Genomic DNA, 72,089 nt, shown 5'->3' with positions numbered 1-72,089 from the left:
GCAGTCCTCTGTGTACTTTCCAGTGCCCAGTACATTTTGCAGGGTTAATGCTTAGCAATTAGAGAGTGGTTATTAAGTTCTGCAGTGCTCTTTAGGTGTTGAACTTTGATGCTAGAGACCAGTGGTGTCTACTTTTTTGTAGTGGGTACTGTATATTTGGACAGCCATAGGCGGGGGCCATTGTGGACATCCAATGCCATTTCCAGCATTCGAATGTATTTTAGGGTGAATATTAACCTCATGGCAAGATTATAGAGTAGTGGATGTCAGCCTTTTAGCATGGCCACCCTCCTGTGCCACCGTCTTGGTGTGGGGTGTTTCTCACACTATCAGCATATTTCCAATTAATGTTCATGCAAGCAGAGTTACCCTATATAATTATACTAATGAATTTGAGACATTCATACTATAGACAGGGGTGAATGAAACAGTTATGCATGCGTCAATGTGTCTTTCTTCTTTCTTCGGAGCGACTTTGCCAAAGTGGGGATTCCTGTTCAACTGGTGGAGAAGCCATGTGGGCATGGGTTTAAAGTAGAGATGTCCGATAATATCAGCACACAGATATTATCGGCCCGATAATAGCATAAAATGTAATATCGGTCAATATCGGTATCGGATTTTTGACCTATCAAAACCGATATAATAATGCTTGAATTACTGTACACTTTTCTCCTTAATTATTTTTCTATTTTGCACAGACGATGTTAAATATTTGGAAAGCTTTGTTGCATTCGAGAATGCATCTAGTGTGGCATTACAATAAAATTAAGCATATTTCGTTCCACAACAGCAGATTTGTTATGTTACCTAAAATTTGTTATGACGAAAAATAACCCACATATATCGGCATCGGTATCGGCCGATATCGGAATCGAAAATTGAGAGTTGGACAATATCGGCATATCGGATATCGGCAAAAGAGCCAATATCGGACATCTCTAGTTTAATGCTGTCATTTCTGAATGAATATTTATTTTAATCTATTGTCATGTTTTTAAATTCCATGACAAGTCACCATTGATTAAATGTGGCTGTGCTATTCTAAATACGGAACAATGAATTTTAAGTGGACATACTGAACAGTTTGCAATTTTAGGTGGGTGTACTGAAATCCCTGTTTTTTTCTGGTAGGTACTGTGTATACCTGCGTTCTACGTAGACTGCACCACTGCCACAGACATAAATGTAGATAGTAATTCAATCAGAACAAGCTGCTTAACGTCTTTGTACTGTATGTGTATGTGACATGCAAGTGTGTCTGTATGGAAACCAACACCTTCATGCAGAAGCACACAGTCAGTGTGCAGAAGACCAACAGCACTTAAGTAGCCAGCAGTGCAAGGATTATCAGTAGGCTACGTAATACAGGGTCAGTATAAAGCCGGATGCATAGCTAAACTATGCATCAACTTTTTTGAAAACTGGGTATTAAAGCACTTCCATACAAATGTATCACCTACAAACAACTGCATTGGGAGGCTTGTGATGAGGTCAAGGGGCGTTTATTAAAAACAGGTTGAGAACCACTGGTTTACTGCAAGTCTGCGTTGATATGTGGCTTAATTTATAGAAATTTGAAATCAGCGTGGCTCCTTAGAAGTCAAGTCTTCCTGTACTGTAGCCAGGGATCAGTGTGTCTGCTTTCACATTTTTTACGCGGAGAGAGAGTACGGTAAGTCTGACTTGGATTCATTAGCTTAAGTGAAAAGGCTGCAGCTTTCCACTTGTCCATGTCCCTGAGTGACCGTCTCTTCTCTCCTGTGCTTATCCCCGCCCCCTCCCCCTCCCCCCACCGCTCAGCCCACCTCTTCTCCTTCACACTTCACACAGCGGCCCCATGGCTTCCGCATTACCCAGAGGCGCAGTGACGTCGAGGTCCTCCCCCAAACGGATGCAGGTGAGAAGGACGTCACCAGGACGTCACCAGGGCATCACAGCGTGACGTCAGCTGTGGCGCACAGGCGATATTTTAGGCCACGGGCCCTAGCAGAACCTGGGGTATAAGAATACTTACATAACAGGGATTTGTTAGGTACAGGGTTGCCGGCCTGAAGTGACCAGGTTAACGGCATTATATGTTCCACTGCTGAACAGACACTTCTCCGTCATCGTCAATTGTTTTCCCCGAACCACCAGTAGGTCATGATGAGCTGTACGTCAGCACGCAGAAGAGATAGGCTACTGTGACACCGTTGCTTCTCACTACTGAAGGGCCTTTACTGTATGTTTTTTGAGAGTCTGGCATTGGTGTTATTTCCATGTCTCATGAATGCACACATCATTTGATGTTAATCATTTTGCATAGACTATGAGTGCAAAAAAACATTCACTGTTGCTTTTTTGAACAAAGACACGGAATTTGAATAATGTGTAATTTGTCTGTTGTGGGTGTAATCTCATTCCCCCATTCTCACTTTGTCCTTCTTCTGTTCATTCGCCCCCCAGTGCCCAAGGTGCCTCCAGTCGGAATGTCGAGTGGTGGACGGCCACCGTTGCGTCTGCCGCCCGTGTTCCAAGTCCCTGCGGCGGGTCTACCACTACTGTTGGGCCTGCCAGCGTGAGTGGCCCAGAGGCACGGCTTCGAACCTGGGTGGCGCCTGCACTCTCCCTAACTGTGGCAAGCGTGCCGCGTTACTCCATGCAGACACCATCCGGGACAAAAGCAGTGCTGCCGACTGCTGCCCGTTCTTCAGGGCCTGTCCCGCCTGCACAGCCCTGCTGACCCACGACGGGACCGGGTGCAGATACATCACCTGCCCAGCCCCCAACTGCCACACCGAATTCTGCTTCCGCTGCCTACAGACAGAGTGCATCCTGGAGGAAGAGGATGATGGCTCCTACCTGTCTGGCTACGAGGATGAAGAGCCTGTGGACCTCTGTGTCATCGTAGGCAACTTTGCATCTGCTGATAAGATTTAGCCCAGGGGTGTCAAACATCCGGCCCACAATTAAAACAATTTTTTTTTTGCTTTTTCATAACTGAAATACACAATTCTGCCACTGGGGGAAACAAAGGAAAATTGACACCTCCATGACATTAACCTCCCTATCTCTCTCTCTTACCGTATATGTAGTGCAAGTCACACTTATCTATTATAAATGATGAATTTGTACCGTGACGGGCATTTGATAAAGCTCATGTATAGGCCTACCGAATTGATTCTTTTTACTTAATTATTTCAGTTGTGTATAGGGTTGCCAACCGTCCCTTGAAATACGAAATCGTCCCGTATTTATAAGTAAAAGTACGGGTTCCATATTGAGCTGAAACGGGACACGGGACGTTAAAATGTGCTAAAATGCAGGAAACTACATCTAAGAAATACATTTTTTTCTTGTGGAAGACCCCCAGACCCCCGCCAAAATGAACAACCCTAGTTGTGTGGGACATTGAAATTGTGAAATCAATGAAATTATTTCTGCATAGGACATCAGTATTGCATTGCTTCCTACATATTCAACACGCTTTTTAAAAAGCTGAAAAGATAATGGGATAGTACTGAAATTAATCTTCTGATTTAAGGTTTTTTTTTAAGATGATGTTACTAGTGCGGCCTGCTTGAGATCACATAGGTTGTATGCAGCCCCTGAACCAAAATGAGTTTGACACCCCTGCTTTAGGCCAAACCATGTGTTGCTTCTGAAATGGCCGCCCAGTAAAGAAAAGTCTGTGTTATTGGTGTTTTTATCATTAGAGAGTACTCTAGGACCAAATACACCCTAGAAGATGTTAAATTGACACTACATGTTGAAATAACATTTTTTTTTACTGTGTGTGCATCCTATGTGTGCATTCTGTCTCCTCGTAGATTTTAATTGTCTGCCTTGTACCTGATTGTACACTTGAATCCCATCCCCTTTCTTTAAAAAGACAGACACCTGAAACTGTGAAATACATCACAGACACAATGGCCCAAGGGAAGGACACACACTTTATGTAACATGAGAGTAGAGCAGGGGAGCTGTGGCAAATGTAGACTCAACCCAGCGATGTCTGGCCTGCTCTCCAATGCCTAGATTACTGGCTAAGCATCAGCAGGTATACTGCCACTGATACCAAGTTTGTACACTCTGTACCACCAAGTAATCTGCTGCAGTGCAGTTGCCAAATAGCAGTCCATGCAGCCTGTGGCTAACCTGGCTATCCTGACTTCCAATCTGCAAATTTTGGTCTGGCCAACTTACCTAACCAGCCTCCATGAAATGGCTCTGTATGCTACTACTAGATAAAGCTACAAGCATCGTTCTGTCCAGTCTTACCTTTTACTTACTCACTAGTGGAGCCAGGGACATGTGTGTCATTGTCGTATACTTGTAATGCACGCTGTTCCACAAGTGGAACGCTTTAATAGTCATTGAAATGTTAACTACCATTGTGCTACACTACTATGACATAACACGGGGCCTTTAGAAATGCTATACGACTAGGCCATTGCCATTCTGGTAACAGCAAATTTATAACGCTGTGTATTAATGGGTTAAACTTGCCCCAATAAGCTGTTTTAAACGCTCAAATGTGATTGGTTCATAATCCTGGGAAAATGTTAAGGATCATAGATAGGAGTCCTGACCAGACAGGTGGGCCCAGGCTAGCAGGTAGCCATTACGACAGCAGCAACATCTTCGCTAGTTATAATTGGCAACAGGTTGTGCATGGTCGCTGTAACAGTGGACCTCCCACAGATAGACTTTTCTGGTAATTCCTCTGGAGATGGACAGAGACCTTCTCTACATGAAAAAAAATATTACGTGAAAATGAAAGCCCACCTGAATCCCAATGTCATTGTGACACAGCACTTGCTCTAATTTTCCCTAGTTACCAGCTTAATGGTTTTGTTCTTCACTTGTTCGCAACAGGGTAACATTTAAACAGTAAAGTATGAGTGTGATTTAAATTCTTTAAGCGTAAATGCTTTTGATTTGCACCACCAAGGGGAGAGGTGTGGCCTCTAGGAAATGATATACCTTTAGCAGGACCAGACAGAGATGACAGATGGGGTTAGCAAAGGCTGTAACCTAGTTTGGGAATGGTGCACTGTAGTAGATGCTGCACTGCTTACTTTATACAGCACAGATGTTGTGGCCCATTCTATTCATACCCTACCTGCAGTTTTGCTATGCAGTGCTATGCTCGTCTGCATAAAGCCTCCCTCGATGGCAGGTATGGGGTCAACAGGGTTAGCGTTGTGCAAGTGATGGACACTCAGTTTCAGACACGCTGCCCTGATGTACTTAATCTGCCAGGGTAAAGAGGCTAACCCCATGTCACTATAAAGGGGTTTCCTCAGTTGTTATGAAAAGGGTGTTGCACAAATCCACAGACTATTTTAGGAAAGCAGACTTATTTTAAGAAAGCAAAGTTATTTTAAGTAATACTGTGGCACACGACACCCTATCCTCTCTGGATGACCCTAATGACTACTGTCAGCTATGTATCTTTCTCGTAGCCAGCTAGCAACATACAGTGGTGTCGCTAGCTTGAATAGTCAACCTTTGCTAATCATCATCAGTGTGCATCTGTGCCAGTGTGCTAATTTACTCAGTTTCTTGATGGAAAAGAAAAGTTCTAATCATTTAATAAAGGCATGTGAATGTAAGGTATTTGTTTTGTGTCATTTGAACTAACCAAAGCCTTATTTTCTCTGCAGTTCTCATGTCCAAACTGCTCTTATAAATAGGAACCTGGCCCAGGTAAATGGCTCACAATGCTGATTATGCTGTCTGCCTCTGTTTCTTAGCTGTGTGCTAACAGTGTATTAATAAACACAAATCGTCACATGTAGGCCACTAATCTTTTGCTGGATAGCAGGGCTGTAGTCAACCTTTGTAGAGTCCAAGACCAGACAAGTCCAGTCTGAGTCCAAAGAGGTTACAGTCAAGACAAGACAAATGGAGTCCAAATGGATTAGAGTCCAAGTCAAGTCAGATTTGAGTGAATGTTTGAAGGTTACCTGTCAGGCAAGTGAACACAGACTTGTATGTCATGGGATTTCAAACTCCACTTTAGAATCTATGATGGCCAGCGTTCTAAACGAATTTAATACCAACTTGGGCGAGTCCAAAAGCCTAATTTGTCAAGTCCGGTGTCTGAGTCTAAGACAAGTCAGAGTCCAACTAGTAGCAATTCCAATAGTGAAGTCCAAGTCCATAGAAGAACGGATTTGAGTCTGGACTCAAGTACTACAGCCCTGTTGGATAGGCTACTGGTTCACCTGCAAGTTTACTGCTATGTCTGGCCCTGTTTATTCACAGCAACCACTCATTCTCCTCTACTGAACTAATGCCCAGGTGAAGACTTGCAGGGAGGGAAAGCCCTCTCAAAGCTGATTTCATCATCCACCCACAGCACTGCCTAGCAGGGTGCACATCAACTAATTCATCTGCCTTAGAGCTTTTGCAAATGAGACTAGAAGGGATAAATAGAACAGTGCAAGTGAACGAAAATGAGGGTGAAGTCAAAGAAGAAAAGAGAACATGAGGAAAAGAGAGTAACGACCCCTTCATGCAGAGCCAGAATCTTACGCTAGTGGTTACCAAACTTGTGATAACCATGGCTTTATCTGAGGATGTCCATGGCTTTATCTGACACGTCACTGGGACTCTCTGTAATGTTATAGCAATATTGATATGATGACATTTGAGGGTTTTTTTAAGCCATCACTGAGTGGAATTGCTGGCAATCGCTTCTGCACTATAGGCCTACGATAGTAAACACTGAACACAATGTAGTAAAACATTCTCCGGCTTAGTAACATAAAGCTGTCAATACTCAGGCTAGCAGAGCTTTCAACCTGTGCGTTAGTCCAGGCTAGTAACGCTCTCCTCTTGGCCTGAGTCTCCCTGTCTGTCCTGTGATGACACTCTCCTCTTAGCAGGGCTCTCAGGCTTTGACCTGAGATTGCAGGATGGCTCTTCTTATCAATGTGTTAGTTTACAAAACCTGGCTGGTAGGCTACTCTTTCCACTGGCATGGTTGTACTTTGCTCTAATGTACAGCATGTGTGATATGTGATTTTGGATGCACATACTGTAACGTAGCCCTGCTCAACACATCCTATGCTGTAGCCTATCTGTGCAATAGCGTTCTGAACCTCACAGAGGTTCCTTGATTGAAATTCAATGTAGGGAAGTAATGGAAATGTGGAAACGGCAAATGCATGTTGGTCTGTATTATGCGATTTTTTCAGAATGAGAAATACAATGTGTGGCGTGAGTGAGTGAGAAAGGGCCAAAATTAGTGAGACTTGAGAGCCCTGCGTTTCCATCCTGTGTGCGCATGCTAGGCTAGGCTAATGGCACTCTCTTTTTAGCACGAGTATAATTTGTTTTCCATCCTGTGTGTGAGGTAGGGTCGCCACATCTGTCCGAAAAATCAACCTGGACATTTCAATAATGATCGATTCTTTTGCTTGTGCTTGTAAGCAATGGGTGGCTCAATGTTCAGGGAGCTTTCTCCTCAGCAGGTCATTAAAAACTGGTAGGCCTACAATCAGGGAAAACCGGGACAGGTGGCAACAATAGTGCCAAGCTAGTGGAACTCGTACAATAGCATGAGTCTGCACTCTCTGCTCTTCTGGCAGGTGACCTTGTCTCTTCTGTCAGTGTTCGGTAGTCAGGTTGCCCCACCCTCCCCTACCCTCCCTATCCCTTCAGCGAGGCTCAAAGAGGCTTGCAGGTACAGGAGGAGCTCAGTTTAGCAGGGCCCAATCTCCATAATCTGATTAGCGCCAACGGGGATGATGAATCCACTGCAACATCAGACTGATCAAACGTACTCTGTCAGACACTCTCTTTACTTGATCTCAAACTCACCCGTTCTACTTCTGTTCTGGCTGCCTGTGTATAGCATGAAGCAACCAGACATCCACACAAATAAACAAATGTTGTAGCTCTACATAGATTTCTGTAAAAAAAAAAAAATCACAACAAAGTTGCACAAGCAACACTATTAAATGTATTGTAGTAATATTGTGATTGTGTGCATTTCTGTGCATTTCTTGTGTGCATTTTTTCCCTGTCTTTCTCTTCCTCTCTCTGTCTACCTGTGCATGTGTGCCTTGTGGGTGTGTGTGGCATGCCTGGACTTCTAGACAGCGACAGTGCTGCAGTAGCAAGAAGCGTGTGGCCTACTAAGTAGGTGTGTAATTACTTGTAATTGCGACCTCAACCTCTTGTGCTGCCTCGAGCGCTATGTCTCTCCACCTAACTCACTCGCTCACTCTCTCTCTCTCCATCCCTCTCCACCCTTACCTCAGTCTCAAATAAGCATCCTCTGCCACCTGTGGTGACTGTCACCTGTGGTGACAGCTCACGCAGGGCATGATTCAGCTTCTATACCACACTGATTTAAAAGGGCAAAAGTGCAAACACATTACAATGCATTTGGCAGACACTTTTTAACCAAAGCGACAGACACACACCTAATTGCCTTGTCAAGTCAAGTAGAGTCGAGCTATCCCCTAGTAACACAGAACGTAAAGAGAACGTTTGACTTTTGGTTCTCTAAAGGTTGGGGTTATTACCAAACCAAAATTTACCACTTAGAAACGTTCCCTTTGGTTACAGTAAAAAACAAGCAGCCATTGGTTCCGGTTCGGTTCTGGATACGTTTCAGATACGTAATTTTTGGTTCTGTTTTGGTTCTCACTGGGTTGCCAGGAAAGTTTAATTTAAGTTCCCAGAACGATATATGTGTGGTTCCCATTCCATTCCCTCGCCGTTCTCTCACCGTACCTTTATTGCTTTTCATGTTTGTTCCCTCATCGTTCCCATATGGTTCCCATAACCTTGATGGTTACATTATAGGTCTGGTCACGTCTGGTTCCCTAGACGTGCTCCTGATGTTCCCCCAACTTTGTTTATACTGTGTTGTTCAGAGCATAAGCAATGATGACTGTCCACCCGATTAAATCATATACGTCTACATATTAGTAACAGTATTTCCTCCAGATTTAATCATGTACACAATCTATTTTTTTTATTCCATTTCATTCATTTAACTCAACTTGGTTGGGTTGATCTAAGGTTTGGCTGTGCACACAACATCACACAAAAGATGTGGTGAGTGAAAGAAATAACTTGAGAACTTGTTACACCTTTGCCGGTAACAAGCAGGCCCTTCACAACCAATCTGTCCATCAGCGCCTGGCCAAACCTAATTACTTAGGGCTGGTATATCATGATTCAATTGCTTGCACCTGAAAAACTCCTAATCAATCTGGTCACATGGTACTCTTGAGCCTGTATATAAACCTGCTGTCAGAGTGCTTTAGTTATTTGCCTGCCTGCCTGCCTGCTGGCTGGTCAGCATGGCACAGCATAGCGCTTGTTTAACTGCTTTGCAAGCAAGCTAATAGCGCTTTTGGCTTATGGCATTTGTTATCTACATCTTGTGCCTTGCTTTGTGAGCTAGTCAGTAACAGCACATGTTACATTGCTTGCGCCATTGTGCACTTGATGTAGATGGTATGATTATCTTTAAACTTCATTAAGGAAAACATTTGGTATTAATCCCCACTAGATTGTGTTCATACATGCTCAGCTGATATTTATCTCACATTGTGGTACAGTATGGCATAGACTGATATATAAAATATAGACATCATACATGTTTTCAGCAACTTTAATCATCATTCTAAGACAGCAGTGTGCCAAGCTGATGCCAGGCGCAGGGTGTTTCAGTGATGGTGGAGGATGGGAGGTCCTTAAGTACCATGATCAGGGTACCTCAACTATGGTGAGAGATAGTGGGGCAGGACCAAAACACATTCACAATAATAAACAAGGTTGGGGGAACATCAGGAGCATGTCTAAGGAACCAAATATGCAACCAACAAGGTTAAGGGAACCATATGGGAACGACAAGGGAACAAACATGACATGAACAGGAATAAAGTGACGGTGAGAGAACAATAAGGGAACGGAATGGGAACAACACATATAACATTCTAGGAACGAAAGTTAAACTTTCCTGCCAACCAAGTGAGAATGGAAAAATAACCAAAAATGACTCTCTGGGGACGTACCCAGAACTAAACTGGAACCAAGGGCTTGTGTTCCAGGAACCTTCGTAGAACTAAAAATTGTTAGTAGGGTCATTTTTAGTAACACACGTTAAACACTGCTTAACATTTGAGAAAGAATGGGACAAGGCTGTACAAGATGGTAGAAAGTACAAGATGGTAGGGCCCAGAAAAATGCTCATATAGATATCGCCAAAGTGTTCTTCTGGTACTGTTGCTGACAATTCAGACACTGCTAATTTCCGCTCCAACACAATTGCTGTGATGTTGCTGATGATAAGGATAAGTTTGCCAATGATTATCTTTGTCTTTGAATAATTTCCTACCGTACCGTAACCACGATTGGGTCGATTTTGAAACTAGGTCTCCATAGAGGGTCAAATGTCCTCCCTCAGGGCACCAGGTACTATTAGCTTGGCCTTGCCAGACATGTGTAAGCTCCAGTCCAAAAAAATCCATCTTACACTGGGTGTTAGTGTCCTGGGAGGGCTATAGTGCTGTTACCAGATAACCGGCTAATCAGCGAAAGGGGGAAGGACAAGGGAGGGGGAACGCACATTTCAAAATTTCACTAGTAGTTTCAATGTCATTTAAATGAATGAAATTAGTACTAGTGTACGGTAATGGAGGTCATTCAGTTTGCCACAGTGTGGAACCTTAAAGTGATACTGTCTCATTTTTGGAAATAAGCTTATTTAACACATCCCCTTGAGTTAGATAATAGGGTTTTACTGTTCCCCTGTACTTTCAACCGTTCTCTGGAAATGGCAGTGCAAATTTTACCTCCAAGCTAGCAATTAACATTGAGTCCTATGAGACCAGCTGGCGACTAACTGGTCTCATATGACTCAATGTTAACTGCTAGCTTGAAGGTAAAATTTGCACTGCCATACCCAGAGAATGGTTGAAAGTACAGAAGAATGGTAAAACCCTATTATTTGACTGAAGGGGAGGTGTCAAATAAGGCTATTTCCAAAAATGGGACAGTATCACTTTAAGGTTCTTTAAGGAACCTCTAGTAGGCCACTGTTTTCAGGCCAACCAGAATGGTGCTGGTGCCCGCACTATTTACGAACTAAAGTGCTTTCCTGTGATCCACCTACATTCACACTGGGCTCTGAACTTTTCTGCTTGTGACTGTGTGTTACCCGGATGAACCTGTTGACATCCGCGTTGTTGTCACAATTTGCGGATAAAAAACGAATATTTATTAAAACGAACAAATGGTCATATATGGGTGGTTCGCAGGTAAACACTTCATTTCCGAAAGTAACTGGCGCGAGCACCAGCACCATTCTGGTAGTCCTGAAAACAGCATCAGAGACTTCACAGTGGAAAGCTGAAGAATCCCTGGGGAGCCTTTACTTTTCACAGTGTGGGTAGGGTACTGTAGGTGCGAGGTCCCCCATATGAAAAAGAATTATATGATTCATATACTGCAAACATGCATGTTCCTTACATGAAATCGTATAGAAAAAATGTGCCAGATTTGCAAGAGTCACTTATACTTTTTCTAATATATGTCTATCATGATAGTCGATTATGGCCCCTTTTCGAAAAGAAATACTATATGGAACTTATACGCATGCCATATAACATGACTGCATGCAGTATAAATTCTTATAAGAGTTTGACATGCCAACAATGCATAATACTATATTATATTGACTAAAACATATGAGAAAACTACTATATTCCTATAGAAATAATGCACATTTTATGTTAAAATCATATTGAAGTCTTATTCAATTTACGTGTGGGACTCTGACCGCTACACCAAAGAGCCAGACTCGTTGGCATGTTAGTCTGAACACACCCACAACCCTAGTGATGGTCACTCCATCACATTGCCTTCCCCTTCGGGAAGCGCACGCGTGCGCTTCACACACTCATGGTGTCCCTCACGCAACTGCCCATCATGCTTCTCCCATCCAATGTGCCCCATCATCAATGCTTCACCTATCACTGAGGTCCCTCACACGGGGGTAACCAATCCTGGGGGTCCCTCACATGGAATTACGGCTCACACACCATGAGTACGCTTCCGATGGCCTCACGGTACCATCCCACTTCTGACACCATTTATAGCGAAGGGGAGTAGAGTTGCCCAGCTGGGACTTGAACCCAGACCTTCTGGGGTAGTAAACCGGGGCTCTGACCGCTACACCAAAGAGCCAGGCTCGTTGGCATGTTAGTCAGAACACACCAACAACCCTAGTGATGGTCACTCCATCACACGTATGTTCCGTACATGTTCCGTAGTTGGATTTTACAGACTTCCTATATTAAGTTTATATGAAGTTTACAACTTGAAATGTAATATTCGTATATAAATTTTATAAAGTTTATACATTTAATTATATGCAAACCTGATTTAATTTGTACATTTCTTAAACAGTTTCTGACACCAATATTTATATGAATTCTGCACATTTGTCATATGAAGCATGAGACTTTAAATGTAATATTTGTATATAACACAGGCCTAGACAGTCTAAATAAGCTTCCCGGAAAAAAAATCAACCTGACGAAGAACTTCACTCATGATTTTTTATTTGTCTTTCTTGACTGTCACTTTGATTATATATAGGCCTATATTGCCTAAAGACAAATGTGTGTATGTGTGTGTGTGTGTGGGGGGGGCGGGGGGGGGGGTGTCTGTCCCACATTGTCCCTCCGAAGCATACCCCTTGTCCCCCCTTGGACTTATTAGCAGGTGGTCACCCTAGCTGGAAATAAGCTACAACAAATATTGCATGGTGCACCTTTAAATATGGCATACACATAGGGCCTACTGTAACATATACAACAACATGGCACAAATACAGCACACATCTGATTGGCATTCATCCAAAAACAGCACTATTTTCCAATCTTTTTACTTATACGAAATATATAAGCCCATAGTAACATAAATCGTGTATGGCATATATGACTGACAGCACTATTTTCCAATCTTTTTACTTATACGAAATATATAAGCCCATGGTAACATAAATCGTGTATGGCATATATGACTGACAGCACTATTTTCCAATCTTTTTACTTATACGAAATATATAAGCCCATAGTAACATAAATCGTGTATGGCATATATGACTGAAAATGAATAAAAAAATAGTTAGATTTGTATATGTGGGTTTGTGCCTTGTATGACCCTTATAATATTCTTATGGAACAGATATAATCCATATGCGTTTTTAATAAGACTTTTTCATATGGGCCATAGGCTAATAGGGTCTTGTAGGTGATTCTCTAGTGGTCCACAAGAGGTTAGTTACGTCTAATCTTCTCTTCTTAGAACTCAACAGGGACTTGCAACAAGAAAAGGAGGATGAGGCTACTTGCAACTTTCAAACAACTGAATATGGTGGACATACTGTATGCCCTATGTCATCATATTGAGTTTCTCTTGGTTTCAGTTGGGTTATGTCCATTCCTTGTAAGTTCCACATGAACTCTTCATACAGTCATTCTCACACACACACACACACACACACACACACACACACACACACACACACACACACACACACACACACACACACACACACACACACACACACACACACACACACACACACACACACACACACACACACACACACACACACACACGCATGCACACAGACAGAGAGAGAGAGAGATACATGCAAGCATGCATCACACAGACACACAAGCACGCTCAGGTGCCCATGCAGACACGCACCCACTGTCTCTCACACATGCACACTCACTCTCTCTCTCTCTCTCCTCTCTCTCTCTCTCTCTCTCTCTCTCTCTCTCTCTCTCTCTCTCTCTCTCTCTCTCTCTCTCTCTCTCGCACACACGCATGCGTCACACACACATGCGCTCGTGCATACACTCGCATGCACACACACACACACACACACACACACACACACACACACACACACACACACACACACACACACACACACACACACACACACACACACACACACACACACACACAAAGCCACTTTTTCAAGTAGCATGGATTAACAACCACCACCACCACCACCCCTCCTCCTCCTCTCTCTCACCTCCACCCACTCAGGCTGCTCCTCCTTCGACCCGGCAATCTGTCTTTTCCTGGCCAGATCAGAGGCTCAGAGGGGTTACCTTTCTCTCTGCCATTCCATTCTCCTCCCTGTGATATTGGTGCCTTGGATTGGTTGTGGTTTGGTTGGGGGACAGTCCCAGCCCTTCACAGGAACACAGGCCAGCTGCAGCGAAGAAAAGAAAGAAAGAAAGAAAGAAAGAAAAGCAAACCTTCTCTGGAAAACTTGTGGATTTCCTTTTTTCTTCTTTTTTTGACATTTCTACATCATACAAACCAAGAGGAGACAACCTGAAGCAAAGTGAATTTCACTGTATCTTCTGGGATATTATTTCGGCTTCCTCTGTCTTCCTCCTCTGTTCCGTTTTTTTCAATCTGGATAGTCTGAAACTTTGATTGGTGCGATTGGCTGGATGTGTCTCCTGAATGGGGATAACTAATATGGGAGTCAATTAGATGACAGATTGTCCTCGTCCAGGTGAGAATTTGCCCCTTTTCAAAGTGTCACTTGGGTGTCAATTGTTCATTGCAAAATCTAATCTTGATTTATCAAAGGTAATCCATGTATGTGAATTGAAGTGGTTGTATTGGGCAACCAAATGTGTGGGCCAAAATTTTCCTATTAGAGAAGAGATAACACATCATGTGCATTTTATTTTTTAATTCCATGCTGGTAATATGTGGACTGCTGCACTGGGCCCTGAAATGATATATGGTGGCATTACATTTACAGCATTGATGACATTTACTCACCAAAGACACTAACACATTCCTGCATGACTAAGAATTGCATGTATAAGAATTGCATGATGTACATTCCTGACAAATTAGCATGGTAACTTCATATGGTGGAGATAGTGGTGTGCTAATGGATTGGTGCTGATAGCCAAATTAATCCAGAAGAGCATGGCGTAAGATGTGAAGGACAGAGTGGACTGATTCAGCAAGCATGAAGCAATGTCGTCCATGCATTCATCAGTGCAGGGACTGTAGTTGGGACTGTAGTGGTTGAGTGGGAAGTGGCTGACTGGGTACAAAAAGGTGAAAAGCTCAACTGAGTGAAAGTGAAAGCTCTTCGAAGATGACTGAGACCTCAGTGCGAGGACCGCTTCACTGGTGTGTGCATTTGAGCCAGCCACTATCCTAGAAAAGTGAGTGTAGCAGAACTAGCAGGAGACGGTTGATATAGGTGATCATAGAAAATGCATGCCGAGCCAGGTAAATTGCAATAGGATTCTAGGTCTGCTAGGAAATACAAGCACAGTTGAAAAGTCATTTGAGTCGAGGCAGTGTTGCTGCATCAAGGAGATTATGGAGATTAGGATTTATTTCTTGTGACAATAGGGCAAACAGAGACGCATTTCCATTGTACAGACACAGTATGGATACAGTAGGTGGAGAATGGTTATTTTTTTCTTAGTGTCTTGGACGCAGGTCAGATCCATGTTGCCCCCGTCAGGGCCCAAGGTCATGTGGTCAAGGTCACTGAAGGTTATAATGAAGCAAAGCTCTACTCTGACTGTGTGGTGATATAGTTAGATGACATTATTGTTTTACTAAGCTACTGTTCATGGACATGATGCTCTATTTCTAAGATTAGGTTTCAAACAAGAGTTTTTGCAGTTGAGTTGTTTTTTTTTAGATTCATACTATAATGACCATACATTGACAGGTTAATAAATGGCATCATGTCATTGAAGACTGTCATACAGATGTATTTAGGCAGTGGCCTAAAATGTAAAAGCCAAATGCACAGGTCTTTTTGAGGGCTGACATGTCTTTGCTAATAATACATATTTTTGACCCTTGCTGCCTTTGGTGAAAGCACCACAGTACAGATGAGAGGAGATTAGCAAGACAGCTCCAGACACTGTAATTTAATGCTATGTATTTGCATGTATAATCTTATTTGTATTAACACAACTCTTTAGGTACTGTAAGTCAATCAATTATCCAATTACATGACTTAACAGCACATGTAGTAATAAGTGATTTGGAATACATAGCACTAGCTTGTAGCTTTGGAAGCTAGGCTGCTAAGCTTAGCACAAAGGATAGCAATGGTGGCCTCCTGCCCGCACACCTTGAAAACATTTTCTTTGCTGGTGCAGCTATTTCAGAAGGAATCACTTTTAGACTGTTTAAGAGCACAACATGGCTACAATAAAAAGTCAAGCCAAACTTTTGTCAGGCCTTCAATATGTCAGTTGTCAAAATAAACAGTTTGGTTTCACCGTCATTGTAGCAGTGTTGCACTTCTCCACAGTCTGAAAGCATTTGGAGCACAAATTGAAATGTACCTAGCAGCTAGGGCTGTAACGATATTGTATTGAACCGAGAAATCGAGATACACAGAGCCACGATACTGTATCGCGATACAAGGAGGCAGTATCGTGATACGTGATCGATGAAAGTATTGTTGCCCATCAGTCTAGAAAACGATAACATGATATGAAGTGATAGTGCTTCAAAGCAGAAAATCATCATCATTATTATATTTAAACTTTGAAAAATTATAAGTAGCCTCTTGTAACTTATTCTACCTATAAACTAGAACATAATTTTATTTCATAATGTTGGCAAATGTGAAATCGTGCAGTGTATCAAACCGTAGATCAAAAATCATGATACATACCGAATTGTGAGTTGAGTGTATCGTTAGGCCTACAGCCCTCCTAGCAGCTGTACATGTCTATTCATTTTCCATGTTTCTACATCATGCAAACATGGTAGAGGCTCACATAAAATGTGCACTAGACCTAACATACTGCGCAGGAAAAGTTGACTGTCAGGGTGATTAAATCCCAAACCTTGAGATAATCTTGATTTATTGCATTGCTTGATAAAGTGCTTGACTAGCCACAGGCTAGCTCATTACTATATCACAAACGATCACAAGTACACCTCAACAACACTGAATGCACAGCAGTAACGAAACGATATTAGAGAAAAGCTAAAAGACAAAACAGGCAGAGCCAAAGGTATAAGAAAAGAAAAAAGTTAGCAAGCATAATCTGGAGACAAGGATAAGACTTCGGTGGGTTGATGGACCCAACGTGGTACAGTAAGTCCTGCTTATCAGCTTTCTGCCTGCGTGCTGAGGGAGCCAGATAGTGGGGGCAGGGCGTGTGACTAGGATGCCAACCTGGCACCAACCACACCGCACCTCATCACCACCCATCACAATTAATGGCCATGGACAGATGGGGTAACAGAATCATCTTACTGCTTCAGGATGGGGTGAGGGACTTGAAAGTTGGAGACCAACCAGGTTGGATTAAAAACATCCTGGAAGTCCTGCTGGGTGAAACGCTGTGTCCTCAAGCACCTTTGCATGGCCCTTTCACCCCTGTTAGCAGACAGGTTAGCGATGTGATGAGTGCACTGCTGCAGGCCAAGCAGTAGCAAGATCAAAGGCAGCCGCAACTTTGAGATAAGACAAGATTAGCCTTTATTGTCTCCACAGGAGAGAAATTAGTTGAGAGCTTGCCTAAATGTTGAAACATCTGTTTTCCATCATATTCCATACTAACTTTCCCCCAAATTCTTTCTTTCCCTGCTTGCCCCTGTACACCCCCATGGACCCTGGCAGATATGGCTAGGGGAGTGGTTGACATACTGGAGGCTTTGGGCTAGTGCCCCTACCAGCATCCAGGCTTGGCATCCACAGGCAGAATCTGGGTGTTTACCACCCTCCTGCTTATAAAAACACTCTTCTTTTTCCTCCCACATTTTCATACTTCCACTCCACTCCCTCTGTCCCTTCCTCCTTCCGTCCTCTATTCTCTTTCCCTCTCTCTCTCGCTCTGTCAACCAGTCACTATAGGGAGTTGAATGGCCACGCAGGCAGACTCTAGCTGCATGTTCAGGCTTTCCAACCACCCACGATGGCACACAGGAGAACCCATATGGGAACAGCGATCACGCAGGCCCCGAACCAACACCAAAAGCAACACCAAACCAGTCAGACGGAAGGAAAGTCCTGTAGACACCTCTCAAACAGCAACCATGGTGGTCCACAGGCCCGGATCACACTGGATATACCAGCTGCTGTTGCCACTGATGATGATCGTGTGTATGCCCTGTGATGCCTGGGCCACCACCTTCAAGATCGCCCTGGTGGGGCCTTGGTCATGCGACCCCATGTATGCCAAAGCGTTGCCCGACCTCGCCGCCCGAATGGCCATGAGCCACATCAACAAAGACCCCCGGCTGAAAAAGGGCTATTGGTATGACTATGCCCTCGTCAGCGAGAAATGCAAAACCTCGAGTGCCCTGGCGCGCTTTGCTGAACTGGAGAGCTACGGCTCGGCCTTCCTGGGCCCTGCGAATCCTGGATACTGTTCATCGGCCGCCATGTTGGCAAAGAACTGGGATAAGGGGATACTGTCCTGGGGATGTCTCAAGCCGGACATGGATAACGGGTTGTACCCTAACTTCTTGCGCCCCATGCCACTTTCGTCCCGTGTCCTCTTCGGCGTCCTGCGCTACTTCAAGTGGGCGCACGTTAGTATCATTGCTGAAGAGACCGATATGTGGGAGGCCACAGGGTACGAGCTGGCATCATCGCTTCGGACCCTTGGCCTACCAATGGGCTCAGTTACAATCATGGAGGATAATGATGAGGGTCCTCGCAAGGCATTGGAGAAGATTCGCACAAATGACTACTACTCCAAAGGTATGTATCTCTGAGATAAGCGTCATAAAGAGACTAGAAGCAAAAAACATTGTTTTCCCCATGGGCATGCAAATCCAAATGTGGGGGGCTTAGCGCGTTGCGCCACAGCGCCCCCCACCCCCCCTACAACCATTGTTTTCAACAGTGTATTTCTCCAACTATAATCCTTTCCACACACACATAAGTCATGAGAGTCACTCATATATTAATAGAAGTTTATAGTACCATGTCCCAAAAGATGCGTCCCACTGTCAAGCCGCACTGAGGACAGCTTGGGACATGTTCACTGGGACATGGTGTAACAGACTTCTTTTACAATGAAAAGTGTGTGATGCCGAATCTGATGCCTTTAACTGACACCCAAAGCCTTATTTGATATTTTGAAGGGAGAATCCGGAGCACACCGCAGCTTAAAGTTGTAACCATGTATTAGGTGCTCTAAGCTGCAGCGTGCTTCAGTTTCTGTCTTCAATTCCTGTCCATCCCACTGTGATGCACCTGCAACCTGAGGGATGATGCGTAGTCCCACTTCAACCTCTTTTTTTTAGTTTAAGTGTGCCTACGTTTGTAACTTGTTATCTCACTCTCTCTTGTCCAGTAATCATCATGTGCATGCACTCAGTGCTGATCGGAGGGGATGCCCAGTATCGGCTGCTGACCACAGCCTTGAGCATGAGGATGATAGACCAAGGCTACGTCTTCATCCCCTACGACACCCTGCTGTACTCACTGCCCTACAAAAATGCAGAGTATCCCATTCTCGCTGAAGACTCCGCGCTACGACAAGCCTACGATGGAGTATTGACCATCACCATGGACCAGGGAGATAAGAACTTCTTTGAGGCCTTTCAGGAGGCACAAGGGAACAATGACATTCGCACCAGTGCCGCAGCTGAACATGTAGGTTTTTTTTTCTTTTAAAGATTTGTTTTTTTGGGGGCCTTTCCGACTTTATTTCGATAGGACAATGATGAGTTGACGTGACATAGTGGGGAGACGCATGGGATGGCTTGGATGATGACCTAGGCCGGATTTGAACCTGGGACCACATGGGCCTGTAGCCCACATATGGTTGAATTGAAAGAAAAAAGTGGTGTGGTGTATTACACACTGTGCCACAGCACCCCCAGAACATGTATGTTTCTCTTTTTTGCCTTTTTTGAGACAGTATATAGGACATGGGCAGTGGTGGGCAAAATGGATTCATTAGTTACAATCCAGTACCATGTATTCAAAAAGCCTTGGTTTTACCTGTCCAGTTCAACCAGGTGATTGGCTGGTTGAATGATCACATGGAGTATGTGTCCCTGACTGTAACTAACAAATCCCTTTGCCCATCACTGGACATAGGACATATAATGAGTGGGAGCATGAGACGGTGCAGTGTTGAGATACGACCCAGGCTGGACTCGAATCTGGGTCCCCATGGGAAACTGTCCATATAAGGGTGTGGGTGTGTTAGTGCAGTGCACCAGAGCTGCAGCTGAACATGTAAGTAACAGTAAGCCCACAGGAATGCTTCAGTGGCATATGTCAGGGTCAAATGTTGGTCAAGGTTCCCTGGAGGTCAGTGAAGTGTCTTACGTTAAGAGAAGTCTTATCTATCCAAGGAGGGTAAGTAGGTAGATACATAGATCAGTGATTCTCAAACTGTGGGCCGGGGCCTGCTGGTGGGCCTTGAAAGTATTCCAAATGGGTTTGACAAACAACTCTGGTAGTGAAGTAGTTCATATGAAAATGGTTTGTACCACCCTTTCTCAAATGGCAGATTTTGAGAGACTTGTTCTAGGTGTATGGAAATGGTAAATGTTTTGCCTGTGTTTTTTATTGATGCCTTTGTGTTTGTCCATATGGTCTTTTACCAGGTTTCTCCATTCTTCGGCACCATCTACAACATGCTCTACTACGTTGCCATGGCAGTGGAGCAGCAGCGGTCCGCCACCGGCCGCTGGGTGTCGGGCACCTCGCTACCACTCGGCGACGGCGACTTTGAGTTTGAGGGCTTCAACCAGCCGGTGTTCGGAGGCACCTATGGCGACGGCATGCAGGTGAAGTATGCGGTGCTGGACTCTGACGGTTCTAGCAACAGACTGACCCGTACGCATAGCCTGGACGCCGCGCACACACCCGGCAGGCTTGGTGGGCTGAGGTACCTGGGGAACTCCATCCACTTCGCCGGCTCCACACCAAGCAGCGACTCCAGCTGCTGGTTTAGCCCATACACTGCCTGTTCAGGAGGTAGGAAGCGTCCTTAACATAGACGTCTGTAGAACCGTTTGTGTGTGTGTGTGTGTGTGTGTGTGTGTGTGTGTGTGTGTGTGTGTGTGTGTGTGTGTGTGTGTGTGTGACTGTGTGACTGTGTGTGTGACTGTGTGTTTGTGTGTATGTGCGTGTGCGTGTGCGTGTGCGTGTGTGTGTGTGTGTGTGTGTGTGTGTGTGTGTGTGTGTGTGTGTGTGTGTGTATTAAGTGCATTGTACATTACAAGGACTGTTTTAATTAAAAGGACAGAAGTGATGTCCTCTAAATTAAAAAAACATAGATCAGGCTGACATCAAACCTTACAACCGTACAACTCTGACACGCTTCATACTAATGCCTGTCTTTTCGCCAGGTTTTGGTGGAACCATACTTTTGCTACTCATGTTGTTTGCCGTTGCTCTGGGGGGAGGAATCTTCTATTATACAAGGTGAGGACTTGCTCTTTTTACCTTTTACAAACAAGACACATCAATTAAATTAAATGAGTACTGCAGGCTTTGGGTGTGCATTAAATGCCTCATATATCTTAATTTTGATATTCAACTATGTCCTATTATTGTATTACTCAATGACACTACCAGACTTAGTGTGACCAAAAAAAATATGAAGTATTCTTTATTACTAACATGTTAGCCTCTATTTGGCTACCTCTGTTTGGTTTCTTTAGCTTTTATGTATTGTTCTAAAACGCAGCTATTTGGTTAGAATTGAATAAAAAGATATAATAGTCCCTGTTGTGAAAGCACAGGTAAAGCCTAAAGCCAAGCCAGAAATGACCCATCATTAAGTCCTGGGAGATATATTATAGTGTCAACATTAGAAACAAATTTCAGAGTGTGTTTATGATATTACTTTACATAACATTTGGCAGACACTTTTATCCAAATGACTTACAATCAATTACATAATCATAGCATAGATCACTTGCAAAACAAAGTGCACAGGAAATACACCAAACAATAAATGCAGGTGCCAAGTAGAGTTAGTGTTTTTTTAGTACATAAGCTCAGGGTTAAAGGAGCACTTCTGCCAATTTCAATATACAGTTGTATTGCTCACGCTACCATTGACTTGTCAGTACCCGGTGATGCTGCATTTTTTGACTCAGCCCTTTCCGAGATCTGAGCTGTTCTAATGGGGGCAGATTTTGTTTACATTTAAAAAATTCTTAACATAGGCCTACTGCAAATATTTTCCCAAAAGCTATCGCTGTTTGCTAGTTGTCTGCTGATGTTGCATAACCTTTTGAATGTTTTTGGGAATAAATCAAGATGTTTTTTTTTAAATGTAAACAAACTCTGCCCCCATTACCATGACCAGGATCTCGGAAAAGGCTGAAGAATTCTTTTTTTTCAGGTACTGACAAGTCCAGGGTAGTGTGAGTATTACAACTGCAATGTTGAAATTGGCTGAAGTTATCCTTTAAGTAGAGTACACACTCCCACACAACATGGCATAACAGTGATGATACACTATGCAACTTTTTGAGCATCACTATTGGGCAACAATACTGTAAGATTTTATTTGGACAGTTTATTACTGTAACACTTATCAGGAGAAGTTGGATCAGTGGAAAACACATTTATTGTTATCATTTTATCAGAAAATGAAGAGCCAATCATGTGGTTGCCCAGCAACATTGCTCTAAAAGTCGCCCTGTGTATCATCATCACGACGGTTAAATTAGTTTTAGGATGTCCTTTGCTAATATGATGGATGGCAATGTTCGATGTTTCAGATCAGGGGGTAAGCTTCCCTTCGCATTTCCCATGATGAGTGGTGGTGGTGGAGGTGGCGGTGGTGGTGGGGCAATGAACACTAAAGTGGTCCTCAACCTGGATGACCTGGTCTTCATCAACACCCAACTCAGCCGAAGGGTCAGTGATATCTCTCTCAGAGGTCTCAAAAGTAAAAGTAAAAGTAAATGTGTGGTGTAATTACAACACTAGCACATGGCATTACATAACATTACACCATTTACTCCATTGCACCTCATGAGATAGATAGACTGTGTTGTTACTAAAACCTAAAACCTAAAAACCTAACCACTGAAAACCTAACAAGGACCCACCACAAACTTGATCCAACCAGTGGAGAGTTAGCTGATCATAAGACAAGTACACAGATCTACTGGTTACTCAGATAAGTTACTTGTGTTGGAAGGAAACTGTTTTTACTTTTACTTTTGACACCTCTGGTCTCTGTCACTCTGCCTCTGTCTCTCTCTCCCCTCTCTCGACACACACACACACACACACACACACACACACACACACACACACACACACACACACACACACACACACACACACACACACACACACACACACACACACACACACACACACACACACACACACACACACACACACACACACACACACACATTTTATTGCACCTTTATATTAGTCTGCCATTAACCTCTCCCAACCCTAATACTGTGACATCGTCTCAGAATGCTTTCATGTGTTTTTGTGCTTTGTCCATGTTTCCTCTGATCAACTGTTTGAGTACATGATGAAAAAAAAATGGATGTGGAAGAGCTTGGACAGTTTAAATATGTTACACAATACACTACAAAATTCAGCAATCCAGTTTACTGTAAATTGAAATATTGTAAAAGACCCTTCCCCACCCAACTAATACAAATTACATTTTCTGGTCACACTTAACTTGACGCCGGTGTCATACTGTAGACGTGACATGACAGTGTTGTAACAACATGGACACGTCATAAACATTGACATTCGGCTATGGTAAAGACAGCCCTAACATTGTCAACTTTTCAAGACCATAAAATGTTGACATAATGTTTGACTTGTCAATGTCTTTCTTGACACTGTTTTGACACTGCCATGTCATGCGTTTAATGCCGGCGTCAAGTAAAGTGTAACCCAGGGGTCAGGAACCTATTTCTCTTGGGCAGTCTTATCCGGTCCCCCATATAACTTTAACGTTAAGCAGTTTCACATGAAATATGACATGTTACGTCTTAGACGTCTTAGAAGTTACATTTGCAATGCAATTCAGCTATGTTTTCAGGGGACCTACCAGGAAAGGTGGGGTCTGCTGTAAAAGTGTCCGCTGCCTTCAATATAGGCCTTAAGTGCAGGGGGGAAATCCTGGTTTGTGCTCATAGAATGGCCCTTGAAGGATTTCATAAGATTTGAAGTAGCCCCTGGAATGAAAACGGTTTTCCACCAGGGCTGTAGTCAAGTCCACCTTTGTAGAGTCCAAGACAAGTCCAAGACCAGTACTAGTCAAGTCCGAGACGAGTCCGAGTCCGAAGAGGTTCGAGTCCGAGACAAGACCGAGTCCAAAAAGATTCGAGTCCAAGTCAAGTCCGAGTCACATGTCGGTCAGTGTTTGACAATGAAAAGGATGAATGTCAATAGTGTGAACCTTAGAAGATAACCTATGTGGCATGGATGTGAAGACAAACTTGTTTGTTATTGGATTTCAAGCTCCACTTTATAATCTATAATGGCCAGTGTTCTAAGCAAAACTTAATGACAGACCCGGCGAGTCCAAAAGCCTAATTTGGCAAGACCATTGTCCGAGTCCAAGACAAGTCCGAGTCCAAACAATACCGAGTTCGAGACAAGTCCAAGTCCATAAAAAAACGGACTTGAGACCGGACTCGCGCCGAGTCCGGACTCGAGTACTACAGCCCTGTTTTCCACCCCTGTTGTAACCAACTATCCTTTCATATTGTCTGTGACCAGAAACTGGATGACAGCATGTTGAGAAGTCAGATGGATATCAAGACTACGACTCAGAACTCAGTAATCAGCCGAAGCTACATCACCACCACTCCTGATTCTTCCAACGTCGCTGTCTTTGAGGTAGGCAAGTGTGTGTGTGTGTGTGTGTGTGTGTGTGTGTGTGTGTGTGTGTGTGTGTGTGTGTGTGTGTGTGTGTGTGTGTGTGTGTACCACAGCAATCTACCTTTGTGAGGCCACTGCTATTGGAGAACACCCACATGCTGTGGCCCTTGCTCCATGTGGGGCCCAAATCCTGTGTGTTTTAACCCCTTTTGCTGGGGTAGTTTTTGTTGTCTCTGGTGAAAGTGAAAGTGTAAAAACATTTCCTCAATGACAGGTTAGAGAGTGTGTGTGTGTGTGTGTGTGTGTGTGTGTGTGTGTGTGTGTGTGTGTGTGTGTGCGCGTGCGTGCGTGCGTGCGTGCGTGCGTGCGTGCGTGTGTGTGTGTGTGTGTGTGTGTGTGTGTGTGTGTATTATGTGCATTGGATTATTTAGGTATGAAACTGATAGTGATGACTTTTATTTGTATGAGGTATTTATTTGTATATTTATTTGTGTAGTTATTTTGTGTGCTTATATGTGTATTTATATTATTGTTTATTTTAGGGTGACTGGGTGTGGCTAAAGAAGTGCCCAAACTCTACTTCAGTGTCAAGTGTAAACGATGCAGCTCAGCAGGCGTTTGCAAAAGTAAGTTCCCCTAGCTCATCTGAACACTGAGGAGACTATTACAACTATTTAACACAATGTTTATTGCTTAACCCATAACTGTCAACATTTGAGTAGCAAAATCTGGATCTGGATCTGGATGTTTTTTATGGTGGGACAAATATTGATTAATGACAATGGTAATTTAGCGGGGATTGGTCGTGAGGTCATTATTTATTGTTAATAATAATAATAATAATAATAATAATAATAATATATGAGTTTTATATAGCGCTTTTCGTGATACTAAAAGTTGCTTTACAAGTGAGAGACATTTAGACAATACAAACACACAGGAGGGGTTGGTATTGAAGGAGCTGGATAAACAGGCCATAAGTGTTATAAGTTGTCTGGAAAAGGTGGGCCTTGTGGTGATGTTTGAAAAATGACAGTGAGTCACACTCACAGATGGCCTGTGGTCTGTGGAAGAGATTTCCAAAGGGTGGGGGTGGCGATGGAAAAGGTTCTCTCCCCCAGGGTCCGGTATTTTGGACAATACATAGACTGAATACTGGGAGAGAGGGGAGATGGGTCTGAAAAAGGCGATCTACAAGAATAGCATCTGCCTATGATTATAGTATACCTTCCTACCGAACAACATTTGGGCAATACTTTTCCTTTAAAGCCACATCACAATGGAATGCTTTATCAAGTGATCTGAAGAGCTGTAACTCCTTCAGGAGTCACATCTTAAATATGCTCTAAAAAACACAGCCAAAAATGTAACCACTAACATATGGTGATAATAATGTCTTATGGTCATTGTTTTTTTGTTTCTTTGTTTTTTTTTTGTAAAATTATTTTTATATTTTGGTGGGTGGGGGTGGGGGTGGGGTGGGGTGGGGGGTTATGTTTATTTTCATTTGTTTTTGCTTTACTTTATTATTCTATTGTATTGTATTTTATTAACACACACACACACACACACACACACACACACACACACACACACACACACACACACACACACACACACACACACACACACACACACACATTAGCCTAAGGCTAACCCTGGGTATCTGAGTACTCTGAGTATCTGGGATGAGAAATCTGGGTAAAAATGCCAGTGCTAGCAGCTTTGGTTTCACCTAGACTCTCAAGTGGTTGCAATGACTCTCATTTCAGTACAGGGATATGCGACATGAGAACCTGAACCTGTTCCTGGGGCTCTTCTTCGACTCGGGCATCTTTGGCATCGTGACGGAACATTGCACCAGAGGAAGCCTGGAGGATCTCATCAGCAACGAGGAGATGCGCCTGGACTGGATGTTCAAGTCCTCCCTAATGCTGGACCTCATCAAGGTAAGGCAATGAGACTGATGGGTGTGCAAAATAACTTGTCAACACATTAATGCATGGTCCTGGAATTTTTTGCCAGTCTGGTTTTCGCAATACTTCAAGCTGATCCGAGAGAGAGAGAGAGAGAAAGAGCGAGAAAGAGAGAGAGAGAGAGAAAGAGAGACAGAGACAGAGAGAGACAAATCGAACAATATGTCTCATTCCTGTCTTGCTCAAATGTTGCCTTCAATTCTTTACCAGGGAATGAAGTATCTACACAACAGAGCCATCGTCCATGGACGTCTGAAGTCTCGAAACTGTGTTGTGGATGGACGCTTTGTGCTGAAGGTGACTGACTACGGTTTGAAAGACATTCTTGAAGCCCAGAAGGTCCCACTGGACGACAGTAAACCAGAAGGTGAGCAATAACAGGCAGCAGCTTAACCAATAGTTAATTTTAACATCAATATACAACCTTACAGATAAGAGTATTATCTTTATTGCTTGCTTGATTCATCATATGTCTGTAAGTGTACTACTTCAGTTGTAGCTTGACTGTCAGCATAATTAATTGATTGGTCAAACGACTGCTTGTCTTATATCAGGTGATTCATTTCCTCAAAGAAATACAGTGCAAAAGTGTGCATCATTCAGATTCTAAACATGATGCAAGTTAATGGGTCCATTCCAATCGACTGTGAAATTATTTTTTTTACGCCCTTTGTCTGCCCTCTAATGTCTTTGTACAGATCAGTTATGGACTGCGCCAGAGATACTGCGAAGCCCAAGTATGACGCCCACATACTACTGTGATGTCTACAGCTTCTCCATCATCATGCAGGAGGTCATCTCGCGCTGCGGCCCCTTCGGCTCATTCGACATGCCAGCAAAAGGTAAGGAGAAGTTCATGCATTAAGACATAGCATCTGTAATAAGTTTGTTGTCACCAGAGTTGCAGTGACCAAATCATGATGTATTTGCCTGTAGTAAAGGCTCTGAGATATGTCATAGTAGTAAAGTACTGCACTATGGTAGTCAAGTTTTGTTCAATGAATGGAATGATCCTGATTATGAGGGTTAGGGTTAGGGTTGAGACCGAAACAGGCAACACATTCATAGTAATTTGGTTTAAAGAGATACCCATGAGTTGGTCTTTTAGACAACTTAGATGAATGTGCATTTTGAAGTGAGGATTTCTTATTCATATGATGAAACATGTATTAGCGTAGTTACCGTAGAACACTGCGCCGAATTTGATGAACAGAAGACTGATTGAAGGCTGAACATTTTATGTATACTTTTATTCTGTGCTCCAATGATCTTATCCAACCCAAGTTCTTCCTCTGATACACAGAACTAGTAAGCAAGATAAAGTCTCCCCCTCCACTGTGTCGGCCGGAGGTGTCAATGGATGAAGCACCTCTGGAGGTCATCCAAATCATGAAGCAGTGCTGGAGCGAGGACCCAGACAAGAGGCCTAGCTTTGAGGAGATCTTCCGGCATGTACGTGGCCATTTACTGTACACTGCTACACCCAATGACTGTATATGAGAGTTGAAACTATTGGAAGCTTCCATTCTATTCATTTAAACAGATCTGAAAAAACATTTTAAACTCTCAATTTGCAATCAGACCCCCCGGATTTCCTTGTTGGAATTGCCAATCGGACACGCCCCCTCGCTCAGGGCATGATATCGAGTGGACAGTTCTGATTGGCAATTCCAACCAGTCTGTAGTGGGCAATGACGTATAGGCTACATGGGTTCGTCGTGTTTATAAACACGATGTTGTGAGACACTGGTAGCCAACCATGTGAGCTAATTTTTTTTTACCGACAGTGGTTTCCAACAATCAGAGGTTGAGTTGTGCGCAGCTAGTGTCGCGCAGCCAGGAGAAAACAAAAATTTAGAACCCATGCATACTAACTTTGGTGCAATGTTATACTATACATAGGTTTATCGCTTACAAATATTCACGCTCGCCTAGCAGAGGGATCCTGAGCTGTGCACACAGACAGGAATATTTGTATACAAGAAACCTATATACGCCGTTTCACAGTTGTCAATTACCATCTTGAGTGATTATTGGCTGTCACTATTTTTGTAGTGGATATTGCAAACCGTTCCCTAATAGTTAGGGAGTTAGGCTTGGGATTAGACTTTGCAGGATTGAATCTCACTCTAAGCAGTAGGAAATGGCTTCAGTCAGTGCCAAAGAGCAAGGCACATAGCCCCACCTTGCTCCTGTGACAGAAACCAATACCCTGTACCTAACTGTCTGTGTAAAGCTTTGTATAAAAAAGTGTCAGCTGAGTGAGTAATATAATGCAATGTAAGCCATGTATGATGTAGACTACACATCTGTTCATTTCCTTCCGTAGTTTAAGAGTATATCCAAAGGGAAGAAGACCAATATCATCGACTCCATGCTGCGCATGTTGGAGCAGTACTCTTCCAACCTGGAGGACCTGATCAGGGAGAGGACAGAAGAGCTGGAGGTGGAGAGACAAAAGACAGATGCTCTCCTCGCTCAGATGCTGCCCAAGTGAGTCCACCTGCATGTAACTCACATTTCACACCCAGTAATAAACACTGTGGGGGAAGCTAAAAGGTCTCAGTGGAACTCTGTGGTGCTCTAGAGGTTCTTGCATTATTAGGAAACAGGCACAACTTGGTTCTTGGAGGAACCCAGAGATTCTTGGATGGAACCTTTAGAGGTTCACCCGGAACTTTTTCCCTGCCCGGAACAAATTCCCTGTGACGGTTCCTCTGTTTTGCCATTGTGGGGAAAGCTCTAGAGCAGTTGTGTCAAGCAGCCAATTTCATCTCAAGTGGGCTGGACCAGTAGCATAATTGCAAACTGTCACAAAGTTCTGCTTCATGATGGAATCATTTGCTAGTCAATGATCAGAAGGTGAATGTCAGCAAGTAGATCAGGAGCCTTGACTGTAAATGGCCCGCAAAAAGGCAAATTTGTTCTCAGGTATTGAAAACCTGATATCTTAGACACCTACCTGCAGCAACTTTTTAATGGGCTATAGAGGCAATTCTTTTTGAAGGACATTTCCTTGTTTTTTTTTATCCCTCTACAAGTCTGGGTTCGTATTAAACCATCTGATGGGCTGTATCTGTCTCGTGGGCCTTATGGTTGATACCACTGCTCTAGAGGTTCTTGCAGGTACTTTTATAAGGAAATGGGCATAACTTGGCAGTTCCTCAAAGAACATTTAGAGGTTCCTCTGTTTTGCCCTTGTGGGGAAACCTCTTGAGGTTCTCTGAGGAACTTTCAAGAACACCTCAGGGGTACAGTGCATGGAATGACAGCATTCAAGTTTTAATTGTACATGGTGCTTAATAAATTGACATTTGCATTGCATTGAATTGAGCGGACTCCTCCTCATTCTTAGGTCTGTGTGCCAAGCTCTGAAGACTGGAAAGCCAGTGGTGCCAGAGCACTTTGCCCAGGTCACACTCTACTTCAGTGACATCGTGGGCTTCACCACCATCTCGGCCCTGAGCGAGCCCATCGAGGTGGTCGACCTCCTCAACGACCTCTACACATGCTTTGACGCCATCATCAGCCAGCACGATGTGTACAAGGTGACTACTCAGTGTCTTCTGGCGTGGTCTTACCATACCCTCTTGATCATTTCATGTAAGGAAATCAGAACTGAGCGGTATCTCACAGGGGGCTAGATGCTAGATCTTCAAAACCATGAATAGTGGATCTCTCAACCATAAATTGAATCATTACAAGTAGAGTTTCCAGTATTGAAGCCTTTCCACCAGTAACATAACACCCTTTTAAGGAACTCATTCACGAGTTGAAGAGAGCCATACATGTGCAGCCAATGGTGTTGTTCATTCTTACTGTTATGAGAAAGGGAGGTACAAAAAGACAAAAACTACTCTTCATCAATACTTGTGTTTTGGTCATATATATGGATGTCAAGGTTTGAATTAAGGGGTTCTGAAGGGGTTCTGTATTTTATGTGCGTATGCGCATGTTAATTCCCTAAAAATGTTTTCAGTACATTTTACCTTGATTTTTCCCATAGGTTGAGACCATTGGTGATGCATACATGGTAGCATCAGGGGTACCCAACCGCAATGAAAACCGGCATGCAGCTGAGGTGTCCAACATGTCCCTGGACATCCTGCACAGTATTGGGGCCTTCAGAATGCGACACATGCCTGATGTCAAGGTCAAGATTCGCATTGGCCTACATACAGGTCAGTGGGATGGCTGAAGGTTCCACGTAAAACCCAATTGTTGTGTTGAAATTATGAACGTAATTTGCTATTCTAGTTATTTGTGTTTCTAGATCAATACCTCACCACATAGGTCCTTGCCAAAAAATGTATAAGATGACACTGCTATATAAACTTTTTTGATTGATTAATTGATGAAGAATCCATAATATGGAACGTAGAAATTGCTGAAATGTTGAAATACTACTCCAACAGATCAATCCAAAACTATTATTTTTTCAATCAAAGTGAAAGTCAGCTTTATTGCCCTAGAAATACAGTACATTACACAGCCAGTGTAACAATCTGGTACCATGTAACAGTGTAACAGTGTAACAGTGTAACATCGTAACCGTGTAAGAGTGTTAACAGGCAGGATGAGGGTTATGGAGTTCTTCTGGGACTCCTCTGTCATTCTTTGCTGCAACTGACTCTTGCTGTAGGCTGTGCATTCCAAGAACTAGTGACCACGCCATGTCAACCAAGCCTAATCCAGTCAGCCAATTAACTTATCCACTTAGGGCCCGCCGTCCGTTTTGTCCTAGCTACCATTTCATTTGACGGTAAAGCTGGTTTAGCTATAACCGCCAACCAATGTCTGATTCCACCATGCACAGAGACATTCAGTGCAGTGCAACGCTGTGGGAGACAACTATGCACCACTTATTTTATAAATGCATTGCAGTAACCTATAATTAATTAACTACGCTAACCAATTTCTCAATATCTAGAATCTTTTGGTACCTTCCATTTGGTAAAGTTTTCATTGCATTCTTTTTTCATCGAGTTCATGTTGATGGCTACTAAGAACAAATGCATTGTGCATTGGTGTGGTCTGGGGGTTACAGAACAGGGCACAGGACATACCGTAGGCTACCATGTGAGCTAGTCATTAATTGGCATGAGCAGATCCAGGTTTCAATCACAACATTGGCAAGAAACCACTACTGTAGGCACCCATTGGTAATGCCGCTGTTTAGATGATTGTATACTTTACTTTACTTCTACTGTCCTATATGTACCTCCAGATGTGATGAGTTGCCTTTTTTACCCGCTCAATTCTCAGTGTATTTTACTGAGATGGAGGTAAAATACCACTAGTGTGGAAACTGATGAAATCTTATCTCGCTGAAGAACCTGTAGGTGACAATTTAGTCCTTGGAGAAACACTGGCGTTTTCTTGGTTCTTCAGAGAATTTGTAGAGTTTCACCTCACAGTGGTAAACTGAAGGACCTTCTAAGGTTCAAAGCAAAAAAGGTTACCACACACTCGTTCCTCGACCTCGTTCTTTTATTCAGAGCAAATTGTGAACCAATCCTGCGTTTACCAGTACCTTGAAGCTAAGCATGGATCATTGAACTTTTGAACCCTCCAAGGTTCTTTGAGGATCTTCTATTTTTGCAGCATGAGGTAACCTCTAAAAGCTCTCTGAGTGAGGATGTTTGGAAAACCTTGGTTGGTGGTGGGGAGCAGTACCCTAAGCCCCCTACATATGGGCTTGCATGTCCATGGCGATCCAGGTTTGAGTCCGGCCTGGGTCCTTTGCCAGCCCTGCTTCACCTCTCTCTCCCACGCTCTTACTGCCATACCCTTGACTGTCCTATAAACAATAAAGACACAACATCCCTTTTAAAAAAAACTGTAAAAAAAAGAAAATCTTGGGGTTCCTCCAAAAAGTAATTTGTGTCTTTATTCTCCAAGAGTTGCCTCCAAGAACCATAGGCTAGCATTGGCTACTCTGAGGAGAACCTCCAATTTGTTTTACCACATACTGGTTTCAGTTTGCAATGTTTGTATTTAAGTTTCACTCATCCATTTGTAGTCTTTTAGGTGATACCACATCAGCATCAGCTTTCGAGTACTATCTCATCGTTGCCATGTGGGCCATTCTGTTACTACACTCACAGCTGCATCCCACCTTTTTTGGAAGTACAGTATGTGTATTTCCCACCTGCTCGCAAATGAAATAATTGCGTTTTAACTTTTCTCCTGTTCTTCCAGTCATTCTCTGCGTATGGGGATTTTCCTACTCATTTTAAGCTAGCACATTTATCACTCAACTCAATGGAAGTAGCTAGCTGCAAGCTTCATTAGTATATGCTAGCTTGGAGGCACAAGTTTTATTTCCACTCAGAGAAGGGCTGGAGGAACAGGAGAAAGTCAGAACTCAATTATATACGTAACTAAAGGGCAGGTGGAAAATACACATATTTCCAGAGATGGAGGAATGTCAACTTTTGGTTCTTGATGCTAATGAGGAAACTATGTGTACCTTTTGTTTGATAGGCCCTGTGGTGGCAGGGGTGGTGGGTCTTAAAATGCCTAGGTACTGTCTGTTCGGGGACACTGTCAACACAGCCTCTCGAATGGAATCCACCGGGTTGCGTGAGTACAAATCTCTAATTGTAAATGATATTAGCGCATTGCGATACACATTACTTTTGGTCTAGTGTGTGTGTGTCTCTGTCTGTGTGTGTGTTTAGCTGTCCTTGAGCGTACATGCAAGCGTGTGTGCGTGCGTGTGTGGGTGCGTGTCTCTGTGTGTGTGTGTGTGTGTGTGTGTGTGTGTGTGTGTGTGTGTGTGTGTGTGTGTGTGTGTGTGTGTGTGTGTGTGTGTGTGTGTGTGTGTGTGTGTGTGTGTGGGCTCATGTGTGTGTGTGTGTGTGTGCGCGGGTCAATGGAAAGGTCAAGCATGCGTGTGTCTGAGTGCATGGTAGTGAGAGGATCAAAGGGGCTTTGAGGTGAACAGCACCCAGTAAGCTTTTAAGGCTATCAGCAGAATTAGTAAGACAATTCAGGGTTTAATGTCCTGCTATGTTCACAGTGTCTTGGCCCATCTATCACCTCAATCTAATACACCTGAAAATAAAGATCTCGACCTCGATAATTAGTAAGACAGTGCTAAACTAAGCTACGCCGAGCATGAACAGGAACATACTGTAGGCCTACAACAGAAATATCTTAAAGCAAAGTAGTTGTAGGAATAAGTTAGTAGTTTATTTCTAGAATTCATGATGCTGCTTATTCACAGATGTTAGCTTTTTCATTAATACTAACAACCAGCATCATATTCATCAAGTATTCATTATCACTTGGAATATTGCACTTTTCATACATGAAAAGGTGGATCTACTCCATGCCTGCGATTTTGAATGCCCAGAAATAGACATTTTTGCTGCAAAACTTACTGTACTTTGGTCATACTAGTAAAGAGTAGTTTAGTACTTTGAAATATTAATGAAAAGATCAAATTTAGCAATAGGCAGCACAGTTTTAATGAGCAGCATAGTTGCAATCCCTACTCTGGCCATGATCCTACACCGTGCACCTTTACGTAAATCCCACTCTTCCTCCCGCAAGACAACCTACAAGAGAACTGTGGCACACCGTCATCTAGTGGCGAAACTTTGAAATAGCAACTCTTATTCAACTCTTTTTGCTCTTCCCATTCTGTATTTTCTGCTGGTCCAGGGGAGGTGCAGAATGAAGTGTGTGTGTGTGTGTGTGTGTGGGTGTGGGTGTGGGTGGGTGTGTGTGCGTGCGTGCGGGGGGGCATTTTTCAAGAGAGAAAGTAGGGATAGATAGATAGATAGATAGATAGATAGATAGATAGATAGATAGATAGATAGATAGATAGATAGATAGATAGATAGATAGATAGATAGATAGATAGATAGATAGATAGATAGATAGATAGATAGATAGATGTAACACAATCTATCCACATTTAACAAAGCAACATAATAGGTAACAAAATACATGTTTGCTTTTTATTTGTATTTGAAATGTTACAGCTTACAGAATCCACGTCAATATAAGCACGGTCCAAATTCTCAGAGACCTGAAGTTGGGCTACAAAATAGACACCAGAGGCATAACAGAACTAAAGGTATGGCCTAGATATGCACAAACACACACATACACTTTCTCTCCCCCCCCTCTCCCTCTCTCTCCCTCGGTTCTTTCGCTCCACTGACCTCATTCCTCCCCTGACTTTTTTCTTTTCTCTCCCAGGGAAAAGGGACTGAAGAGACATTCTGGCTGGTGGGTAGGGAGGACTTCACCAAGTTTCTACCCATACCTCCAGATCTCACCCCGGGGTAAGCTAAACATTCATCCTCCAAAAGTCCCAGACCCTGGGACACAGAATCGAGTGGAGCCAAGGAGGAAAGAGCTGTTTATGTATCTGTCCAAAGATACATATCTTGATGGGATTTATGTACTTCTAGATATAAATAACACTATGGTCCTCTCATTGAGGTTTATGTTGTGTGCTAACGCAAAGAAGAAACATTTTAAGACATGAATGCTCTTATATTAACCATCATTGCTAAAGAGCTGATAGTTTACAAGATTCCAAAATTGTTAAACAAGAGAATTTTGTTGTTGTTGTTGTTGAAAATACACACATTGTCCTGTTGAACGTATAAACATTGATAATATACGCATCATTTGTCAGAATCATGAACTGTTCCTGTATAAACATCTGTAGCCTACTTTGCTGCCTCAACAGCAGTGCAGTGGCCACTCTGGCTTATCTCTGTGTCTGTGTATCCAGGGCTAGTAACCATGGCATCAGTTTGGATGAAATCCCAGAGGACAGACGGCAAAAGTTCCTCGACCGTCAGAAGAATATGGGCTAAAAAAAAAACGTCTAGGTAATGGCCTGTTCACAACTTTACGCTCTTTACCCTACGAATTTAGAAAATTGACAGAACATGCTCGGTTAAGAGCAACAGTCATTGGTGAGGAGGGGCTGTGTCAAGACCAAGTGATATGACCAGCGTTAGCGTTGTAGACAATTCACATACAGGGGTGTGTTTCTTGACAGTGTCGTTGCAAACTAAGTAGCAACTCACTTGGTTCTAATGCAATTTCGCATTGGCAATCTACTAAGTTGCCAACTGGTTAGTAACGCAACTTTTCAGGTGTCCAATACTGTTATGTGCTTTGAAAGCAGAACAATTACACATATAATACTATTACAGTTTAATGTTTAACATGTAAATCCACCAGTCTACACCATCTCCAGCCAAAAGACAACTTGCCCTGGCAGTGTTTTGACCCGTGGAGGAGTAGGGATTGGTGTGCACAGATAGGGACGTGCACAGATATTGGACAAAAAAATACCCTTTGGAACTTTTTTAGTGAGTTTTCTTTACTGTACTGTGGTCCGTGTTGACATGATCATCTTGACATTGTGATAATAATACCCTGATAATATATCAAAATATACGTATAACCATATCCTTTAAAGTTTATACCCTAGTAAGGTAGCTAGAAGTTCCACATAGAGAACCCACCCACCCCCATCCCCCTCAGCACCTGTCCCCCAAAAGGTCTGTGCACATGGTCTTACATAGTTCATAAACCATGTGCTCCCCTGTACCTAACCAGGTTGAGTACTTCTATTTGTACGTTATACACCTGATCTACAGTGTTGTCTGATAAGCCACAGAGACCGCACCAGATTCAGCTGTTGTTTTCTCTCACCAGGTGATGGTGCCTGCCTGCCTGCCCTCTCCTCTCGGCCCTGCTGCGGCGATGGCTCCTGGGGCCGGACATGGGGCTCCAGAGGGTAACCACCTGGAGCTACTGTACAGGAGGAGGCTGACGGGCATCGATGGCCCCCTACTGCCCTGGTCCTTCACTTCCACTCTTTTTTTCTGATTTTGTTTTTCTTCTCAAATCCTTTTTTTCAACGCACAAAACAAGAGTTCAAATCAGCTGCCGGCAATACGAGAGTTCCAGCACACGGCTAGAGGAGACGTAGAGGAAAGCGGTGCACAGCACAGCTCAGCAGCGAGGTGCCATGAAATGGCCTCTGTGGAGCACGGACAGATGAGTGTCATAGACATTTCAACTACAATGAAAGACTTTTTCGAAGTGCAATCTGCACTTTGAGTTGTGGAAAAGGGGAAAAAAACATCCTCTTCACTCTGCTATCAACCGGCTGTATACATTTTCCTGCAACATTTTTACATTTTTGAATCCAGCGTGTTCTGATAGTCTTGACAGTATTCACAATAATTTAACACAATCATGATATTCTCCATTAAGTGGGCAGGTTGTAATGTTAACACCAAAAATAGGCAATATCCAAATATTTTTGTTGCATTTAAAATGTGTAATGAAGAAAAATGGTTCAACTGTACTCTGAAAGGCTTACTGCAGTAGCATCTACGGATGAAACCTTAGTATTAGTTGGCCATCATCCAGTTCAAGCCACGTCCCCTTTCTTCCTGCGAGTCCTGACAATGGACCCGGAGAAGATGAACCAGTTGTGTCAATCAAGCCCTAATCCAAAGTTTTTTTTCCAAATCTAAGAGGGGGAGCATTTTTTTTTTGCATTGCACTCGTTTCAATACCACTTCCTGTGTTGCTATATGCATGGCTGTCATGGTTTTGACAGTAGAACTTTTGTATCACTAAATGATGAATTGCACTTGATTGCTCGATTGTTTATAAACGGTCGTCACAGTGGTATATCATCTGTGTCTTGAACTGATGAATCGATGTTTTGTTTCTGAAAAGGTCAGATTAACCTTAATCAGGTCTATAGACAGGTGTGTCCATTATGTATATACAGAATCCTGACTTCTCTTTCTTTTTTTTTTAAATAAATGTTGGACCACATTTTTCTGCTATATTGGCAGAGTGGTGTGATGCATAGCTGGCACTAAATTGTGTAATAACACATCAAATATCTGTCCCAAATGATTGAGTTATAATCTGGGATCAATGTTGTACCGGCCCCCAATACCCTAAAAGAAGCATTTCAGGGATCTCAGGGTATGGCTTGTCCCCTGTACAGTATGATATTCCTGTAGTCTCTTTCCATGTCATATAGATAAAGGCATTTCTATTCTGTGGTAAACTTTTGATCATTCCCGTTTAAAATCAAACATTGTGTCTCATTGTTGTGCTTGTTACAAAAAACCCCACACCAGTTTAATAAAAAAATGTGTGATTTTGCCACTTTATTTATTTACATAAGGTCAGGGCTGACCTGGCACCAAAAAAGGCCTGGGCATTTTCGTGGCCCCCTCTAAATTGTGAGCCAACATCTAAATCAGTGGGTCTCAACCTTTTTTGAACAAAACCCCCCTTGACCTCATCACAAGCCTTCCAACGCCCCCTTTAGTATTGAAAAATAAAATAGACTAATGCCCCCCAATGGTAACTAAGACCTGCACCCACTCATCGGTATCCCTCTCAACGCTCCTAGGGCTCCCCAAGGCCCCCTGGGGGACTGTAGTGCCCCTGTTGAGAACCACTGATCTAAATAAATCAATATAAACAACATTGGCTCCTGGGGACTGTCTGCCCTATGGGAAATGCCCTTGTTTTCCAGATTTCCAGTCCAGCCAGCTGATGTGGAATAGGGAAAGAGAGCAGAGTGCTGCGACCCAGTGCAGTGCTGCACAGCCCACATTTCCATGCTGAAGAAGAGCTTTAGTGACGTGTGTCTTACACGTCATCTGCTCTCACGTGAAGCTGCCAGCTGTCCAAACGCTCCGCCAGAAATGTCAGTCAGTCAGTGGATCAGTTTCCTGCCCTGGATGAATTGACCCTGATCTTGTGTTGTATAGAGATTAGAATCATACGCTGATCAGGCAGGTGTCTGACAGATCAGCCATATTGGGGAAGTAGCCTACTTGGTTCCAAAATTCAGTAAAGTAAAAAAAAAAAAGAACTAAAGTAATAAAACATTAGAGAAATCATGAGCAAGGATATATTGCTCTCTACCCTGCTGGCACAGTGACCTAAAAGAAAGGGTATCACACCAGGACTCTGAAGCATGTTGCAAGTAGGTGAACAATATTGGATGTGAAGTATTTGTGTCAGTCAGCTGCAGTGTGACACACATGTAGTCTAGTCTGTACTCCTCCTGCACTTCAGCCTACTGCCATGGGTTTAATTATCCTGTCATAAAGCGGGCTTGGCAGAAGGTTTCAGTCCTTCCAAAATGAGGACACTTTTTTATTTGGGCTGAAATTGATGATGGTATAGTGGGCTGGGTTGGTCCTGATCCATAAGAGTCGTTGGATAAACTACTAACGACCTGAATCGCATTTTCAGGGGAAGTAGGGCAGGCAGGGACGCTCCACCCATATGCTCACTGATGGCTCAATGATTGGATTGTGGTACATAGAGGAGGCGTTTTTATTAGAGTGCTATGAAACGTGACCAAATTACTATTGGCCTTTGCTCCAGTCCGTCACACTTAGAGTAGCGGCTTCCAATGCTAAACCACATTTAACACATCAAGCAACTGTCTATTGCGAGCAGAGCAGTAAGTAGTATTGTACATAGAAAATGTTATCTTGTTAGTATAGGCTACTCATAAAACGCATAGGTCGATGTTGAAAGGGATTTAACAGAAGGCACCTTAAATTAATTTGTGGTCACGTTTACTTCCTTCGTCATTTGAATACCTAAATGGAAGCGCATGCCTTATCACTAGTTGATTTGACCCTAACTACTCACACTTGAAGCTCACGCGATGAAGCGAATATCACTATCATTGACTAGAACCATCACGTGCGCTACGGACTTCCAGGAACAACGATAACAGAAGGTATGTAGCCTATTTGCTTAGAATAAAATAAATGGAGCTAGACTGTTGGTTACAGTTTTAAGGAAGGTTTGTCCAGAGACAGTTGTGTAGATTTTATGTTTATAACATACAGTCGCGCATCTCAGTAAATGTATATTATGGTATTTTCTCTGCATCGTAAACTTGATATTTCAACTCCTTGGCTATGACGAAATCATAATTTTGGCATGCTGTGTATATCAGTTGACTTCGTGGCGTGCGCGTAAAATAGCCTACCCATGCTCAACTTCTTCAGACCAAGGATGCCCGTGTCTGACAGTGATTAGGTCAGTTGGCGTTTACATGATTGGCAAAGGAATTGTATATTTGTTTGTCATTTTTAATTCTAATGGTTCACTTGGCACAGAATACACATACAAGCAAGCTGGTCGCAGTATCCTCATTACAACCGCGCAGTGTGAGCAGCGAGGGCGGGGCCTGCCGAAATAAATGTGGGGAGGGAAAACCGAAGACAACAAACCCTTGAAATGTAGGCCACCGCGCGTGACCCAATTCCTCATACACAACACAACGAGTATAAATGTAGAGCAGTCCCCCCCCCCCCCCCTCCCCTCTCCCCTTCTCGGCGCTCTTCCAGGGCTAGTTCTTGTGGGTGTTTTTAGCGCTGTCAGGCAATCTTCAGAAGATTCAATAAAATTAAAATGCAATGACCCACTAATAGTCATTGTTTAAATCAAAGCCCAACCAACTGGACTTTCATTCCTATGTTATTACGTGTTAACTAAAAGTTCAGGTCTCTGAAAGCTCTCAACCAGACTCATAATCTTTCAACAAAATATGTCAATACAAGATATAAAGTGACCTATTTTTCAGCAAGTAGCCCACTGCACATACCCACTGCACGTGTTCATCTAATGTTTGCACTGAGGGTTGAAGTAACTACTCACAATATTGACACAGTTCCTAAATCAAATATTTGGATACAAATTTGAATTCGGAAAAACACAGTGCAATCTAATTTCATTAAAACTTCATAGTTCTCACAAACATACGAAAAATATATGTTCAAATAACCCACAACATATAAAAAAATCACGATTTATACATAACTTAGGGGATTTAGTTTAGTTCAGTAGCCTAATGGAACTTTTTTTCAAAATGTTGTTCGTCACGTGCCACCAAATCCTAGATTTTGGTGTGTGGCAGATATTTTGCTCTTTTTTTTGGCCCTTGGTGAACGTGATCAGTTGGGCTGTGACCTACTTTCCTCCCTTTACTCCATACCTGCAACCCTATTTATATCCCTGACACAGGGTTGTGGGAGCAGCTCTTAGCATCACCAATCTACTCGGCTCAGTTTCCCCTCCTCATTATTATCAACAAGCCATTATGGCCCTCTCAGAGGCCAAGTCCACCGTGGGCTATCGCGCCCCCCCCCCCCTTCTTCTTTACTTTCATGCTGAGGGAAACCCTCGCAGGAATACATTCATTCATTCAATTCATTCAGTTCAGCAAGTCGTTCTTGCCTGTCATATTATGTGCTTTCTGAGAGGAGGATAGGAGGAAGAGGAGGAGGGGACTTTTGGAAAACACCAGAACAATTCGTCTTTGTCCAGAGAGTTTGCGCACTTTTGAACACAGGGTGGATCATCTACACAAATTCATGAAGCCATGTATGGTTTTTGGAAAACCTATTACAGACTTTACAGATCCATTGTGTAATTCCTTTGTAATATCTGTCTTGTTTTGCAATGAAAGTAAGTACTTATTGCTCATGTGTAACAATGGTACGAAAAGTCTCACTTATCACTTTGTGTGTGTGTGCACGCGCGCATGTGTGTGTTTGTGTTTGTAGGAGCAGATCGCCTCCGTGTTCGGCCATGGACGACAAACGTCACTGTCCTCTTCCCACGCAGGGCAAGGGAGGCTCGAGGGCCACGACGACACAGTCCGCCGTCCAAGCAGAATGGGAACGAGAGCGTTGCCGGGCATGGGCCCGCGAGCAGAGCAACATGGTCAGCTCCACGCCCGACAGAGCGAAGCGCGGTGGCAGCAATGGCGACGAGGCGTCCGGCGTACCCTGCAAGGTGCCCCGGTTCCAGTACGTGGACTTCCCCTCCCTCCACCAGTGCATACGCCAGCTCAGTGTGCCCCCGCTAGAGAACTGGTTGGCGGGCTGCCGTGTCAGCGTCGGGAGACCGCCACCTGCTGGCCTGGCTCCCAGCACCACCACCGCCGCTAGCCCCAAAGAGAGGGCGCCCAAGTTCAAGTATGTGGACTACCCCTCGCTCTACCACTGCATCCAGCAGCTATCGGTGCCTCCTCTGGAGAGCTGGAGCTCGGGGCTGCCCCAGCCCAGGGCCGGTGATAATGGGCAGAGCGGGGGGGCCAGGGCCACCTCACAGACTGCTGCCGTCCCCTCCACCAGGGAGGACCAGGCCACTCAGACCTCGCCGTCACCCCCTCGTCGTGATGTTGCGTCGCAAGCCGCTCGCGAGCTGGAGGGCAGCTCAGCTCTGCTCTCGCTTCACCACGACCTGACGGGCAGACGTCCGGGGACGAACGTCACGGCGTCACGGAAGCGAAAGCAAAGCGCTTCTCCCTCGTTCGCACCCTTATCAGCGGGATCCAAAACGGGGCGCCCGCGGGGGAGTTCTTCCCCTGATGACGGCCCGATGGGATCATCACCTCCGATGCAGCAGGGCTCTTCCCCTGGCTCGCGCTCTGGGGTGTCAGCATGCCCGGATCCAGGCGGCGCCCAGCCCGGTCCAAAGGCAACCACGAGGCCATCGGTTATCAGTTTGCACCCGGGAAAGAAGCAGCCACCATGGAAGCACCATCCGGGACCGCTGCCGGGCTGTCCTAGCGACGCCTCCTCCTTCTCCGAGGCGCTCCGGAGGAGAGCACAGCTGGAGGGTCGAGTCTGCCCCCTTTGCCAAGAGGTGTTTGCTGGCCCACAGGAGCTGAGAGAGCATCAGGAGGACAGTCATTAAAGGGCAACGTCAGCCTGGATATGTAGTTATCCAGTAACAACAGCATAACAGCATAACAACGGTGACATATAGCTGCATGGTCACCATTGGAGATTGGAGGCTATATTCTAAAAGGTTTTTTGTGATGTTATCAAGGCGTGTTGTGATATATACTGAGTACGATATTTGTGCTGGTGGGAAACTAACACGATCATGTATGTCTCTTCGGAGACCACTGAAAATATTCCTTTTTCTCCTCGTACGCTGGAGATGACTGCTGATCAGCTATGTGTGAGCAGAGGAGCAGGGAAGCTGTCAGGGAAGGGACAAGGGAGGCAGTTGTCCCGGGCCCAGCAGGGCAGAATTGGGTCCTCATTACATTGTATGTATTAGGTAGAGGGGGCCCTTCAGATAACTTTGTCCCGGGTCTGGCCAAAGCTGTCAACAACCCTGCAGAGGAGCAGCACGTTGGCAAAAAAAGCTAAAAGCTGTTTGACTAGGCCGGAGTAATGCGGCGCTCTATTGCACATGACATTAACATGGACTGAATACACTATCTCACACACATGCACACATACACACACACACACAGACACACACACACACACACACACACACACACACACACACAATATGAAGGAAATGTAACTGAGAGGATTATCACATCAGTCATACGTAACAAATTAATTCTGTCTGTTACTATTTGGCACTAGAGCACATGCGCTAAACAAGGAACATGTGTACCATAATATATCTCTTAATGACTCTTAATTCCCCTAATGAAAAAAAACACCTTGAGAGAGTATGCTCTTGTTTTCAATCTTTTCCATTTTTTGTTTTTATTCTTTATTTTTTGTGCAATGGGCACAGGATGAACTTTAGCTTTAATGTTTCCTCTTGAAAGGGATGGCAGTGTTTTTGCTTGTTTACATGCTGATGGTCCTGGGAGTGGGAAGGCTAAGGTGTCGTCATGACGACATTATCGGTCAGAGGTGTCAGTCTCAGACAGTAAAAAAAACCCTGCTAAATAATTCATCCAACCGTTTTCTTAACCAGTTGGACAAATCATCAAGGAGGTACTTCAGGTAATTATTTAAATTGTCTGAGTTAGTAGAGTTGGGGTGATTATATGCTGAGCTTTTTTCGCTGTCTGAAGCTGGAATTCAGGAAGATTTGTCACCAGTGTCCAGTTTGCTTGAGAAAAGATGACAGAAACTTCTTGCCCCAAATGAGTCAAGATACATATAGCTATACTGTAGATGTGCTTTAACATCGTCTGAAACAAGACAGTTGCATTTCTCATTTCATACACTCGTTTCAGGCAAGAGGTTTCTAGCTTTTTTTGTAAACTGGACTTATTTTTTTACAGTTCTGTGAAGTCTGACTTGTTGCACTGGGGAAGGTGCACGAAACGTGCGCTTGGGTGCCTCTAAACATTTTGGCTACTGCAAATGCTGCATAAACAAACAAACAAAAAAAGTCTTCTTTATAATTTGTTGTATTACCTTTTATTATTCTTTGTATTATAATGTTTTATACACTTAAATCGACTGCTGTTGCTTCTAGTGTAGAGTTTATGACAACCTTTTTTAAACGTATGTTTTCAAACGTTTTAAAAATGTTATCTTGTGGTTGCATTAAAGATTTTGTACTATTGCTTATATTTCAGTGTTATTTGATCAGGAATGTGTGTCATTACAAGCACAGAAAGAAACTAGAATCTATAAGAAACGTCTATGATACTGCCTCACTTAATCTGTCTGAATCCTGAAGATAGCAGTGTAATCATGAAAATGCCTGGCACAGCCTTTTAACTTTTAGACAATGCCGCAGTAATCCAGCCTTTTATTATGTAGTGCCTGTCACCCTATACAGTAGAGCAGGGGTTCCCAAACTTTACCATGACAAGGCCCCCCATATAGATTCAAGTCAAGGCCTTGCTGATATGAGCCATGCCACACTATTTTTTTGTGCACTCGGTTTCACTACATTTATAAATCCATTCAAGTACTACAGAAAGCATAATAGCCTACATAGCCTATACACTTTGTAAAGAGGAAAACGATTACACTGGGATTGTTTGGCTTATTTTTGTCTATTAAGTTATTTAACCGATTTTGTCCTAAGCCCTTTTTGAGAAAGGGTGACCTCTTCCTATTAAATCCTAAATATCTCAGCCTCCGAAGCACATACAAACATGAAATGAGTTACATTTAAAAGCCAAGACCCTCCTCTTGCATTGTAATGTGTTCATTCAGCTCTAACATACCCACATATTTAATAAAACAGCTAAAATCTCAAAATCCTGAAAAACCTGTATATGTGTCTCCAGGACACAATGGGCCATGTTTACCAAATGGCCGTGTTTTACCAGGTGATCAGTCAACCAGCCAATCACCTGGCTGCACTGGACAGGTAAAACAAGGTCATTTGGAATATGTGGCCTTAGCCTGTAACTAATGAATTAATTTTGCCCCCCACTGATCATAACCAGCACCAACAGCATAATTGTTTCACTTGGAACAGCTCCTTAATTGATATCTACACTGCTGTATATTTTAAAGATAGATTTATTGATGGTGTTTTGGTATCCCTTTGAGCAGTATAGTTAAGCCAGTTCTTCTGATCACGAGCAACATTCCACTTGTGTAACACGTAAGCTCGAGGTCAGGTGCACATGCACTCGTTTAGGCATCTCCCTTCAGGACAAAGGTATTCCCTCAGCAGATCAGGTGACACCAAGAGCTTTGACACCTGCATCTTTGGCCGTGAAGTAGCCTTTCAGGAGAAATGTTGTGATTGGCCACAGTTTTTCAAAGTTTTACACAGGAACATTGAACGTCCCACGATAGCCTCAGTTACCAGCTCCCAAGTTGCCACCACGTACATGTGTGTAACGTTTTGGTTGTACTTGAATAAAACATTTTGTACACAATGTACATTATAATGTATCCCAAAACAAGACAGTATACTGTATCAACACACTTCAATTGGAGATACCAAAATGGCAAATCTTCGCTGCCTAGTACAGCAATGTCATTCTGGAATTTCCAACAGAATTCTGCACTGCAGTATGCCCATCAGGCCACATGAAGAGTGCCCTCGTGTGACCATTTCAAGCCCTCTCAATCCCGCCAATTGGCAGGGTGAGCTGTCCCTAGCAAGCTGTCACCCGGCCCCTCTACCCCCCCACCATAGAGGACAGCCAGCCATATAATCCCTCTCAAGTTGTATGTAGGCCATGGGTTCGTGTTAACTGTTGTCAGCACACCGCCTACACAGTAAAAAAATACTAGTGTTAATGTACTGTAGGCCTATGTTTTAAAGAGTTGAATTTAATTCTGTTTCAGATAACATTCGATCCCACTCAAAAATAGTGCCATTTGGTCAGTGCAACAATAGTTCTAATATTGTGTACCACATCAATTTTTTAATTAGTGTACTGCTGTCGATATGGCTTCTCCGTTGAGCTGAGCAACAAAGCTCTCCTGGGTCAGGGGTTACGTGTAGGGCAGCCCATTTCAACAAAGCCCTGGTTCAGATAGCAGACTTCTTGGAAACTACAGAGAACTGTTGAAGGAGGAGCTTATTAGTGTGCAGACGACCTACCTGCTTCAACTGTCGGACACTTTTGTCTAGCACCTGCAAAAAGTGTTTTTGGGTGTGCGCACCCTTCCCAAAACCAACTACAGAGAAATGCACATTGGAAGTACCACCCAGTTAGCATATTGCCTCTGTGATGTCCCCTTTTGGTAGCCTGGCCCTCGCCAGACCTGTGCTGCCCTACAAAGGCAAAGTGCAGTAACTACGCCAGCATTCAAAATAAAAGAAAATGCCTTCAAAGCCTTGGCATTAGGTTGGATATTGTAGTTACTGCAAATATGACATAGTATTATCTCTAAAACGGGACATATTTGGACCATAAGGCTTTGTCACAAGAGAAAGGTGTAATGAAGACCATTTTCAGTCTAAATATGGGGCACCTAAGTCACGCCCTCTACTTCCTGGTTCATGGGGCAGAGGGAGTCAAAAAATGATTACTGGGCTTGAAAATTAGTGATTTTTGGATTTGTGGTACATAGGTGGAGGTCCAAGGTTTGGATTGGTGTAAAAAAAAAAACACTCATTTTCAAGCCCAGTAATTATTTTTTGACTCCCCCTGCCCCATGAACCAGGAAGTAGAGGACGTGACTTAGGTGCACCATTTAGTTACTGCACTTTGCCTTTGTAGGGCGGTGTGTAGTTCCGTACAGAGCCAGTCTACACTCTTGGCTTGTCTGTTGACATCCTGCTTTGGACAAACGGAAATATCAATCTGACTTTGATCAGCTAATATTTGACACATTCCTAACCTTCATTACTGATATGTAGGCCCAAACCTCCCCTTACCCAGAACAGCTTTGTCACTCAGCTGGACAGATAGGTCAGAATAGCAGTATGGTGCAATATCAGCACAGTATCAGTATTGCACTATAGAGGAAAGGCCCAAGCTGCATTCATGTTGCTGTCCAAAGACTGATAGTGGGTCTCTGAAGTTTCCGTCTGGGAATAGGGGGGTTTAACAGGTATGTTTTATTGCAAAACTGGAAATTCTCAAATAAAACAAAAGATGGGAATGGCCACAGTTGCTTAAACAGGTTTTAAATGAGAGTAGAGCGGTATAAATAGTCACCCTTTCTAAATCATCATAAACCATCCAAGGGTACCAAGTGTTGCCATCCTGTCTACAATCCAGACTGACCATGAAGTTTTTACCCCTTGCGATTGCTGTGGTCTTGGGCCTCTGTGTCCTCCACAGCACTGCAGCTGCTCCCTCTCAGGTGAGTTCTGTTAGGGGCTTACAGGAAGTAGGTAGTGTGGAGTGTGGATGGGTGTATATTTGCAAAACTCCTTTGGCTGAAAAATGTACTAATTATATACTTACAATAATATACCTTATTAACCTGCTATTCTTCTGGTGCAGACTGGTAGCCAGGGGGAGGTCAATGCTGACTTGGAGCTGCAGCCTGGAGAAGAGATGGTGAGTCCGTTCAAAATTCGTATCACTGGGTTAATCTCCTCTGATATTCCTCGTTAAATAATTGCCTCATAACATTAATTGTTTTTCCATTATGTTTACATCTTTTCAGTCGGCCTATTTATAAATTAGAATGCATAATGTTTGCTTGGTAGGGTAAATTAGACTAAATTAGACTTTGGTATGACTTACTCAACTTTTTTTTCTTTCTTCATCCTGTATCTTTTTCCATCTATTCAGCTATTTAGGGTTGATGTTTATATTTAAAACATGTTTATATATGTTTTATATTGTATATGATTTTAGCAGTATTGTTATTAACATAGTAAGAATCATAATATGTGCTTTTTTGCATGTCTTTTATTGTCTTATTTTGAACAGCCCAGCTTTAAGGCGGCAAGAAAATGCAGATTCTGCTGCCAAAATGGCCACTGTGGAATCTGCTGTGATTTCTGAGAGGTTGAGAAGACCAAAGAGAACATGGATCAGCGCCTGGCTGATATGCACCTCTTCATGTTCTTACATTCGTTTTTCTGAACACTTTGTAATTAGTGTTTGTCATTTCCCTACTTGTTGACAGTCATTGATAATAAAGTAGCATGATGATTTAGCTCCATGTTTTGCTTCTTTCATTTAGCTCGTCATTGATAGACCGACTGCTTCAAATCAGTATTGAATTTTGCGACAGCAAGTTTTCAGTCAACTCCATAGGCTTTGGTCTTTTGTCAGCTACTGTAAGTTTGCAACCACATCAACAGAACAGAAAACAGAAATTGAAGGCAGGCAGAACCAGTTTTTCAAGAGGACACAAAGAGCATAGGCATACTTCATCCATAAAGTGTCAAGCCTCAAGTGAAAATGTCTGATAAACTAGTATAGACTTTAACATTTTGTCTTTGGTTTGGTAAGTATTATTCCACTACTGTTTGTCATCTAAAGGGAGATAAATCAGTTACTTCCACCAGACAGGTTGTCCAGTTCTGTGATTAGAGTCATTTCCGCAAAAGTGGGGCTTCAATGCAATGCAATGTAGGCCTAAATAGAATTTGTAATGATCCGAATAAAATGTTACAATAAATTGTTTTCAACTAGGAGAGCCTCAAAAAGCGTCAAGAACTTTTATTTTATGAAAAGAAGTATGAGGACACCTAAAAAGGTAATGAAACAAACAAAAGTGTTGTTGATGCATTAAGAGGTTTATTATCAACAGCAGGTGGTGCACTACATACTGTGTACGGTTCACCACACAAACTGATAATGACACTGTGCCAAATTAAAATAAGTCCATTGCCGCATAGAAAAGCTGTTGTGTCCTGCCAATCCAAATTTGTTGCCATAAATCAAAATTAACTGCGTTGACTAACGGGTGATGTATAGGGTGATTTATGCCTCGAGACCAACTTCCCTGCGTCTTGATGCAGTGAGCCGCGCAGTTCACGGAGTGAAGCACGTGAAGACAACACGTGTGCTTGCAAGTTACGACACTGAAGTTATTTGGACAGTTGAACAGTGTTTCCGAGGTCGAGGAAACATTCCGCTTCATGCGACCGATCCTCGACAAATGAGCCACTTCTTTGTTCCAAACTACCGCGGTGGCTGCCAGTGTGATCAAAAATGCACGTGACATAAAGATTTAATGTTTCATTTTCATTGTCGTAGAGTCTGTGAAGCTAAAAAACAACCGACACGTCTAGTTTACTCTTTGTATTGAAGGCAGTTTGAACAATCATCTCGCTGCCCCTACCGTTGCGATGGAACGCAAACGCAGCTAGAATGGAGCTATAAATTAAAATTCACTGCGTTGACTCACACCGTTGAGGCTCTAAACAGAGACCTGAAAAAATAGGGGCTAACATAGTAGCTTCCTGGGACACCTGGGACTGTCAAAAAGGTCAGCAACATCTGTACCACCTCAGACTATTGAGAAAGTTTGGTATGCAACCCAAGATCCTGAGGTGTTTTTACAGAGGCACCATTGAGAGCATCCTGACGGGGGTCATAATCGCCTGGTATGGGAACTGCTCTCAATACAACAGAAAATCACTTCAGAGAGCTGTGCGTAGAGCACAGACCATATGCGGCTGTGACTTACCCTCCATACTGGAGCTATTTGAGGGAAGTTGCATCTGGACGGCAAAAAAAATCTTGAATGATCCTAGTCATCCCAAACATGAACTGTTTGGGATATTATCGTCTGAAAAAAGGTATAGAAGCTTGAAAGCTCCCACTATCAGACTCGGAAGTAGTTTCTTTCACCAAGCAATGAGATTACTGAACTCAAGGTACTTTCTTTTGCCCCCCCCCCCCCCCTTTTTATCTTTTTGAGGAGACAAAAACACAATCATTTTACTCTTTTATAGACTTCAAACCTTTCATGAGATGTAATAAAACAAATGTTGAATCTTGAATCTCGAATCTTGAATCCTTGGCGGAGTTCTGCACTAGTGCATTTCTAGTATTTATCTTATATTTACACTAATTTTTTTTATTTTATTAGAGACAGCACATAATGATTTATTTTTATATTATATTTTATTTGAGACAGCATGTAATGTGACACAAATAATATTTTCTATAGGCCTACATTTTTCTCTTCATCTTCTCCCATCTCCAATCGCGAGCTGTTACCTATAAACATACAGTAGGCTATATACAATAATGTCAGGCCTCTCACCGGAGAGTGATCAGCAGAGGTGCTTTGCAGGATGCAGAGCCCCAAAAGCATGGCAATCGCCAAGGGTAGAAACTTCATTTTCGCCTCTCTCTCTCTCTCTCTCTCTCTCTCTCTCTCTCTCTCTCTCTCTCTCTCTCTCTCTCACACACACACACACACACACACACACACACACACACACACACACGCACACACACACACTTTCTTTTTACCCACTTAAATGAATCAATTATTTTCTCCTCCCACTTCCTCCCATCATATTTGCACAGGCCAATTCATTTACAGTAACCAAAGTGCTTTATATGACCAATAAACTACTTGATCTTTGCTTATCAATATCAATGATATTGATAAGCAAAAATCAAGTAGTTTCTCAACCCCAATAAACCTATAGTAAGAAGTGAAAACACTTTATTTTAAGGTTCACGTGTCATGATATAAGACATGTGTTACAGTAAACAAAGTCAATCATTTGTTAGGCATATATTCACAAATGTCTTGTTCACAGCCAACAAGGCTGGAGAAGGAGGACTTCGTAGATGATACGTCAAATCTCGTCCTCCTCCTCACCTTCAAGTCCCTCAATGGTCTGCACCCCACTACCTCGCCGACCTCCTCCTCTCCTATAAGCCCTCGAGATCGCTGCGGTCCTCTTCCAAGGGCGAGCTGGTCATCCCCCACACCAGACTCAAAGCCACCAGTGACAGAGCCTTTCATGTAGCTGCCCCACTCCTCTGGAATAAAGTACCCAGCCACATTCAAATGCCTCTTCACAGCTGGCCATCTTTAAACAACACATTAAAAGCCATTTCTTTTGGGAGGCCTTTGACTTCTAGTGTCCATAAGCACACGCCTACATACTTACACACACTTACACTGATATTATGTAAAGCGACCTTGGGTGTTTTGAAAGACGATATATAAAAAGAAGGTATTATTATTATTATCATTATTATTCATTGGTGACATAATTGTAATAAGGACCTAGTAGGCCCTTAACACTTCTTATAAGTCACTTATCCAGACAGTGAACTTTGAATAGGTTTACTTGAACAGAATGTTTAGAGAAAAGCCACACACTCTCAAACTGCAATTCCTACATTTATTTATCAGATGTTCCTGACAAATTAGACAGATGTTTCAGCCTAATCCATCTTCATCCAGAGCCGTGGGAACTCGTCTGTGACAGGGGGTGCAGGGGTGCAGGGGGTGCAGGCATTTTTTGCACGGGGGCTTTTGGGGTCCTCCCCCAAGAAAATGTGTGTCTTCGATGCAATTTCCTGCATTTTAATGCATTTTAATGCATTTTAATCAGTGTCCGAATGACGGACGTCTGGCTACCCTATGGGGGCTGAAAATGGTCAGAAAAGTTATTGTGCTTGTAACCCATTGCACCGCTAGTTCCCACAGCAGGGGGTGCNGCTGCACCCCCTGCACCCCTACTTCCCACGGCTATGTCTTCATCGTCTTCACAGCAAATATATGACATAGCATTATCTGTAAAACGGCACATCCTGCTTTGGACAAATGGAAATACCAATCTGACTTTGATCAGCTAATATTTGACACATTCCTAACCTATTGGTATGTAGGCCCAAACCTCCCCTCCTCAGCTGGACAGATAGGTCAGAATAGCAGTATGGTGCAATATCAGCACAGTATCAATATTGCACTGTAGAGGAAAGGCCCAAGCTGCATTCATGTTGCTGTCCAAAGACTGATAGGGGGTCACTGAAGTTTCCGTCTGGGAATAGGGGGGGTTTAACAGGTATGTTTTATTGCAGAACTGGAAATTCTCAAATAAAACAAAAGATGGGAATGGCCACAGTTACTTCAACAGGTTTTAAATAAGAGTAGAGCGGTATAAAATAAGACACCATTTCTCACTCATCACAAACCATCCAAGGGTACCAAGTGCTGCCATCCTGTCTACAATCCAGACTGATCATGAAGTTTCTACCCCTTGCGATGGCTGTGGTCTTGGGCCTCTGTGTCCTCCACAGCACTGCTGCTGCTCCCTCTCAGGTGAGTTCTGTTAGGGGCTTACAGGAAGTAGGTAGTGTGGAGAGTTGATGGGTGTATATTTGCAAAACTCCTTTGGTTGAAAAATGTACTAATTATAGGCCTATACTTACAATAATATACCTTATTAACTTGCTATTGCTGTACCTTAAAGTAAATTGCAAAATGGCAAAATAGGAATTGCCATAAGAATGACAAAAAGTAATGTTAAATCCATGAATATAGAGATGGGCATCCACAAACAAAAGAAGAGTATGGTGAGAGTTTTCTGGAAAGGATAGAGGCAGACTCGCCACACAGGCCTAGGGCCCCCAGCTGAAGGAGACCCCTTGTAAAGACTGGTTATGTAGGCCTACTTGTATTCAAATGACAACTTTGTGAGTGTGGCAGCACATTCCTAAATTCAATGACCGAAAAGTCCAATGATGCTGCTGTTGAAATCTCTCTTGAGCAGGGCCCCTCCTCAATAGTCTGAAGAGAGGCCCCAGTTTCCTCTTTGCCTAGGGCCCCAAAATACCTTGAAACAGCCCTGCTGATAAAGCACTAAATGTTCATGTGTCAACTCTTCTTTTGGTGCAGACTGGTAGCCAGGGGGAGGCCAATGCTGATGTAGAGCTGCAGCCTGCAGAAGAGATGGTCTATCAAGTGTTGGAGAGCGAGATGGTGAGTCGGTTCAAAATTCGAATAGCTGGGTTAATCCCCTCTGATATTCCTTTTTAAATAATAGCCTCGTAACATTAATTGTTTTTCCATTATGTTTACGTCCTTTTAGTAGGCCTGTTCATAAATGAGAATGCATAATGTTTGCTTGGTAGTCTAAATTAGACTAAATTAGACTTTGGTATGACTTACTCAACTTTTTTTCCCTTTCTTCACCCTGTTTCTTTTTCATCTATTCAGCTATTTGAGGGTTGATGTTTATATTTAAAACATGTTTATATATGTTTTATATTGTATATGATTTTAGCAGTATTGTTATTAATATAGTCAGAATCATAATATGTGCTTATTGTACTGTCCTTTATTTTCTTATTTTGAACAGCCCAGCTTTAAGGCGGCAAGAAAATGCAGATTCTGCTGCCAAAATGGCCACTGTGGAATCTGCTGTGATTTCTGAGAGGTTGAGAAGACCAAAGAGATCATGGACCAGCGGCTGGCTCATATGCACCTCTTCATGTTCTTACATTCATTTTTCTGAACACTTTGTAATCACTGTTTGTCATTTCCCTACGTACTTGTTGACAGTTATTGATAATAAAGCAGCATGATGATTTAGCTCCATGTTTTGCTTCTTTCATTTAGCTCGTCATTGACATTGTGTCAGGTTAGCGCCACCACACTGCTTCCAATCAGTATTAAATTTTGTGACTTTTCAGTCAACTCCATAGGCTTTGGTCTTTTGTCAGCTTCTGTAAGGTTCAACCACATCAACAGAACAGAAAACAGAAATTGAAGACAGACAGAACCAGTTTTTCAAGAGGATACAAAGAGCATAGGCATACTTCATCCATAAAGTGTCAAGCCTCAAGTGAAAATGTCTGATAAACTAGTATAGACTTTAACATTTTGTCTTTGGTTTGGTTCATAAGTATTATTCCACTACTGCTTGTCATCTAAAGGGAGATAAATCAGTAACTTCCACCAGACAGGTTGTCCAGTTCTGTGATTAGAGTCATTTCCGCAAAAGTGGGGCTTCAATGCAATGCAATGTAGGCCTAAATAGAATTTGTAATGATCCGAATAAAATGTTATAATAAATTGATTTCAACTAGGAGAGCCTCAAAAAGCGTCAAGAACTTTTATTTTATGAAAAGAAGTATGAGGACACCTAGAAAGGTAATGAAACAAACAAAAGTGTTGTTGATGCATTAAGAGGTTTATTATCAACAGCAGGTGGTGCACTACATACTGTGTACGGTTCACCACACAAACTGATAATGACACTGAGCCAAATTAAAAGAAGTCAATTTCCGCATAGAAAAGCTGTTGTGTCCTGCCAATCCAAATTTGTTGGCATAAATGCTTCACGCCTGCTGGAGCGTTAGCTTTTCGAAAAAAACAACAGGTTCCACAGCGTTTCCCAAAGCAACAGCTTGTGCAACCCCTTGCAGCCATCCTACGATCCTGTTGAGATGAAAACAGACAACGGTGCATAGCTTTCACAAATGATTTTTGAGGACAAATGAAATTGGAATACAATTTCTGACCACATGTAGATCTAATTCAATCATGTAGACATTTATTATGTAATAATTTCCTAATAATGTAATAATAAAGTATCAAAAATTGCCACATAAGTCCACAAAACATGTACTACCCAATAATGTAGAGTGCATAGAAGTATAAAGAGAAGACACAGATGGTTGATAATGTATGTAACTCTTTCTGTCAAAGTGTCACCAGTGTCAGCAGTTTGATACAGGAAAAGGTCAAATCATAAGGACAACATAGGCCTATGGATTTGTGTAGCCAACAAATGTCAGAGTGTTGTATGAGGTTAATGTCAGGAGCAGGGCTGCTAGCGGCGACAGCTTTGGCCAGGCCCAGGACAAGTCCTCTGAAATGGCCCCGAAAACAATTCCGAGTTCCGGGGCCCCTGTCTCCCTGCACCCAGAGGCGATTCTTGGATCAGATGGGGCCCCAAGCAAAAATGCAAAAGAATGAACATTTGAACCAAAATCGCCACTACTGTGGTAAAGAGTGGGCTGTTATTCACCAAATAGGGGCTTGGGTGCCCAAAGCGACTGCCTGCCTTGCCAGGTGGCAAGATGCCCTTTGCCTGCACCCGGTACAACTGACCCCTTTGTCCCAATGCTGTCGGCTTCCCTGTGCAGGAGAATTACTCACCATCCCGCTCATCTTCTCATCTGCAGGCCCCTCATCATCATTGTCCTCTCCATGGTCACCATCACCATGGTCTCCATGGTCTCCATCACCTTGCTCCCCACTCTCAGAGTCCTTGTGGCTCTGTTTCAGAAACACACATACATACAGTATATTGGCAACATAGAGTAACAAAAGTTCTGGTTTATTACCTCTGCCAAGGATGTTATTTTTCCGGTCACGATGGTTTGTTTATTTGTCTGTCTGTTTGTCTGTTTGTTTGACTGTCGGCAGGATAACTCAAAAATTTATGAACGGATTTAGATGAAAATTTGTGGAGTTATTGGAAATGACAAAAGGAACAAGTGAATACATTTTGATGGTGATCCGGATCACAACCTGAATCCAAGATTTTTTAATAAAGATTCTTCACCATTGCAGGATAGGTCACATTTTTACACTCCTGTTTCTAACTCCACAAAAACAAGGCAGAACTTGAACAAATCAGGGTGTAACATAATCAAATAGCTTCCTAAGCGGAGGTCTGCACTCTCTGAGTGCATTTTCAGCCCTCTGGTTGTGTTACGGTCAAAAATGACTGTTTTGAAACTTCATTCTTAAATAACCTCTCTATTTTTCATCATACACAAATGACACTTCATGATATCCTCCAGCTTACCTATTCAAATGGTCAAAATGAAATAATGAAATTCCTAAAGAATTGTGGAAGATACACCAACATGTTACAATCATGTTACAATCAAAAATGACCGGACCATTAATTTACATCTCCCAAAGTTATATACAGTTACAGTATATTACATTCACTTTACTCTCATAGTCTTTTTTGTTAGGCTTTTCAGAATACAACCATATATGCCACATTAGTATAGATGCTTACAGTTAGTTGAAATACTTGAAAAAATTAAAGGTGTTCCAAACGGCCTGAAAGCCTCTTAGAGGCCCTAGACTCCAGTGGGTTAATAAAACGAATTGGTGCAAGATAAGAAGAAAAGCCTATCACTAAAACAAAGCAGAATAACATTTGAATCACATTGGAAATGTTTCAAAAGGATGTCTAAATGGTATTAATCACAAAATATGCAAATCAGATTTTTAATCAATGTATTATACGTTTTGTGTAGGCGGTCAAATTTGACCGTTATCACCATGAACGTAACCATGTTTCTAACACAACCAGAGAGCTAGTATTTATCTTATATTTATACCAATATTTTTTTTTATTAGAGACAGCACGTTATTTATATTTATATTTTATTAGAGACAGCATGTGACACAAATAACATTTTCTATATATATTTTTCTTTTTCTGTATTACATTTGTATGTTCTTCCATCTTCTTCTCCCTTCTCCCATCTCCAATCGCGAGCTGCTACCTATAAACATTCAGTAGGCTATATACAATAATGTCAGGCCTCCAGTCTGACTGGACTCACCGGAGAGTGATCAGCAGAGGTGCTTTGCAGGATGCAGAGCCCCAAAAGCATGGCAATCGCCAAGGGTAGAAACTTCATTTTCGCCTCTTGAGAAGAAGACAGGAGTACTACTAAATTAAAGTTTCTCTGGTGTGGTTTCTGTGATGCAGTGGACCTGTATTTATAGTAGATTACATGCAATGGGTTTATACGACATGTCTTTGGTTGGTTGGTTGCAACATGATCTTGCAGGATTCCGTAAAATGAACACGGCTCGTGCCAAAATCTGTGGCTGTTTCTTAGTTTCGGTTTAAATTCCGTGATGACACTGTGGTGGTGACACTGGCATGATTGTTTCCTCCATCAATACTGCCTGTTTGACCAGTTTGGAAATGTAATCAATCTACTCTCAGTTCCAAAAGGGATTAGGTGACATTGATGGATGTCCAAAATCTCACAAAACACAATTGTTGCATTCAAACAAGGAAGGAAATATAGCACATACATTTGATCCTCTCAGGTGAGGTTCAGTATGGCATAAGAGATAGTGCTGAGCAACCATGATCATTTTAAACAAGAGTTATAATAAGCCTAATGTGAACATGCAAACGTGGTCAGACAGATTAAGGCTTTGAAGGACACCATTCATTATTAGTCATCACAATGGGGCTTAATGTGTATACGTACGTCCACACCAGGGATTTTCAACCAGTGGCCCATGGCCACATTGCTGGTGGTCCGTGAGGTGGTGGTCCTTGGGCCAGAACCTATTGAAAACCTCTGTTTCACACCATGACCCATTATGCTTACCTGCGACAGCCCTAGACATTTAGGCCGGAAGCTACGTATACCCCTCAGGATGTTTTTTGCTTACTTTTTTCACTATGATTTCCTGTTAGTATATACCCTGGGCCATAACGAGTTGATAGGGTGCACTTCCAACTCGGCCCCGTTTAGTCTCAAGGCCCAAAAAAAACATCTTTTAAGGAAAAGCTGCAGGCGAAATTATATACTTGTAAATATGAAGGTACTGCAACTGCAAAAATGGTCCTAGAACCCTGTAAATTGTCATGGGTCATCCTGTCACATAGGGGAACCAACCTGAAAAATGTTTCAGGGCTTGGGGCTTTTCTTCTGTCAAATATCATCTTCAACATACCCAAAAAGCCCCAAAAATGCTTGTCCGCCTGACAAATTGTCTTCAAATTTTATCATTTTCAACTCTGTTATGATATGCATTAGTCCCTCAAATGTAAATGAAAAACTACCCAAGTTCACGAGCTTCATATTAAGTCAAACAGGACCTTTCTAGCTAGAGTACAACAGCTGCTATGTCCAAAGTTATTCTCAATAGCTTATCCGAAAATAGTAGCCTACTGGCAGGCCTGGCAGGTCACTTTCATTACCAATTTGTATGGGACTTTGAACAACAATATTACATAAACCATATTTTTAAAGTGCTTGACCTTGACTTGATTGCAGGAATGAAAGTATTAAGTGAATAGCATCATCTATTGGTGGACTGTGAACAGGATGCAACACATGGTACTATCACACAACAGGAATGAATACAATGACAAATTTATTTAAGGAATGGTTTGTACAGCAGTAGTTTAGAGTGTGAAAAATAACTTTTAATCATCATTTAATAATCCCCATCATCCTGTTCCTAATAAATCCACATTTGTATGACTTTCATATGTCATGTCTTGTTCATCCGTGTCCTCTGCCAATACATCAATCAGAGCTTTTGGGTTTTTATCACCCTCTGGGTAATGCTCATTGGCCCTATCCCCTGACCTATCCCCTAATTCTGACACCATACTCCATCTCAAAAATGTATGTTTAGTGGTGCATAAAAAACAACAAGAAAGTGAAAGGCATGGGCCACATGATCAAAGATGCTGAGAATGTGCAACTTCCTCCTCCAGGCCAATATGCTCTCATTCAGGATGGAAACAGAGAGAACATTTACAAGTCTACCCGCATCAGCTGAAACAATATTTAGCACAGACACGTACGTGAACTGTCTTCATTAACCAAAATCAACTGACAGATCGAAGAGGTTGTGGTAAACGTTTTATTGTGAACGGGCTGAAAGCCTTTCTCACAAACGATGAAAACAAGAAGGCACTCATTCATTTACTACTGGTAAGTGTTGCACTGATACCATGTTTTGGCCCCAATACCGATATCTGATACCTGGCTTTGAAGTATCGACCAATAACATACCGATACCACTCGGCGAACGAGAACAAGAGAAAGAAGCCACATGCACTTGATGAATACTTTGTCTGAACGTAGTGAGCAGCGGTTTCACTGGAGCTGGTTGAAAGAGCTTTAGGTGTGGCAGTTTACGAACATATGCTTACTCAAAATTGTGTTAATTTGTGTTAAAGTGTGAATTTCAAGGCTGCGTTCAAGTGTCATACAATCATCGATAAATGGTATCGTGCCCTACTTGTTGGTACTCGCCAGATTTTTTGCAGGAACACATTGCCGCTGTTCTGGCCCTACATACCTTCAATGGTGTTGACTGCATGTCAGCATTCAAAAGCAAAGGAAAGGTGTGACCAATGAAGTTATTGAATCAAACATCAAATTTCTTCAAAGTCTTTGCAGAAGGAGGAAACTCATTTGATCTTGATGAACAGCTCCTCAATGGTGTTAAGGAGTTCACCTACTTACTGTATGGATTTAGTCGGTGAGTGAAAAGCATTGATTGAAGCAAGAGAAATTAAACTAAAGAAGATGTCTGGGTCAAACCTTCAAGCTCACCAGGGTCTCTTAATTGACCTATCAACTTTCCCACAGTGCAAGAAGATCCCTCAACGGTGCTTTCCCTGATGCTGTTCACCCTGTAAACCACAGACTTCAACTACAACTCAAAGACCTGCCATATGCAAAAGTTCTCAGATGACTCTTGTTGGATGCATTAAAGATGGACAGGAGGGGAAGTACAGAGGCCAGGAGGGGAACTTTGTCAGATGGTGAATAATCAACCAGCTGCAGCTGAACACCACCAAAACTAAGTAAATGGTGGTTGACCTCAGGCGAAACACCCCGCCCCTGGTGCCTGTCTCTATCGAGGGGAGACAGAAGCGACAGTCTGCACATATAAGTACCTGGGTGTACACCTGGACAATAAACTGGACTGGTCTGCTAACTCAAAAGCACTGTGCAGGAAACAGAGCAACAGACTCCGGCAGATGTTCTATCAGCCTGTCATGGACAGTGTGCTCTCCTATGCTGTGGCATGCTGGGGTGGTAGCATTAGGAGAGCAGATGCTGGGTGCCTTGACAGGCTGGTGAGGAAAGCTGTGTCTGTTGTAGGCACAGAACTGGAGGCTCTCACTATCACAGCTTAGAATAGGACACTAAGCAGAGTCTACTCTATAATGGACAAATGGACAATCACCCCCTGTACCCAGTCTTTGACCGCCAGAGAAGCCTGTTCAGTTACAGATTTTGCACCATCTCCTGCAGGACAGACAGGCTACGGAGGTCCTTTGTCCCCAGGGCCATCCAAATATTCAACACCACATAGACGGACTCACAGAGATCATCATAGGTGACTGGACCGCATAAACCAACCTGCACATTTTATCTTTAAGTCCAGAGCTCTGCTGCCAGGATCTTATCTTTATGTCCAGAACTCTGCTGCCAGGATCCTCACAGGCACTAGACCCTGGCAGCACATCACCCCCATACTCAAGCAGCTTCACTGGCTCCCCATCAAGTCACGCATTACCTATAAAGTCCTCCTAACCTTCAAGTCCCTCCATGGTCTGACACCCCACTACCTCATTGACCTCATCCATCCCTATGACCCCTCAAGATTCCTGCAGTCCTCTTCCAAGGGCCAGCTGGTCGTCCCTCGTAAAAGGCTCAAGGCCACCAGTGACAGAGCCTTCCATGTACCTATTCTTTGGAACAATCTGCCCGACCACATCCAGAATACCCCCTCACTGACCATGTTTAAGCAACACCTTAAGACGCATATCTTCCTGGAGGCTTATGGCTGCTAGTTCCACAAGCACATTCATTACATGCACTCACACACACACTCACGCCCTGACGCGCACACACACTCACACTTCCTATACAATACCTTGTGAAGCGACCTTGGGTGTTTTGAAAGGCATTATATATAAAACGAAAGTATTATTATTATTATTATTATTATTATCATTATATTTATGCCTCTGTGCTTCTACCTGAACTCCTATCCTACGCCTGCGTGTAACCGATGCCCTCCCCCAACAATCAGGGAAAACTTTTCTGCACTAGGAATCTACACTCTGCACTAGGATTTCTTTTTACTGTACTGCACAGAGGCATTCTCCAATAAAGCCATACAGGACAATCACTTTGTGTGTGTGTGTGTGTGTGTGTGTGTGTGTGTGTGTGTGTGTGTGTGTGTGTGTGTGTGTGTGTGTGTGTGTGTGTGTGTGTGTGTGTGTGTGTGTGATAGAGAGAGAGAGAGAGCAAGAGAGAGAGAGAGAGAGAGAGAGAGAGAGAGAGAGAGAGAGAGAGAGAGAGAGAGAGAGAGAAGGAGGAGAGATGGAGCAACAGAGTTTGAAACTTTTGATCCCCCATCTTTTTTCAGTGGATATGATGGATTTTTTTTGCTGCTCCGTACCACAGAGAGAGAGAGATTTGTGTGTGTGTGTGTGTGTGTGTGTGTGTGTGTGTGTGTGTGTGTGTGTGTGTGTGTGTGTGTGTGTGTGTGTGTGTGTGTGAGAGAGAGAGAGAGAGAGAGAGAGAGTGAGAGAGTGAGAGAGTGAGAGAGAGAGAGAGAGAGAGAGAGAGAAAGTGACATCTGCCTTGGGCTGAATGTACGTATGTAAGAGTGAGCTATATAATATGTAACGATGGGTAACACTTTACTTTACGGATCGCTAATAAGGTGACAATTTGTTGACACACACACACACACACACACACACACACACACACACACACACACACACACACACACACACACACACACACACACACACACACACACACACACACACACACACACACACACAATGCACTGGAAACTGTATGGTTATTTTGCTGTTGTTACTAAAAACAAACAGTTATTACAATGAAATAACTATGAAATTAACACGAAATTACCATCTTATTAGCGATCCGTAAAGTAAAGTGTAACCTAACGATGTGTGTGTCTCGTGTGTGTAATGGTTTTTTGTATGCATGTGGCACTTTCATTTCCCCCTGGGATTACTAAATGATACTCTACTCTACTCAAACAACACTTCATACTACAAACTTTCATGTGTGCAATGCATCTGGAAGAGGGCCCATGAGCATGACCCAGAGGTCCCAAGTGCACTTGACCATGGGTTTCACCTAAACACATATGGGAAGCTTGAACCACTATATGGTTTGAGGAGGCGATGTAATCCCAAAAGCTCAAATTGATGTCTTGGCAGAGGAGGACAGAGATGAATATGACATGACTGATGAAATCCATACAACTGTGGATGAAGATGAGGAAGAGACGGATGATGATAATAAAGATTATACGTTATGATTAAAAGTTCTTATCTACATACTAAACTATTGATGTGCAATACAAATCAGTCATTAAATACATTTCACATTTGAGTCATTCCTTTTGTGTAATAGTATGTTACATCCTGTTCGCAGTCCACCAATAGGTGGTAACATTAGTTACTTTTGATGCTATTCACTTAATACTTTCATTCATGCAATTTTCAAGTCAAGGTCAATCACTTCAAAAATATGGTTTATGTCATATGTTCAAAGTCCCATACGAATTGGTAATGCCTGAAAGTGACTGAATGCCTGCCAGTAGGCTACTATTTTCGGATACTATTGTGAATAACTTTGGATATAGCAGCTGTTGTATTCTAGCTAGAAAGGTCCTCTTGGACTTAAATTGAAGCCCATGAACTTGGGTAGTTTTTCTATTACATTTGAGGGACTAATGCATATCATAACAGAGTTGAAAATGATCAAATTTGAAGACAATTTGTCAGGCGGACAAGCATTTTTGGGGCTTTTTGGGTATGTTGAAGATGATATTTGACAGAAGAAAAGCCCCAAGCCCTGAAACATTTTTCAGGTTGGTTCCCCTATGTGACAGGATGACCCATGAAGATTTACTAGGACCATTTTTTGCAGTTGCAGTACCTTCATATTTACAAGTATATACTTTCGCCTGCAGCTTTTCCTTAAAAGATGTTTTTTTGGGCCCTGAGACCAAACGGGGCCGAGTTGGGAGTGCACCCTATCAACTCGTTATGGCCCAGGGTATATACTAACAGGAAATCATAGTGAAAAAAAGTAAGCAAAAAACATCCTGAGGGGTATACGTAGCTCCTGGCCTAATTGCGTTTCAATCCGGACCTTCCCTGACCTGTCACAAATGGGATGGTTATTATTTTCTTTCACTTATGGTTGCCTGTTTACTTTGATTCATAAAAGTCCAGCGACTATATCCTATTCAGGTGAACAAACCAGAACAATAACAAGAGACCCCGTCTTTGAATCCCTTTAACACAACATCTGGCAACATTTTCACTTTGTACCCTGTAAAAATTTTGGTAGTTTATATTCAGAATTCATGCTGCCCATTCAGAAATGTTATCTTTTTTCACAAATACTTACCACCACCATCAAATTCTATTCATTATGACCAGTAAATTGCACTTTTCATACATGAAAAGGTGGCTCTTCCCCATGTCCGCCATTTTGAATGTACTTTGTCATACAAGTAAATATTAGTTTATTACACAGTAAATATTCAGAAAAATATCAAATTTGCCAATAGACAGCACAGTTTCAAATGAGAAGCATAGTTGCAATACCTACTCTGGCCACCATCCTACACAGCTAAGTATTTTGGGGTCTTTTCAAGTTTTTCAAGCCCCAAACTCGAGTCGGCTGCCACAGAGTGTCCTACCATTAGCGCCACGGTAGGGCAACCATTTTCTCTTTTATGGGAATCTGCATTTGTCACCTGATCCAGAATGACTTTACAGCATTGCACAGTTGGGGATAATTACGAGACACGTGGAAAGAGATTAAACAAACAAGGCCATTGGGAATGCATTAACATGAGATTTATTGTCCACAGCATGTGCATATATTCTACATCACACACACTGCTGATGGAATGGATCCAAATATTTTTTTTTTTAAAAAGCCCAAGTTAGCAGAAAATCTGTTGTGTGGTCAATCCTGCCGATCTCTGGAGGCCACAGTTCCATTGCAAACTGCAGCAGATCACCAACGATAACTGCAGCAGATCCCACAGAGACGCCCGAGGCAGCAGAATCTGCAACGCCTTGTGGACCTCATTTGAGCCTGTTAAAATAAAAAGAGACAATGCAAGCTTTCAATTGCTGTAAGAGGTCAGAATTCCACATGTTCTTTACTTTGACCAGTAGTGGTGAGAGGCTTTCTGATGAGAGTGAACACAAAGAGAGATATCATAAACAATCTTTGGCATTGTTTGCCCTCAACAGTGCCTGCCAGGTCGGCAGCCAAAGTAGGGTTAGGGTTAAAGGACCAGTTCAGTCAATTTCAACATGCAGTTGTAATGTTCACAATATTCTGGACTTGTCAGTACCTGATTTTTTTTTTCTTCTTCAGCCTTGTCTGAGATCTTGGTCATTGTAATGGGGGCAGCGCTTTGTTTAGATTTAAAAAAAATATATATTTTAAAATGTATTCCCAAAAACATGAGAAAGGTTATACAACATCAGCAGACAACTAGCAAACAGCGATACCTTTTGGGAAAATATTTGGAGTAGGACTATGTTAACATTTTTTAAAAATATAAACATACGCTGCCCCCATTAGAATAGCTCATATCTCGGAAAGGGCTTAGCCGAAAAATGTGGCATCAATAGGTACTGACAAGTCAAGGGTAGTGTGAGCAATACAACAGCATATTGAAATTGACTGAACTGGTCCTTAAAGCGATGGTTCGGAGTAGAATCACCCTAATGCCATTTGAACCGTGACACCCATCCACCTTTACACCCGAAGTGTTTTCTGCCGCAGGCTTACATCAACAGAGTTGCCGTGTTATTCGATGTTTATTCCGGATAGCTTGACTCAAGCGCATATGGATCCTGGGCACCGTCTCCAAACTTTCCCCACAAAAATAACATGCCATGACACCAAACGTCTACAGTATAACAAATGTGGTTTGTACTCACAAAAAGATGAATTTGAAACTTTGTACATAGTCCAGAAGTTTATTAGTAACAACACACGAGACGATTAGCTTTTCTGCTGCTAAACATCCGTCGACGTCACTTCCTCCAGCTGGGACTGTCCACTTATTGTAAGGTTTGTGTTTTAGTCTACAGCCAGGTTATATGCACGAGTGTGGCATCGTCTTCTATTTATTAAAGTAAAATTTAAATCCGAAGTGGTTAATTTCTAGTTGTAGCACAAGCTGTCTTTTTGAGTTTTCCGCCTTCCGGACTCACGTGTATTTGTTTCCATCAACAAAGTCCCAGCTGGAGGAAGTGACGTCGACGGATGTTTAGCAGCAGAAAAGCTAATCGTCTCGTGTGTTGTTACTAATAAACTCCTGGACTATGTACAAAGTTTCAAATTCATCTTTTTGTGAGTACAAACCACATTTGTTATACTGTAGACGTTTGGTGTCATGACATGTTATTTTTGTGGGGAAAGTTTGGAGACGGTGCCCAGGATCCATATGCGCTTGAGTCAAGCTATCCGGAATAAACATCGAATAACACGGCAACTCTGTTGATGTAAGCCTGCGGCAGAAAACACTTCGGGTGTAAAGGTGGATGGGTGTCACGGTTCAAATGGCATTAGGGTGATTCTACTCCGAACCATCGCTTTAAAGATTAAAGATTACAGTGAAGGGTTTGGTAGGACATCGGCTTGGGGTTAGGTTCTTTGTTTACATTAGTCTGTTTACTTGAATGGAACTTAGTCCTTCAAGGCACTGACAACAAGGGATGCAGACTGGGTGTGCATATTCAAGTTTGGACCTTCGGGCATCGCTGCCTGGGAGAAGAGAAAAAACCAACAACAACATCAAAAAAGCACAGGTGAACAAGTACAGACAGTGAGTAGGATAAGGGTTATGGTTAGGCTTAGGGTTAGATCCTAACCCTAGTCCAACACCCTAGGGTTAGGGTCTCGAGTTTGTGTGATTTAGGAAAAAGTCAGATAATAATACTCACCACCTCGCTCCCCTTTGCCATGTAGACCATCTCCTCATCTGCATGCATCTCATCACCGTTGTCTTCACCATGGTGTCCATCACCTTGCTGCCCTCCATCAGGGCTATCCTCTTGGCCCTGTATCAGGAAGTGGCAACATCAAAATAAGAAACAGCAGGTAACTTGGCACATATAATGTGTTTTTTGGGGTAATATTCCCTTTTATTCAATTTTTTTTCCTGGTTATGAATCTTCCGTGATATATGTAATCTTCAATGTAATGTATGTATGTATGTAGTATGCATGTCTGTGTAATCTAGTCAAAACTAACTAACTAATTAACTAGCTAGCTAACTAAATAAGTAAATGAACCAGACGATTCTTCAATATTAATTTGCTTTTTTACAATTCACAGCCTGAAGTGAAGAGGTAGTGGTGTGCGCATCCAAAAAAGCAAGCACATGACCCAAAAAAAACATACAAAAAGAACACAAAATAGAAAATCCCCACTCTCGCTCCCATTCTATTGTTTATGCAATCAGTGAACATTTTCGAGTAAATTCCATTTGCTAGGGTACCCATGAGGCCTCGACCCAGGTCTGACTGGACTCACCTTAGAGGGAGCAGCAGAAGTGCTGTGGAGGATGCAGAGACCCAAAACCACTACGATCGCCAAGGGTAGAAACTTCATTTTCCCTCTGTTTATCAAGAAGAAAATAAATGTAGATGTTGGATTCTTTCTCTTGCTGGGAACCAGTACTGCTGCTGTTGTTGATGTTCTTGGAGATGCAGTGGGCCTATTTATACAAATGTGGGGTTGATAGATCAAGACAGGTGTGTCACTGTTTCTATTTGCAGTTTTGCCATTAATCCCCAGTGACTGGAAGATATATTCTGATGAAAAAATAATAATTTCAAAGCACCATTGTATAAGTACTTACGTATATGTTTATAGATTTATAGCATTTTAATCCATTTTCCTACATTATAAAGCTCTGTTTTCTGGAAAGTTCTGTTTTATATTTAAAGAGGCGTGCTGCCAGCCTTTGAGTATTTGATTCTGAGATTAACAGAAAAATCCCAATATTGATTGCGGGAGGCAATATTTACCGTAGACATAGAGGTGAGGTCACATTGCAATATCGGAAGTCCACATGAAAGATTATACAACCACTCCTCCCAACAATGACTACTCTCCTTTGTTAACTAACTAACTACATTGCCACCCCTCCATACAACCAGAATAAGTAATACAATATAAATATAAAATAAAGCAGAATAAATATTCAGAAATATGATCAAATTTCAAGAATGTAGCGCTGGGGCGATGTGGCTCAGTGGGCTAGTGGGCTGTACCATTACACCAAACACCCGGATGTTATTCCAGCCCGACATCATTTCCCAATCCTTCTCCATCACTCTCCCACTCACTTGCTGTCACCATCTCACACTGCCCTGTTAAATAAAGTCATAAAAGCCCCTAAAATAGATTTTAAAAAGTCACTTTGCTGTGCAGATGTAGGCTGGCTTTTACCTATTTATAAACATTTGTAAATGTTTTGTTTAGAATTACTCCGTTAATGTGTTAGGCTGATTAAGTGTTTAATGTTTTAAGGGACAGTTATTCTTAAGTGTTACGAATCCTTATGACATGCTACATCTAGACAAGGAGGCCTAGAGGCACTTCTCAGAAACAAATGCCTTCCAAACCATAATGAGAAAACTCAAGTTTGGCTTGGCGACTTATCAGAAAAGACAACAAAGAAAGATAAAAGAAGAGTTTCTTTCCAGCAAACCACACACGCACAGTCTCTCTCTCTCTCTCTCTCTCTCTCTCTCTCTCTCTCTCTCTCTCTCTCTCTCTCTCGCTCTCTCTCTCTCTCTCTCTCACACACACACACACACACACACACACACACACACACACACACACACACACACACACACACACACACACACACTTAATCCACCAATTAATTATTCTCCCCTGCCACTTCCTTCATATGCATCCTATTTGCACAGGCTGATCCATTTTTTAAGTGCTTTGTGTGACCAATAAACTATTGGCCTACTTGACCATTGATAATCAATATCAACCCCAATAAACCTACAATATGAAGTGAAAACACAATTCACGTGCCACTATTACATATAACCATCTTTATAAGTGACTTGTAAGACATGCGTTAAGCAAAGTCAATCATTTGTTAGGCATGTATTCACAAATTTCTTGTTCACTGCCAGTAAGGCCTTCATCAGTGGTATAATCATAACGAGCACCTAGTAGGCCCTTAACACACGTCTTATAAGTCACTTATCCAGACAGTTAACTTTGAATAGGTTTACGTCATCAAGTGGCCTGAACAGAATGTGTAGAGAAAACCACACTCTCAAACTGCAATTCATACATTTATTCATCAGATGATCGTGACAAACTAGACCACTGACCTCTGCACATGGACACAGTGGTTCGACAGAATTCCATTCAAGGTTTCTGAAGCAGCAGAGAATACCTCCGCCCAAAAAATTGTCCCACTTTCCGGCCCCAGCCGTTGCTTAAGTATAAATCGAACATCAGCAGTCCATTAATAATATAGACGTCATTGGACTAGAGAGATGTTTTGGCCTAATCCATCCTCATTGTCCTCCTGAACAGAACGTTTTAAGGGTGTCTGTCTAAGGCTTCAATGCTACACAGCGACAACACACTACCTCCCTTTATCTCTGAGAAACCTGAAGATGGCAGCATAATCTTCTAAACAAAACAATTCTAACAGGGAACAAGTGGTTCCCCATTAGAGGTAATGAGTTTTCACAGGAGTGTTTCATCAGTGTATCTGGAGGATAAGAGAGTGATGTGGAGAGACTTTGGGTTTGTTTGTTTTGTTTTGTACATGCAGGCTGTGGTGGTGCTAGGGACAAGAGTACAGGGACATTCCTTTGCCTTATCAAGTTTCACTTTTGATTGTACACATACAGTAGTACACTGTGGCCATTGTGTCAGTGTCTCACAGAATTCAGAGTTGAACACCCAGTGTCTTTAAAATGTGAGTGGCATTTCCAAACTGTTGTGAGGCTACAGATGCCAATATTCCACAACAACCACGAAATACTGAGCATCTGAAAAGCTACTGTGTTATAAGCTTTCTGTTTGTATGCTCTGGCCTTCTCAAAATAACCCGCTGGATGATAGATAAACATACTGTTTATACACATTGAATTAATCAATACTATGTTCTGTGCTAAAGCTTTTATCTCATGGCCCTCCTTCTTAGACAAGTATTCTTTACTTCCCTCTGATCTTAAGTCCATGTCCCTGTCCCTGTCCATGTCCGATGTCCCATTGGGCTACCATTGGGCTACGTATTAAAGATATATTTGATTTCTAGCCTCCTGTGTATTGGCTGTAATGGGTATGTTGGCTACTCCACATGCTGGGGTTAGATGTCTGCTTGGGGACACTTTCTCTGACATGTCGATGAGGTTGCAGAAGACTCATCCTTGGTCCATATTTTATCATCTAATGGTACTGGGCTTGGCCAGAGACAATAAGGGAAGAGGATGTACAATCTTAGGGCAGCTGTGGCCTAGTGGTTAGAGAGTTGGTCTGACAATCTAGGGGTAACTGTTACGAATCCGCCCTGACCTCTCCCAACATCTCCATCCATTGCTGAAGTGCCCTTGAGCAAGGCACCTAACCCCACATTATTCCAGGGACTGTAACCAATACCCTGAAAAATAATAGTTGTAAATCATTTTGAATAAACGAAAGCGTCAGCTAAGTGTAATGTAATAAACCATGACCTTCATAGTAAGGGGACTTTTCCCCTGATGAACCCTCTTCAACATGGGTGTGTAACTACTAGTGCAATACCCTCTACACTCACTAGATGGTAGTAATAAATAATCTACAGATTTTACAGCACCACTTGAAGCCTGTTAGACTCCAGAGTGGTTCTTGGCCCCCTCACCATGGTGTTCCCCTTGGTAGACCCATTCTAGCCAACGCAGAACACGTTTGGTCACCAACTCAATTTAGGTCTGTAGTCTATTCGTATATCTAGCCTGTTTTTGGAAATGTGTTATCTTCCAGAACTTCTTGATTTGAGTATAGTTTGCACTAATTGTGCTACGCAGTGAATAGTGAATCCATCAAACATTAACCTGCAAAGATGGTCCTTTTATTTCGGATAGGACAGTGAAGGCGCGACCGGAAGTGAGTGTGGAGAGAGTTGGGGTAGGTTTGGGAAATGACCCCGACCGGACTCAAACCGTGGTCCCCATGGGCATGCAAGCCCAAGTGTGGGGGGCTTAGCACGCTGCGCCACAGCGCCCCCTACCTGCAAAGATTTTTTGGCTGTCGCTCATCGCGTAAATACGCACGGAGGTTAGGGACTTTCCATCGCTCAAATCAGGGAAGGGCTACGGCTATACTGAAGCCTCTATGCCTCAACCCCAGCAGCAACAGGTTTCACTTTGTGTGTAGTATCAATAATAAGTCTGTCGCTCTCTGAAACCTTGTGGATTATGTTGTCTATATAGCAAACTTATCAAGTAGACGTCAATAGCTGTTGCTAATCTATTGTTAACTAATCTATAATAAATGCCACATCTGATTTAGGCTATAATGATAATGATGATACTACTACTACTAATACTACTACTACTAATAATAGTGGTCTATTATATATTATATATTCTATTATTATATATCAGTGTTGTGAAATTTAACTTTCAATAGGCTAGTCAGGGAATAAGCTTTGCTAAAATGCGTAGCTATTTCAGAAATGGCAAAAATGATAAAAACCTAAAGAATCTTTGCTTATGTTAGGCCTACTCAAGTTCATAAAATGCATATCGATGTCTCCATGACAGATGAGAGCACCATCCCAATGAGTGAAGTGCTTGTCACGCCCTGCACTGACAGAGGACATTTATTGGTAAGGAACTGAGATGCGTACAGTAACTCTTACATTTGTTGACGCCTCTTGTTGATTGGCTCATGTCACTATGTTTGATAGATCTGGATAGATGATTCTGGAATAGCCTGGTGGGTAACCATCTCTTAATACTGGGGTGGGTCATGATGATTTAGGCCCTAAGGGCCATATTGGGTTTAGAATATCCGTTGAAGGGCCTCACGTATAAAGACTTTGCTCGGTGGTCCAGTATGTCCCATGGATTCCTGCGACTCCTGATGAATTATAATGTCATAATACTCCATGTGGAAATCCTGTATAACTATTAGTGGTGTCAACAATGATCCATTCGACGATACAATCCAAAGTGGGGCATGGACGATCCAGAATCGATCTGGCAAGTTCCAGAATTGATCCGGCAATTTTTTGAAGTTTCAATTACTTTCATGGATATTTCGGGAGCAAATGAATGTTAAAGTAGATAAAAGCACTTCAAAACATTGCAAGACTGATACAGGCTGATACAGAAAACAGCCAATAAATTGTTGCTCAGTATCTGACTACTTGTATTGCCTCATCATGACTGATTAAACATTTGCTTTGCATTTGCAAACATTTGCTTTCAGTAGAAATGTCATGCATTGCAATTCATTGTAGAATTGAATCTGATCGGATCGGATCACATAGAATCGAATCGAATCAAATCGCTACCTCCCGAATCGTGATCGAAGCGGATCGTGAGGGCAGTGCCAATCCACACCACTAATAGGCCTAACCATAACAATTAACAATAACAATTCCATACTTCAGTAACTGTTTCACATGACTGACTTTTCCCATCATCCGTAGTACCATGTCCCACACACAATGATAATGACCAGGCGCTGTTCCACCTGTTCAGTCGCTGACCAGTCGCTGTTCCGATGATGCGCTGTTCCACCTCTCCGGGTAAACCATTGCTCTGTGGAAGCTGTCTGTCTTCATGGCAACAGCGCTCTCTTGTGGCTGGCGAGGGCCACTGTTCCAACAGCAGGTGTGCCGTGGTGGGGGTCCTCCTCACCTGCGCTCTGGTCACCGACCCCAAGAGCAAAGTCAAGGGATGCCCGTGAAGGAATCTGAATATTGCCCCCAATCACACATAACATTTCAATGTCCATGTATTGTTTGATACGTGTTTGAATAACACTTTTAGACTGTAAGATGCCAAATAAAAGTTCCCCTCAATGGCATCAGGATGTACTTAACTTCCCTTCCCCCAAACTGCTGATTTGAAATTGCCTATCCATTGCTGTTGGCTAAGACTATCACTGTATGTGATATCATTCCATGTGACCTCACTTCCTGTGGAGGGTGTTTTAAGTTCAGCCACTGGCATTGTTCTGCCCTTTCTTGCCTTCTTCGTGCTTGTACCCGTACCTGTTAACACCTCTTCATTGGAGAGGGGGT

General features: G+C 42.7%; 3 protein-coding genes and 1 long non-coding RNA gene across 5 annotated transcripts in view; 3 read left to right on the top strand and 1 right to left on the bottom strand.

The window, feature by feature from the left end:
• si:ch211-284e13.9 (uncharacterized protein LOC566600 homolog) overlaps positions 1 to 3,154 on the top strand; it is a 4,777-nt gene extending 1,623 nt beyond the window's left edge. Inside the window, exons 2-3 of the mRNA XM_063203414.1 lie at positions 1,804 to 1,900; positions 2,449 to 3,154. Of these exons, the coding sequence (XP_063059484.1) occupies positions 1,841 to 1,900; positions 2,449 to 2,922 (534 nt within the window). The 5' untranslated portion in view covers positions 1,804 to 1,840 and the 3' untranslated portion in view covers positions 2,923 to 3,154. The remainder of the gene's footprint in view (positions 1 to 1,803; positions 1,901 to 2,448) is intronic.
• An 11,264-nt stretch (positions 3,155 to 14,418) lies between these two features.
• On the top strand, positions 14,419 to 37,533 carry gucy2d (guanylate cyclase 2D, retinal). The gene is made up of 20 exons (XM_063202509.1): positions 14,419 to 14,566; positions 17,906 to 18,766; positions 19,365 to 19,666; positions 20,632 to 21,004; positions 21,379 to 21,454; positions 22,804 to 22,903; positions 24,752 to 24,871; positions 25,396 to 25,479; positions 26,626 to 26,802; positions 27,040 to 27,196; positions 27,528 to 27,671; positions 28,133 to 28,281; positions 29,159 to 29,322; positions 30,185 to 30,377; positions 30,836 to 31,010; positions 33,316 to 33,414; positions 34,824 to 34,918; positions 35,044 to 35,129; positions 35,588 to 35,687; positions 36,526 to 37,533. Exons 2-19 carry the CDS (start codon positions 17,923 to 17,925, stop codon positions 35,670 to 35,672), a joined length of 3,423 nt encoding a protein of 1,140 aa, XP_063058579.1. The 5' UTR covers positions 14,419 to 14,566; positions 17,906 to 17,922; the 3' UTR covers positions 35,673 to 35,687; positions 36,526 to 37,533.
• Positions 37,534 to 39,270: 1,737 nt separating this feature from the next.
• On the top strand, positions 39,271 to 44,217 carry si:ch211-284e13.6 (translation initiation factor IF-2). Of its 2 annotated transcripts, XM_063203412.1 has the most exons (3): positions 39,271 to 39,610; positions 39,996 to 40,118; positions 41,445 to 44,217. In XM_063203412.1, coding segments are annotated over exons 2-3 (1,140 nt in total). In that variant the 5' UTR covers positions 39,271 to 39,610; positions 39,996 to 40,116; the 3' UTR covers positions 42,583 to 44,217. The 2 variants fall into 2 exon arrangements, with proteins under 2 accessions (XP_063059482.1, XP_063059483.1); XM_063203413.1 differs by lacking the exon at positions 39,996 to 40,118.
• Positions 44,218 to 54,155: 9,938 nt separating this feature from the next.
• LOC134452151 (uncharacterized) lies at positions 54,156 to 56,618 on the bottom strand. Its single transcript, XR_010035387.1, has 3 exons — positions 56,555 to 56,618; positions 55,122 to 55,241; positions 54,156 to 54,398 (listed from the first exon to the last, which is right to left on the bottom strand). It is a non-coding gene; the product is annotated as an uncharacterized LOC134452151 (long non-coding RNA).
• Between the last annotated feature and the right edge of the window lie 15,471 nt (positions 56,619 to 72,089).

Source organism: Engraulis encrasicolus, chromosome 7 (assembly GCF_034702125.1).
Source record: "Engraulis encrasicolus isolate BLACKSEA-1 chromosome 7, IST_EnEncr_1.0, whole genome shotgun sequence".
NCBI lineage: Eukaryota > Metazoa > Chordata > Actinopteri > Clupeiformes > Engraulidae > Engraulis > Engraulis encrasicolus.
This window is presented reverse-complemented; position numbering and strand designations above follow the sequence as displayed.

Coding starts and splice junctions, on each gene's coding strand:
- gucy2d (XM_063202509.1), top strand. CDS start 17,923: ATGGCCACGCAGGCAGACTCTAGCTGCATGTTCAGGCTTTCCAACCAC. Junction 31,011..33,315: donor TCGCATTGGCCTACATACAG/GTCAGTGGGATG, acceptor TTTGTTTGATAG/GCCCTGTGGTGGCAGGGGTG. Junction 33,415..34,823: donor AATGGAATCCACCGGGTTGC/GTGAGTACAAAT, acceptor GAAATGTTACAG/CTTACAGAATCCACGTCAAT.